General features: G+C 39.8%; 1 protein-coding gene and 1 long non-coding RNA gene across 2 annotated transcripts; one reads left to right on the top strand and one right to left on the bottom strand.

Annotated features, from left to right (window-relative positions):
* Positions 1-26018: 26018 nt before the first annotated feature.
* On the top strand, positions 26019-59095 carry SMPD3 (sphingomyelin phosphodiesterase 3; the record flags this gene model as incomplete). Its single annotated transcript, XM_082319809.1, has 7 exons — positions 26019-27356; positions 40451-40526; positions 47914-48069; positions 51391-51480; positions 52350-52413; positions 57786-57948; positions 58994-59095. The coding sequence occupies 7 exons, from the start codon at positions 26019-26021 to the stop codon at positions 59093-59095; spliced, it is 1989 nt and encodes a 662-aa protein (XP_082175935.1).
* On the bottom strand, positions 38198-71566 carry LOC309594274. Its single transcript, XR_014228997.1, has 5 exons — positions 71423-71566; positions 52714-52817; positions 51302-51453; positions 38887-39125; positions 38198-38296 (listed from the first exon to the last, which is right to left on the bottom strand). It is a non-coding gene; the product is annotated as an uncharacterized lncRNA (long non-coding RNA).
* Positions 71567-72089: the final 523 nt, after the last annotated feature.

Genomic DNA, 72089 nt, shown 5'->3' with positions numbered 1-72089 from the left:
AGGTGCTACTAAACATTGAAAATAAATTCCTCTCTACTAACCCAGTTTATATAAAATTTGCATTTCCCTTTTATGTAAAAATTTGTTTCCGCAAAGATAGAACTAACATCCAGTAACATAAACTTTGATGTCTACATATACATACTTCTCTAACAAAGATCCATAGTTGAGTTAAGATCAGTAAGGCTTGCATGTCATTGCTTGTCCCACTAGTTAGAAGCACTTACCTTAAAACTGAATATTCTCGTGAAAATTAATGATTCTACTGAAGATCTCTTCAAGGTGGTGAAATGCTTGGGAATGTCTTAGACTGATTTTTCACAAGAGGTTTTTTTTTTTTCAGAAAGATTTGTTTTATCATGACAGCTTTCATTTCAAAATTGTGAGCTAACTGGACAATAACACTAATTTGCAAAATCAAACCAGTATGTTTCTACAAAACTGTGTTAGTTTGATTCTTCATTGTCGTGCTGTTTACTCATTCAGGCATAGCCAGTGGATTCAAGACCCTCAAAAAGGACTTATGTTCCTAAATACTTGTTTCAGGTACACGTCTTTTTGTCACATCTTGGATTATTTGGCTTTGGCTTTTAATCATAATTCTTCAGCACTTGTGCTTTTGTTCTGGTGATGACAGGAAAACAATCTTACTGCATCCTGTAAAATTATTCAGTGGATTGTTTTATACATTTGTGGCATGCATATGATCTTCATCCATATCTTCCTTCAGATAGCAGAAGCTGTACAGATCTTCCTTTACTTAGTGGAAGCTATATAGATGCTTTTTGTGGCAACGGTTGCAGGGGTTTGCATAGCAGGAGCATTTCAATTTTTGAAGTGTTACTGATTGTTTTACCATACGTTACTGAGTTATAGGAACGCAACCTAATTATTCTCTTGTAAATCCCATCGTGCCTTCGGCTGGGGCTGCACGGCTAGAAGGCGCGTCCCCTGGGTGGTGGATAGGGGATCCCTCTCTGGAGGGTGCACTGGATAAAACTGAAGAAGGTGCCGCGAACCAACGCAGCCTAAGGGAAGGCCACCCTGACAGAAAAACCACTGGCCCTCCAAGTCATGGGGGTTGGGCAGGAGGCCAACTACTTCCTCCCGGGAAAAAAAAAAAAAAAAAAAAAGTTGCAGAAACGACGAGCATCAACTTTCAAAAAAAACGAAATGGCGGAGATGGAGAAAATCAGTAATGAAGTGAGGAGGAGGAGATGGAACTGGATCGGTCATGTCCTGAGGAAAAAAACAACAGAAGACTGCGCTGTGGCCCTTGGGTGTCCAGAGGGAAGAAGAAAGCGGGGTCACCCAAAAACGACCTGGCGTTGGATGGTGGAGGTTGAGAGGAATGGTGCAGGCTGGAACTCTTGGGAAGCGGCACGGCACGCAGCCGCAGACCGATTGAAGTGGAAGAACGATGTTCGCTCCTTATGTGCCTCCTGGCACTGAGAGAATTCAGATCAGATCTGAAATCCCATCGTGGACCAGTCACTGAACTTCACATCAGTCAGTATTCTAGTGAGCAAACTTGGGGGGGGAAAAGTGATCCAAACAGTGTGTAATTATTCTTAACCAGCTGCTCACAGTGAGTATGACAGCCTGGTACTTTCTTTCCCATGTCAGCATGTGAAGAATTATTTTACTGATGCAAAATTTTTCTTGCTTATTGCTGTGGTATCTTTCCACTACCATTTATTGCAGATACTTTTCAAGAATTTGTCATGTTCCCTTTGATTTTTTTTTTTTAATTATTATTTATTTATTTTTAATTGTTGTTGGTCTTGCTGAAGTAGGTCAGCCTACATCTGGAAGGGAGGGATAGGGTTGTTACCACTGTTACAAACTGGCATAAAAGTTAAGTTCTCTGAGCCCTGTGAGGTAAAGATGGAGTCTTATTTGAGATACTGAATTCTACGGAGAGCAGAAAATCCCACCTTTGGTGCCTTGTGTGTGAGGAGGGGTACTTTACATTCTTAATTTCAAGAAATTGGGTAAATCTATGTTGCTCTTTTTGTAGAGGAGGAGCAAAGCACTGATTTGTAGTGTTGGAAAAAGTTGGAGCTGTAACACTGAATGACTTCCCTGGTGGCTTTCTATCAAAGACATTTTTAGAGGCTTTTTAAGCACCAAACTGTTCTTTGTGCCTTTTAAAAATCCCTGGTGTGAAAACAAAGGTGATCTAGAAAGGCTTTTCAATTGCAAAGCCTTTGATAAGACTTCATACTGGTTTCACAATTTCAGGACAAACATTCTTAATCTAATACCTACTTGCTTACAAACAAACTCATGCTTTCCCAAATGCATTCTTAGTAATAAGGAGGCCATAATGAATGTTTGGATACCTGATCTGGATCCCTGAAAAGGATAAGTTGTGAGTAGTGTACCCTGAAAGAGATGCCTAACAGAGCGCAGTGCTTCAGTTCCTTGTTGACTGTTACATAAATGTGTATTAAAGTCTCCAGTGGACATCTCCATATTTATTGCAAACTGGATTTGGTGCTTTTCTTCACGTTTCCTTACTAGCTTATTTCTAGCTTCTAAACCATGTTGGCTTGGATCCCTACTGAAGTTATTTATGTTTTGTTGGCATCATGTGTTTAATGGTGTTTTTGTGTAGTCCGGGTTATCTATCTGAAAGTTCTTATCAGTCTTGAGCTACACATTACCAGCACAACTTCCATGAACGATTAGAATATGCACAAGAACAAATGCTACTCTTGGGCTACAAACTCCGTTTCCTAATACAAAATCAGTTGTGTTGTTCACTTACATTGCAAGCCATGTCAGGACCTCAGTATGTTTGCTGGCATATTGACATGTCATTAAAAGATGGTTGTTGCTGCAAAAAGGCATAAAACCTTTGAGGACAAGATGTAGATCATAATAACAGTGATGGAGGATTGCTCTTCCTGTATTTGTCAAATACTCATCTCCACACAAAAATACGTCTTGGTGACTATTTTTAGGATCATCATGTCCAAAAAAATGTTGCTTTTTCGTATTGTCAGGATTGCATATATTTCCAATAATCTTATTACTTGTGCTGCAGATCTGGGGGAGAGATATGCTCCATTTATGCCTTTGTTGTTTAATAGTAGAGCTAGCTTAATTTTCTGATTTCAGAGCTTGCTAACAAGCTGCATTTGAAAATGGTATTTTTCATTTAGTGAAATTGCATTAATGGGACTAAAACTTGCTCAATAACTGCATGACATTTTAAAGAATTTTCTGATTTTTGTTTGCCATGTGGCATCAGTTTACAGTACTTGGTGTCCTTTTTAAGGAATGTAAGACTAGAAGGGACCATCTGGGCTATCAAATACAAAGCCCTCACAGTTTCAGGCAACAGAGAGAGAAACGGAGCTGGTGCAGAAAGGCCCACAGAGTTATTTTTTTTTTCATGTGCTCTCCCTCACCAAAGACAATAAAAATAAAGCACTTCCCAAAACCTTAAAACAAAGTAAAAAATATTCTTAATTAAGAAGAAAGTGAACTACTGTTTCAGGTTTTATTGTGGCCAAGAAGAAAAGCTAAAGTGTAATGAATTGCATACAAATTGCGAGAAAAAAGAAAGCACTTACAATTAACTGAGAACAGGATTCAGAAGACTTGAGAATTTTTGCAGTTTACTTATTGCCGGCTGCATTTCTGAAAGCAAAAACGAGCCACTAGTTGGCACATAGACTGTGTATAAACCTCTTACCAGTTTGGAAGGGACATCAAGGCTATTGAAGAATGGCTGTCCAAAGCACGACTATCATTCTGAGCTACAAGGAACATGTCATTTGATAGTATAAATTATCTGTATCTTCAAGATGAATATAAACTAACAGTTATGAAAAGATAGTCTACTAATGCAGCTATTCATTGTAAGCAATTTTTAGTGGGTTGATTTCAAGTTAATTTGGAAAAACAGAATCTTTTGTTCAGAGAAAGAAACTGCCTGTGTTACCATAACATTATGCAGATCAGCACCCAGTACAGTAGCATTTAACTTGATTTTAATAGGAGGAGGTTTTCAGAGCCATAAAGGGGGCAGTCAGTTGTTCAGTTCCTTAATGATTTCAAAAGAGTGAGATTCTTGTTTCTGTCTTAGTGTCTCTTGAAAGACATCATACCTTTTTTCCATATTCAGGTGAAAATGAACAGGTGAATGTATGTATGCCCCCACAGGGGCACATACTGTATTGAATTCATCTCCAGAAGAGATCTACGCATGAGGGAATTTCCTTTTCCCTGGCCCTTTCTCCCTTGGGATCTCTATCCACGGTAGAGAGATATATTCCTGCTGAGTTTTAGGTATTTTTTATTCTTTTCATATTATCCATGATTATTTTTAATTTTTTTCTGTTGTTTTTAGTAAGATTTTATATCATAAAGTAAAACTACTTTGCCCTTGTCTGAATAAAAGAAATAATTTAATACTGTGGAGAAGGATGGACTGGCAGTATTAAACATGCACATATGCACTGCAATAAATCCACCAGTTCTTTCCAACAGCTCTTATATGAGTGATTATAAAACAGCTTAACAGTTCTGCTAGTCAATGTTAAAATATGCAAATACATACATGAAAGTTCATGCACACCTACACACTCATCAGTTCATATAGATGAAGTCTTAGGTGAGGAAAGTCATGAGCATGGTTAGCATGGTACAGAGTAAGTTCCCTCTTGAAGACAAGTTTTCCAATGCTCGTAATTGTTTTTTGACATGTCTCCCAGCCTTTTGGCTTCATTACTGTCAAAGTTGCGTAAGTGTCATGATCTGCTCCTGTAGAACACGTAACACAGTGAGGATTGGTGGAAAAATTCTGTCTTTGGATCTGCACAGCTCCCACTTGCTCACATTTGAGCCGCTCACGGAAATGCAAGGATAAAAGCTGGCCTACAAGAGTAAAACAGGCAAGGAAAGACTAAAAATGTGGCTGTTGGTCTGCTATTGGCTACAACTGTGTATTCCCACTGAGGGTGCCCGATCTGCTGAGGTGTTAGGATCAGATTGTGCTTGAGTAATAGAAAATCTAAAAGTCGGGTTAGGTTGTGAATCAAAACTATGTTCTTAAACTGCACATGCTTATAGATTTTAAGTAATTACATTTCTTGCTGTCTGTACACATTATTCAGCTTACTTTGGTGTATCTTGAAAGGATTTTAAGTGTTACCTTTCGATGACTTTCAGTGATACCTAGAAAAGAATTTAATTGTTCTTGGAAAAAACAAGTCTATGCATTAGAATGTGTGGTTTTTTTTTTTTTTAATTATTATTTATTATTAAGAGTTAGTAGCTCGTAACTGTGACCATCTCCTCTAGCTCTTATTTAGATATAGCTCAGGTAAAGCTTTATTAATTTGATTGGGAATTTTGCCTAGCAGAGATTGTAAGATTTGTTTCCAAGTGTCATGTTTAATTTATATAGTACCCATACTTATTTAATTTACAATAATAACAGAAATTATCTAAAGACTTTTAAAATTCCTTTTAAAATTATAGTAATATACAGTTAGAGCAGTAGGACAGAAAGTTATTAAATAAGTTTGTAGATGCAAACAGAAATTTTAATTAAAATAATTGAGGTTACCTCATGCTTCCATAAAGTCAGCACACAATGCAGGAGCTACAGAACACTAGAGAATAATTTCCAGAATGTTCAAACAGGTGGCAATTAAAAAATAAAGCAGAATAAATAACAAAAATGCCAAAAAAAATTCCCTGTGTATTTCTCCAGTGATTGTGGAGCTCTGTCTTCTCCTTCTTTATGCAGAACATTTCTGTCAAGGCCAGTTCTTTCCTAATCCTTGCAAAGAAATATACCACCACAGAAACAGAAGCAGGTACTGTTTCATCTCTCATACACTGCATAACCTCAATTCTGGTAGGGTTTTTTTGCCTGTTACTATCTACATCTGTTTTAAAAACTGTACTGTTGGAGAAAAACTTCTGCTTAGCATTTCCAGTGCAAGCACATAAAACAACAAATCTGACAAATAATGCACACTACTGAACAAAAACAGAATTTCCGAGTGATAGCGTTTGTTCAGCAGCATTGTTCTTGTGAAAGATAGGCAGCAATCATGCTTGTAAGCAAGCAGTATTATTTCTTTGTTGGGAGCTTTTTGCGTTATTTTTATGAATATAATATTGCTTGCATCTTTATTGTTGTTTCTTATTGTTTCATGTTGCTTTGCTATTTTGCATTCAAAGAGTCATCTCTTGCTAAGTTCACATCTTCTGTCTGCAGGAGACAAGGAGTAGCTTTAAATAGTCCCTTAGACAACATTTAGTAGACTGTGCTGAGTGCTAACAGTGCTTTGAATTTTATATCTCCAGTATCTCAGGGTGTGATACCAGATATGAGTTGAGGAGTTTCAGCAGACTTAGATTGAACAAACCATATTTGGTTAAAAATAAAATTCCCAGACATTACTGAGAGGCACCCTCCAGCAGACAGAACCCTTCTCCTTAGAAGATAATGAGGCTAGGATAAATTGGCCCTAACATTTATGTTTCCCCTCAGTAAGATATAGGAAGAATTTGGAACAATTCTTTTCTTTTAATTCTTTCTGTTGTTTGCTATATTCCCATGTGCAATTGGACAGCATTAATTTTGAAAGAGTTGCCTGGGTCTCTGCATTTACACAGTGGTCTCCGCTCTTCTTGTAGCTGAAATGCTAGCTGGTTGCCTCTGCTGAGAAACTGGTAAATGAGGGTTCAGTTACCTGGGGCATTATGACTCAGAGAACGATGCAATTCTACCTCAAGGGTCTGATCTTTCTGGGGATGCATTTCTAAGAAGCCCTCAAAGATTTCAGGCTGCAAAGGTGAAGATTACCCTACAAGAGACATAAAGCCTAGCTGAAGAAATATGAAAGATAACTGTAGCTTTTGTGTAGCAGCAGGTAGGCTGCCTGGATGAACCTGTTCTTTCCCTTAGTCTTTAGGTCTTTGGAACGGATGCTCTTTGATCTGTTTGTAATGACAGCTTGTTGGAGGACTCCAATGTGGGTCTTTACAGTGAATAATGTATTAATATGCTGAATGCTTCCAAATGGATGTTTGGGGTATATGTATTTATTTATTGGTTTGTCAGAAAATTATTTTGGTGGGTGGCCAAATCGATGTAAAATTAAGTAGATAACCGTACAACTTTAATGTTAAATAGTTATGGCTACCATGAGCTACTCTTGGTATGAGCTTTCTCTCTGAACCACGTATAGCATCTCTCTTTCATGTATTCTGCATTTGTACTGACATAATGATTCTGAACTTAGAATCAATAAGCTGAGAGTGAATTAGTCATTATATATGGGTATTGTGTCCTTTCCCAGGGAATTTAATCAGTAACCATGCACAATTAATTTGAACAAATCTAGGCAGGTTACAACAGGAACAGGAGCAAGCATATATTCATAACAATCAGGCAACACCTATATTAACTGTTCAGATTAAAATTGTAATTTGAATTAAAATTCAAGTGAGGCCCATTTGCCTTTAACCAGTTTCTTGGAAGTAATCACTGCTGAAGTACATATTGAGCCATTTCATTAACCTTTAAAAGAATGCCTCTAAGTGTTGCTCCTTGGCTGAGATGTTAAATGCTAGTCATGCTGATGACCTGTTCACAAAAGCTGAATTACCAGCTGCATTTGCATTGATCTGCGGATGAAGACTGCTATTTTAGAGCTGAGTGTTGTTCTTGAATCATAACTGTATATACTTATTTGAGTGATAATACAACAAACATTAATTATGTTGATGAAAATGCATCAGTTTTTAATATGATGAGTATGAAATATATCTTTCTATATGATGGGAAATCTTATACAATGAATAATAATTTGTCCATCAGAGACACCAAGATAGACCATTACTGCACTCCTAAAAGCTCATGGTGTGAAGGAGTGAGACACAGGGCAAGAAATTAAGCGATCTCAGTGGGGAAAGTTGCTTGACTAGCATTACACCGCTGATTGTTGCCTCAAAGAACAAAATTCTTGTCTGTTTTCAGAGGGCAGCTTGTCTTCTGATACGCTGACTGGCTGCAGGTTCACTAGCTCATTGGGCTTCTGATCAGTGAGGTGCCTCCCTAACAAGCTGCGCCTAAATTCGAGGTCTAACACAGCCCAGAACTCAAGCAGGTAAGTCAGTTTGGACTGGGAAATTGGGCAGGGAATGAGGAGGTGTACATGGAGGTCCAAGGGCTCGCCTAGGGGCATCTGACAGGTGCAGGAGCAGGAACGCGCTTTGCTTTGTGTCTCTGCCACAGCTCCTGCGGCTCAGTAGTTCCCAGATCACACTGTCTCACCTGCTTATGCTGTGCAGTGGCAAGGAAGCAAAGGCAGGGCAGCGTTTGACTTGGGACCATGGATGATACAGAGATGTCAGAAATGGTGAAGCATGTCTGGAAGTTTGTGAATCAGTGCTTTGTCCTATATTGGCTGCCATAACCTGGTCATTACTCTGGTCATCAAGTTTTTCCTGCCAGCGCAATCAAAAAAGTAATAGAAGTTATTTAGAATTACAGTGTTAGGCTATTATGGAGGTCACCCTTTAGTCCTGGCCTGACAGTTCAGTTAGTTTTTAATTCCTTTGTTACCACTGTCTCTTTGAGGTGAAAGCTAGTGACAAGAGACGCATCCCTGGTTCATTCCTGTAGTACTTCTTTTTAATTTAGCATGTCTTGAAGGTAGGGTTTTAAATCTAAAAGTAGGTAAAAGTGCTACCTTGAAAGCAGTCGTGCTGGATAACTACGAATGAGTAGAAACAAGATGTATTAGCAGTACTTACATGTCTGTGTGCATTAAAAGAAAACTGTGAAATAGAAAATGTTAGGCAGAGGAAAAAACAAGGCATCTTGTAAGATTCGGGTTTCCTACTGTGTGAATGGCAAAGTCTTTTGTTGGTGGTGATCTTTTTTGTGTAGGTGTACCTAACCTGTTTTGGGAATTTCCATAAAGTAATAATAACAATAATAATACAGTTGTACTCCCTCAAATAAGAAGAAATAGAAGTGATTCAAAAGATTTTTCTAAGGGAAAGAAAGATGTGGTCACAGACCATAGGGAAAAAGAAATGGGGACATATATGCCCAAGAGCTAGTAAATCACTAAAAACTAGGGCTAACAGGTTTGGATCATAAAGCAAAACAGAAAGTTAAGTCACACATCCTCCATTATGATTACTTTGATGGGAACATTGCCTAGATTATCCATTTATAAATAAGAGATTTTTTTTCATTGAATTAAAGCATAAAGTCTGTCCTAGCCTCACCATGTGAAACTGAAATGACAGTAGTTAAACCTCATCAGCTTGCAGCCTGCTCCTATGAGGCACAATATCAAATACTCCTCCTCAAATGTTTTCCCTGTGGTTGCTAGAGTTACAGCTGATGACTGCTACTGTATGTTGTGCTTCCTGGGAAGTCTCAAGTGTGTTGCTTCAGTCAGAGACCAGCTCTTTTATAGGTAACTGGAGGGTTCAGACTGAGGGTATTCGGGATACAAATGTATTTTGTTTTTAAGAATCGGTGTGTATGCTGATGACAATGCTAGTTTGATATGTGAGGGTTTGACTACTCAATGCCTGTCTGGGAAACATGCCGCAGTCTGTAGTTTGTGAGGTAGCTTGTAAGGGAATACGGTGTTTACATATCATAAAAATTACTTAATGGTGAAAGAGTTCTGTTTTGATTCTTCTGCTGATGGCATTTTAACATGAAGCACTGTGTATTTTGTAAAAGCAAGCAAAGATGTAGTTAGAGGAAGCTCTCTTCTCTTACGTTGCAACTTGGAGAGATGAGTGAGTTAAAAAAAAAAGTTAGTCCACTGAAGTATCAAACAACCAAGATATCAGTACAGTTGGTAACCAAGGTATGCATGGTTTGTTGAGCGTTCTGATTATCCCAGAGATATAACCCCAGATATTATTCTCTTATGAAAAAATGCAGTTTTTCTGGTAATTATTTAAAGCATTTGGACACTGAAATCTTACACTTACACAGCAAGCTGACACAATGTGATGAGTGGCATTCTAAGCTTTCACAATTTAAAATGTGCCATCACTCTGCCCTCAAAATAAAGCCAGATATTTGTATGTTTGTAGTAATCACAAGTCGTTCTTTGAGCCAAATGCAGAAGTCGTTTGTTTTCAAATGTCCCATTCCCGGTCAGGAGTATGTCCAGAATCGTAAACACAATGTCCAGTCTTAGGCTCAGTATACTTTAAAATGTAACATTGAGATCTGTTAGTGTCAGCGAGGGTCCATGTGGATGATTGCTGCAGTGATGGGATTTAAGAAAGGGTCATTCTACACAGTGGAATATAATAATTGAATTCATTTATAAAGCCTTCCATACGCTTTGTTGAGGGCACATTTTTAGTTCTGTTTATGGTACTGCATATTAAAACCTAGGTTTCTATAGGTGAATTCTTATTTCAGATTCATATGAGTCACCCCTACCCATTTAGACTTCAAAAACGCAGTGGAGTAAGGATCAAGTTGTTCGCCTCAGTGCTTCCTTGTGTTTGGGTTTGTGGGGGATATGTACAAGCTGTCTTAATTCAATTCTATCTGACTTGTCTGCACGTTACTCTCTTAGCATTTCTAATGTTGTTTTTAACATGCCTGTTTTTGAAATGCAATCAAATTGAGGAAGAAAAGGTCAGTAATAGGAGGTCTCCCTTGGAGGAGTTTGTGGCATCTGACACCTGTATCCAAGTCCCTTGTGTCCTGGTGACAGAAGCTGGCATTCAGCTGCTGTAGTATTAATTAATTTGCAGGTGGCATCACCTTTTGTGTGTAGTAATAAAAGGAAAAGTGAGCATTTGCATTCAGTGTTATTCAAGTCCTTTACTCGGACATTTATTTTAAAGTATAGCACTGGTACTGATAAGTATTAATCTGTGTTTTCAAGCATATTGTTTGAAGCATATCCCAAGATTACAAAAGAAGGTCTTTTTCTGAGCTCCAGTGAGAGGTTGCTTAGGACGTACATGTGTGGGTAGGAGGTCAGGAAAAAAAAAAAAAAAGATTTTTTTAAAGTTTATTTATAGAAGCTTTCCCCCAGAAAGCCCATAGACCTTCCTGTTATTTCAACTTTCCAAATATTCTACTGAGCGCAACACAGTAGAGAAATGTTTTGGGATGAACTCTGTCCTATAAGATAATCATCATCTGTGCTGTTAGAGTAATGCAAAGTTTGAGGTTCCTGATGTTTTTTCCTCTACCAAGCCAAGTTTTGCTTCAAAGTGCTTTTTTCAGATGGCTGTTGCCACAAGTAGATGATGAGTTTCTTCAGAGACTGACACTGATTGTAGCTGACTGGAGAGTTAGTGTTTAGAATGGCATACTTGAAAAGCCACAGCTACAGTCTGAAAAAGAATTTAGAATTCTGGCTGAATTACTTGTTGCAAATCAGTTGTGTAGATTTGTGGGTATGAGCCATGGTAGATGGACTCAGCGAAGAACTTTCAAAAGTGGGTCCTAACTTAAAATGAATACTTCACGGTTTCCAGTGCATACGTGTTATATAAATGTACCATATAAATACGCGTTGTATAACTATAGCAAGTAGCCGTAATGTAGCTGGTGAATGTAAATAGCTTACTAGAGGCCTAAGACAGGGAACAGCCAATACATATTTGCCTGTAGACATCAATGTTGATTACAAAAGCAGTTGTTTCCTCAAAAGTTGTTTGTCAGAGTTCTTGCAATTGAAAAGAGGGATGAATGTGGTAAAACAAGGCAGCTATTTGGCTTCTGAGAAATATTCACAAACATAGAATTAGGCCTTTTATTTGTTATTCTTCTGCTATGTTTGTTTTCAGATAATGTTGCAGCACAGAAAATCCTGGTATGTAGAAAAAGAATAATCAGTAAACCTGTATTTAAGTAACAGCTGACTTCAGAGAGTGTCTTTCATACTGGAGAAGTGGTTTTGGAACTTAAATTAATTTGCTTTGAATATATTTAGCTTGTATTCACACCTTCCTTTCTTCTGTGAGTTCCTTGTAATTTCATTGATACATGTATCAACTGTGTATTTAAAAGCATAGTATAATAGTGACGTAATTAATATGCCAAGCAGCATGTGAAGGAACCTTGACAGGTTTCTGGTTTACCAACAATAGCTTTATGAGATGAGGCTGGAGCTCTCAAACTGACCTACACGAGTTGTTTACTTAATTTCTCATAATGCTGAAAATCAAGTTGTGTTATCAGCCGAGTAAGCAGCAAAGTCTGTCTTCACTGCTTACCAGTTGGGCTTCTTTGCTTTAGTGGAGCCAGTCATAATTCTCAATTAGCTTCAGGATAATAACTTCAGAGAGTAATTTTGATCTCAGCTACAAAATTACTTCTTTAAATGCATAAGACAGTCTGAGATACAAAGGAAAAATTACTCATTAGGAAAAATGGAACATAGAACAAAAAAGCAGAACACAACCTGCTTTATTTTAGTACAAGGGCTTTTTTTTGTCTTTGGAAGGATGAAATGGCTTCATCTTGCATGTACCGGCATTCTGGCTTTTGCCCTGCAGTGTTTCCCATTAAAACAGATCAATAATCCTGCTAACCAGAATGAACAGCGTAACTGGCTTGTGGTACCTGCTTTCAGTGTCCTGTGCGAGTTTGGTGATCTCAGCCCAGGCCCTGACCAGCTTGACAACACTTACTACAATACTGCTCTACTTAGGAACTTTGTGGTTGTTTTGGCTCTAGGGCTCAAGAGTGAATAAACGTGGCTTGTAAATAAATGACTTCTCTTCCCTAGGAAAAGGTCATTCACTTTTGGGTAATTGTGTAGCTTGTAGATTATTCTGGTCCATGGGTATCTTTGTGATAGCAGTGTGCTACTCACAGCTAAGGCAGTTGTTTCCCTCGATCATATTACAATGAGTTGTCCTTTTGGTGTGGAATGTTTGACATTTAATTCCATAGACACAAGTTGTTTCTTGTTACCTGTAGCCAAGACACAGTGGAATTCGGAGTTCTGCTTCCTGTGCTGTAGTGTATAGCTCTGTGTCAATACATGAGGCTTCTGGTCTCTTGATTTGTCAGCTGAACAACTGTCAGATTCATGTAACAAATTCAGAATAAGAATTAAATTCTCTTTTGTGAATTCCCTTCACTAGAGGTAATTCAAATGTTTTATTTCCTCAGTTTTGCTGGTGTGTTTACTGCACGTAGAAATAATTATCTGAGATAAAAATCTACTGTACTTTGACTCCCGTTGATAGTGAAGCTCATTACACCCCCATTATAATTATTACCCTCTTTATGTATACCTCGTTAAACACTTCAAAAACAGGCATCCAGGGGATGCTGTTTTAAGAAACTATTTAAGTGATCAGGATGAATTATATAATATACTAACAGTATGTTCCCTCTACATCACGTCAAATCTTACAAAATTTGGGATGCATAATAATCAGAATTATATAAATAATGTTATTCTGTCTAACAGCGTTCTGATACTTTCCCAGTATGCATTTGCTTCACTAAGGCAAATTTCCCTCTGGGAGTAGTCCTATTAAAGGCAATATAGTAGTACAAGCCATGGCCAACAAACAAATTGCATCTCTACCTGCAATACTCGAGTAAATGTATGTATGTCCTGCAAAGTATAGCATAGGCAAGGAGCAGTTAGCAGAGGTAGAAATGCAATTAATAGCTAATAAAGATCGCTTTGCCCTTAAAAAAAGATGACAGTTGCTGTTTCATCACTGAAGCTATACCATCCATAACATAGGCTTTCAGATATTGGTATGTGACAACTTCACGTTTGTAGTGGGGATGAGATAACACAAAGCCAAGGAGATGAGAAGTACCAGAAATGTAGCATTCCACAACTTAGCCCTTTTTCTTTGACAACTGTCCTGTTACGTGCAGGAGATAATGTAAATTTACACTGGATTATGAATTTCATTTCAGTGCTGAAGAGCTTCACTTCCAAGATCATAGCATTCAACACATGAAGGCCTGCTTTTCAATTGAATTTTAAAAAATGTATTTCTGCTCTACAAAATGACTCTTAAAAATTGAATTCTGAAGTGAATCACAGTGCAAAGTGAGTTTGTTTAACGGCAGGACAAGACTATGTTGGTTTGGAAGATGTAGCAAAAGTCTTTCCAGCTTTAGGCATTGCTATTAACAAAGATTCTGCTGTGTGAACGCTGTACTTCTTAGCACTTTTATAACCCTAATAATGTACACAAGTATTGTATATGTCTAAGGATGCTCTTTGAAAATAATGGACTGCACAGTTGGTCTGGGGAATGGAACAAACTTGACAAATACATTGATGCCGATCTTGTAAAACCAAAACCCCATTTAACTTGCTGTGGTAGAACTGGCTGAGTAGAAGCTACTAAAACCAAACTTTGTGAAGGTAAAATTAGTTACTTGCACTGTGAGTATGCATCAAAAAAAAAGAAATGCAACTTTTTTGTTTTTCTGACCATGTTTTGACCGAATTTTAATACACTCAGGTTTTTTTCCCCTGGGATAGCAGGATTTCTTGCTAAACAGTTGCAACAGTAAAGCTTACCTGACTGAGTAAAAGCAGCACTGAGGATCTAGGATGCTTGCCTTGCATCCTAAACGTAATACTGAGATCAAGTTTATATTTGGAGATAGGCCCAGGTCTGTTTTGGAGTCGACGCTTCTGGTTCACTAAAGTTTTGTTATTTGGATTGAGATCTTATTTAGACTTGTCTTATATTCTAGTATATGGAAAATACCATGCATGAAGTATCATGCATGAAAATGTAATCTGGAAATACCATGCATTCATGTCCACAGCTTCTGGTTATTTATTAAGTAACAGCTGTTTCAATTAAACATTTTACTTTCACTCACAGTGAAAAAAACTGGTAATAGTTTGACTCAGTAGAATTTTTCAAAAGCATATTTAATATTTAAACAATTCTTTTTCTGCTGATGGCTGAGAGAGGGATCTAGTGTGCATCATCTGTTGGTGATTGCACAGGAACACTGCAGGGATTCCTTTTAAATATGTAAATAAACTACACTACACCTCCTTGTTCTGAGTGTAGAAAACTTTCTGATTTCATTGTAGTTGCAAGAGTAATTAAAAAATGGGGGTCAGGGCTGTAAAATGAAATATCTGTACATTGTCCTGATCTTCACAACTGCATTTAATAACAGAAGAGCCATAAACAATTACTGTATTTTTAAGGAAAATAAAAGTCCACAGAATAGTAAGGTGAACTTTGTATGCAGATGTGCATACCCAAATAAAGTAGCTGCTCATTTTCACTTGTTTGTTGTTTTTTTCCTTTTAAATTCTTGTCAGGTTCTTTTACTGGCTTATGCTATTTTCTGATTTAGTGGTAGAAGTGTTAGAATGTTCTGTATTTAGCATAGCTTCTCTTGTTTCTTTTCTAAACATGGACCACTTGGAGTAAAAACAACACAATTTTCATATTTCAGGGTGTGTTATGGATTAAGCAACATTCTGTCCATGCTACAAAAATCAGATTTCCCTTTATTCTTGTTGTTCCACACAGATAAGATTCCCTTCTCCCTACCCGCCCCCCCCCAATTTTATGTTCACTTTGTTCTACCAAATCCCCCCCCAACTCATGCACAAAATCACAGTGATGTATGTGGAGTAGGAATCTCTGAAACATGGAACCTGAAAGGTTGGAAGCATCCAGAAATGAGCTAGGATCTCTTCTGCCAGCAGAAAATATGGGAGACTGGTAGGCAATTCAGTGGAGAGTGCCAGAAACCTGGGTCTTATGAGGCAGTGTTAGTAGACTTCAAAGGATGCTTTGTGACTGAACATTGCTTCCTGTGCTGTACCAGTAAGACATCCAGAACATACTGAGCATGTTTCCCAGTTTGTCAGAATGTCTTGGAAGAGAAAGAGGAAGGATCAGCATTTTCTGTATAACCCAATGCTTAATAAAAACTGAAATAAGTTTTAGGATGAGTGGGAAACATATTGCAGTCCTGCTGTTTTGCATTCTCCTGAGAGTCTAGAAGATTTTTTTCAAGAATGCTATTTTGGTGGCAAACACATTTTAAAAAAATGCTGCAGGGTGTCTCTACAAATGTGTAGAAGCGGAGTTGTGTAGTTAGATAGTAAGTGGATTCTTGGCATGGGTCTTATTACGTATAACTTACTGTTCTTCCAGAGATATCCAGTGTAACAGAGTGGCATATTACTCCATTGTAGACAGTGAAGAGTTGAAGTAAGTCTGCACCACTGTTCCATGATGTGTTTTGTAGTTCTAACATGGCATGAGGCTTCCTAGAATAAACCTGCACAAAATCTTCTCTCTGCTTTCTCAGGAGTGGTTTTAAGACAAATCACCAAACAGATTTTGTGGTTTTAAATATTTCATTCATGACTATTTGAGAGATGAATAGCTTTGTAATATCTGAGCGAAATTCAGCCATGCTGTATGTAAAGATGGCAACAAATGTTCTCTTAGACAAAGTACCAACTGATTGGATGGGATATTTTTAAAAAAATCATATTGCTAACTGGTTTTTTTTATGTCTTACTCTGGAACAATAAATGAACATATGAGAGGACTGGTGTACTTTAGTCTAACAATGTATTACAGTGAAATGGATTTACAAATGAATAAGCAAAATATTTTTGCTTGAATTTGTTACCACATTTGAAAAGTCAAAAGGATAGAGTGCTCTGGGTTGTGGTTTTTGGGTTTTTTTTCCCCCAAACAGAATTTTAATAGACATATTTAACTGTTTGAGAAAGGCTGAATATTTTTGTTGAATATATCTCAGAACAATTTAATCTTAAAAAAAATCTTGAGTTTGAATTCATGCATTTTTGTCAGAGAGCCTGATGTGGTAACAAGTTTTGGGGGAAAGATTGAGTATTTATGTGTTGAGTTTCCAGTAATGCTGATTCTTTTATGATTAGCCACCATACAGTTAGATCTCTGTGAATCCTGAGGAAATATGTCTTTGTCAGTAGAGCAGGGAATTGTGAGTTAAGGAGTCTAATCTCAGGGTTTCCATGAAAACTTCTGTAAGTTACAAATGCTCTGTTTTTCCAATTTTCCATATGTAGAACATGAATAAATGTACTTTAATTATTCTTTATAGGGGTAGCTGTGTTTTAATTCAGTTGAGTTGTATTTTAATTTCCTTTATAAAGTATTTTGTAGGTGAGTTTTTTTATAGAAGAACAGATATTTATTGGCAGGGATTTGTGTTGGATTTACTGTAGGCTAAGTTAACTTTTCTTTGCCAGCTGTTAAGAACAACTTCAACAGTATAAAAATACCCGCTCTGGGGAAAATTGATTACTTTATAATTCTATCTGATGAGCCATATTGGACTAACCAGAAGCCTGAAGGCTTAAAGTGCTTGAGAAAGTACAGCTTTTCATTTTACAGGGAGCCTATGCCCCCTGAGAATTTATGGACTAGGCATGGCTGTAGTCAGGCCTTTGTAAGTTTTAGAGGGTGAAAGTTGAGTAGGAAAAATTTTATCTCCAATTCTGTCTTGGGCACCCAAAGCTAATATTGTTCCATCTCACTAAGATTTTTTTAAACAAACGATCTACAAAGATCAGATTTATTTAGCCATTATTGAATTACTCCAGCTCCTGTAAAATACGAGGCTAAAGCACACTAAAAGGTGATTTTGTAAATAGAGCCCATTCCATTTCTATTGTATAAACAGAGCTTAGTGTCACAGATTCATGCATTTGTATACTGCAGTTGTCTCACTACTGAAGTACACCAAATAAGGTCTCAAAATAGAGAATGTTTAGCTTTCCAGGTACTGAGTGAGATCACCAAGTGGTCAGATGAATTTTTTTTGTCTAAATCTTGCCTGATAGCAAAGCTTTTCTGAAAACTTAAAGCTGTATGAAGTATTTGCTGTTATTTTCAGCCATTAGAGGATAGGCTGTTGATTCTACTTCTTACTAGTTCCTAAGGCCATAAATATGAATTGATAATTCGGAAATATGTGATTTTGTCGCCTGTACAAGAAGAGACAGTTTTGCTGATTAGGATTTTTTTTTTTATGAATTCCTGAAGAAGTTATTCAGATGACGCACTTAAATTTATATTTTAAAGTAATGTCCTTGCTGATCAGAACTGGCATTGGTTGTTGTGTTACTTAGTTTGCATAACCATGATATTTTTAGAGGCATTTGTGGCATTGGCCCCTCTAAAATACAACAGAAGCTGTCAGTCTGCTTCTATTTCCACTGAAATAAAAAATAATTGGTGAAAGTTTCTGGAGTCCAGATTTTTAGATGGGTCTTTGTGCTCTACAGTGAAGTAGAACTAGATGCCCTATTAAAAAGTTCCCACATGGCATGTATCTGACTAGTCAGCTTATGTTTACAGGCTGGTATTGGTGCACTCACATTCAAATAACAGAATGTACTAAGTTTTGGAGGTATATTTTAGAATTTGGAGTTGGATTGGTGAAGTTTTCTGGGTTTGGGTCAGACCTGCTGACAGCCATTAGTACAGCTGGTGTGTAGACACACCAATTGTCTGTTCATTGTTAGGATTGCAGTTCATACGTGTAAAGAAAAGAATAAATCTCTTCTAGGCTTGAAAGATATGATGTATCCCTTCTGCATTTACGACTCCAGACACTAAGTTTTAAGCAAATAATATCTGTTGTGTCAGGGTGGACTCAAGGTTGCTTGCAGGAATGTAAAAGCTGGTTGTTTTCTGCAATAATGAATTCAGCTTCAATATTCCATCGATTTTGAAAGAAAATAGGGACATGTCATGTTTTTCAATTGGTTATAATTGTTTAGATATATATTTTTAATGTGTGTTTCCATACATTAACATAATTGAATTGATAGTTTAATATTAAGTTTAAAACTTAATCCAATTTAATTTAGGTAGCAGAAGGTGTGTGGGTATGGTTTTTGGCCTAGGAATATGATCTGGGACTACCAAATTGGAAATGAGAATCTGTTGCCATGCCACACTTAACTGTAAAGTACAGAGCAAGTTTTACAGTCTGATCATAAGCAAATTTTCAGCTCTGTGACAGAAAAACTCCCATGTGGGGTGAGGAGATATATAGGATACCATGCCAGCATGAAGCTTAGTTTTCTCTGCTAAGGTGACTAAGCAGGAGACCAGCTACAGCCAATCTTCTGTCAAAGGAACCCGATTACTACCTCCCATTCATTGTGGGCAGGCTGTCATATAAGTGACAAGAGCTACCTTTGTCACTACCAATCCAACTCCAGTAGGGTGGGCTCCATTACAGGAGGGCTAATTTGCTCTGAGTAGTCAATGGACTTCATAGCCCTGTTTCAGGTCCCTTAAGCTACCAAGGCTGTGGTTAATAACAGCACTGTATGTGCTTAAATGTACAGCCTCTACAGAAATTTAGTGAGAGGCATCATTGATGTTCCAAAGACTCCTTTTGAAAATTTAGCCCAAGTGCTCAATACCTCTTTATTTTCAACAAAGATTGCATCATCATAACTCTACTCCTTACTAAATATCCCAGAGGCTTGAGCAGGCTCTGTGAATTTGTGGGGGTGGGTTTTTTTCTGCAGACACGTACTTAACTGCTGACATCACTGGTATTCAATGAGATGTGTAAATTTACACTTCTTAATATTTTATTTTTTACAGGTTAGTTCAATTAAGCTAGACATCTTGTTTATAATGGCTTCTTGCCTGATGGCAGCCTGTGGACATAAAAGAGACCAGCTGCAGAGCACCTAGGCAATGTTTGATTACCTTCTTTAGAAAGAAGGAAGAAAGTTGAGGGAGACACTGGTGAATGAACATTGCAATGGCAAGTCTGCAAAAAAAGCTGTAAATTGTTATTGACTTAAGTGGAAGTTAAGGTTAGCGAGTAAGTGCTGTTTAAATTCCCTTACCCTACGTCTTGAACTGCTTCACGGAATAAGTCCTATACAGGATGACAGGAGTTCAGTTAAAACATCAGGCTGTGCAGTGACCACAAGGGAACAAGAAATCATCTCCGTTAGAGCCATTGACACCTTGAGATGGCTGCATCTCTGTAATTACAGTCATGTAAATAAGCATGGCAAACAGGTCACATGTATTTTGCCTTTTGGAGTAGGTCTTTTTCCAGAAACGTGGGTAGTTGTTGAACTAGACTCTAATTAAAAGCATGTATAAGAATAACCAGGGGAAAGAGACTGAATGAAGAAAGGGAGAATTTATGAAGTGTTTGTGGGAGCAAAACCAGATGAGCCCATGGAGGAAAGCAGAGATTAAGTTGTGGTTTGTCTAATAAGCAAGGATGAGAGCCTGAGTGGGAATTCTCTCAGTTCTCTCAGATCTTTATTTTGCCTATTCTCAGTTTCAAACACTAATTTTTGCTGTTTTGCATGCTGTAGTGGTAGCATTGTTGTAAGCTGTGTTTCTCTGCTTCAAATTACAATGACAATAATGAAATAAAGCTAACAAAAAGTCAACACAGTCTAAATAAACTGCTTTTCTAGAATCCAATTTTAGATACACATTGCTATGACTTTCACTGAAGACCAAGCAATTGTCAGGATTCAAGAAAAACTAGTTTTAATGAATTTATGTGAATTATTATGTGACATTACCCAAAGGGTGACTTTCCAAATCAGTTAGTCACTTCAGCAGTTTTATTCTGTTTTTAAAAAAAATAACTGTTCTTGCAGTGATTTACATGTATTTTAAAAATATAGTTGAGATGTTAATAGCAAATTTGAAGAAATTTGAGTTGCCTGAATTTGAAAGTGTATTTTAGTTTCTAAGAAAAAGGAAGTTAAAACTTTTCTGACCATTTCTAGACTGTCCATGTAACCTTATTATTGCAACATTTGTTGTCTTTCTTCTGTTTCTCTATCATTTGTTGACTTGCATTGTCCTTTATTTAGTTTGCAAGCTATGTTGGAGCTAGGAACATCTCTTTTGATCTATGATGTCTCTAGCATACTACTGGGCATAATTATAATCATAAAAATCTTTGAAACCTTTCTACCTGATGTCTTGTTTTCACTAAAGTTGCGATGTTCTATACTGGCACCATAAAAAAAATTAAATAAAGTCTTTTTTTAGCCTTCAAACACTTAGAAAATAATAAAAACAACTAAACAAGACTGCAGTTTACGCCTTTGTAGCATACAAAAATATCTGTTTCATTGCAATATCTTAAATTCTCCCTTAATCTCTCAAACCCCTATGAATAAAGCATTGGATTACCAAGTAATACCCTTCATCACAGGGAATTAGGCACTTTGGCTTTAGGCTCCATCTAAACTGTTGCATTAGGAGGGATGTTACTGACGTCATGTTTTCCAAGTTGCAGTTGACTCGTGGTGCCTTCCCTCACCCTCTAAAGTCTTGCTGAGATAAAATGTGTCTCTCATGACTCTCTCAATTCTCTCTTTTTGGGTGGCTTTGGGGCACCAGCATGCATATGGTTTTGCAGCTGAGAGACAAGAGTAAGAAACCTAGTTCCTGTTCGTGTGCGTACCAGTGAGTCTGTAACAGCGCTTTGGAAAATTGTGTGATTTCCTTCATCTATAAGATTAATAAATCAGAATTATATTTTACTCGCAGTAAGAGTGTTTTTAATTAGGGCCTTGATGTGCCAATGTCTGTCTGCAATATGCAGAAATCTAAAGGACATCCAGCTCATGATTCCCTCCTCCCTTTTCTCCAGCTATCACATTTTAAAATTTGCTGTGGTACCAGAGTTTTTGTACTTCTGTATCATTATTTCTGAGAATTCTATTAGAATTCATAGAATAAAACAGATGGAATGCATCTCTCTCTACTCAAATCCCTATTGCCTCCCCACTCAGCTGCGTAGCAATGAGGAATGCAGCTGGCACCTGGTCAAAAACCATCCAGTAAATTCCTGATTTTCAAAGGTACTGTGCCTGGTTAAAGCAGAGGAAATGTAGGAGTCACCAATGTGGCCTTGAGCCATCATTCAGTCCTTAGTGTTTACAAAGAATTACATTCTTGCTAAATGTTGTTAAAACAGACCTCAGTCTGAACCAATTTGCTTTATGACACTTGCTGTGTAATCTTATCCCGTGAAAGGATTTCTGATTGCATTCATTTTTCTTCCTTTTTTACTAATACACATGATAGTATGTTGTATCTACAGTAAGCATGAATTCCTTAGATTTAGTATGTCCCCATAATCTGAATAATTGCTTTTGTGAAGCCATTTTAGTTGAGCATTTTATGGTTTGCTGGACAGCTGTTTATCTTGTAGATTATTGATGCTGCAGTCCATAATAGAACCGGCATGAGTTATGTTGGATTGATTTTTTTTACTTCTTTACTATCACATCATCGAGCAGGTGTTGACTACTCTATTTACAAAATTGTCACTTGATGTCACGTTTTCCTAGGAGTTGTAACACCCTGTCATCATATACTTCAGAAAATATCTAATTAGAGAAATTATTATGGATCCATTGTGGTTCTGCATTTTTTTCTGGTGTGTTATTTTAAAATAGTAAAAGTCAAATTGACCTTATAGTCTGCAAGACAACTGCAGCTTTCACCAGAAAGGTCATGAGCCTGAAAGCTGGAATATAAGGTTTGCAGTCCATCCTCACTTCACATACCCCAAACACCAATGTTCTGTTTACCCTTGGCACTGTTGTTAAGAACAACCTTTCTGGTCTGCTGAATGATTATGTAAATAGACAGGGCTTTTATAAAGCATTTTAAGCATCCAGTAGAACACAATAACTTCTTTACAGTTTTTTCTTGTCTAATGATAATTAGCTAATTGGACAGGTTTTAAGTTATTTTTTTCTATTTGATATGTAGGTGCCAGAGTCTCTTTTGAGCATTCTTACTAAAAAGCCCTAAAAATCATTCAGGAAAACAAATCTGCTAGGCTTCCCCCTATTATCAACATCCCAAAATGCCTTTGGCAATGAGTAAATGCCAAGCATTTGTTATTTGGTACTTGACTAGTCACTCATTTATTTAAACTCAAACATGTTGCATAAGATTGTGAAAGTTATGCTAAGCTAATAATTAAAACAACAAAAAAATAATCTCCCTTGATCCAACCTTTCCAATTTCCATCTAAATACTACCATCAGGGCAAAAATACACAGGACCGTATATGCCCTTAGATGTAATTGACTGCCTGGTGTTGGCAAAACATGCAGTTGGCTGTGAGCAATTGCACAGGTGTTACTCTTACTCGGAAGGCTAGGTGCGTGTTGCTGAAGTAAAACAGCCTTTTTTCCTTCTAGCCTCCCTCCCCCCCTTTTATTTTGTCAGGTTTTGGCGATCTTTTCCTGGTATCAGTACATGCATATTTATTAAGTATTGTTTGCTGTCTTCATTCTACATAAAATCTCTAAGATACAGCTTTCCTTGCCCACCCAGGACACGGTAGTTAAAAGCAGTTTTCTGTTGTGGTACTGCGATCCTTTTTAATGCATGCACTTACTGACTCTTCCTTCTCTCTAGTATTTGGGTACCGACTACTTGGTTTTGCTTTTGAAGGTCTTTATAATCTTGTCCCCACCCAACCTGATTTTTCTCACTCTATTTTAGAATTTGATTGCTATCTCCAGTCAGTTTTTGTTACGAGCCCCTGTCACCATCTTACTAGATTTTTCAGACTAACGCTTCCTTGCTTGCCCCAGGGTTGCCTTTCACTTCTGGGAAGAAGTATCTGCAAAACTATCTCATCTTCATCTGTTCCTTTATTAAAATTCTTCTTTGCCATGATGCCTACCAAAAATGTATGGCTGCAAATCTGACGTGCTATGACTACTCTTAGTCCTGCTGATCAGGAATGTAGACTAAGGGAAGAATTTTCTTACCGGTAATAAACAAAAAACGTGGTAAAAAGAGAGCTAGTTAAACCATGTATTTTAATGCCTGCCTTACCGCTTCTGACCTGTACAGTATACTCTGTGTCGGCAGTCTGGTATTGCATGTGTACCACAATTAAAAATATGCTGACAGTAGGAACATAAATCAGTTGCAAGGGCTTGGTTTCAAGAAGCAGAAATCTAAAAGGTGAGAGAAAATTGAAGAATTGCATTTTTATTCTGATTCTAAGGCAGCATAGCTTTGTAAAACTGTATTTCTCTTCTATGTCCCATATCATAGTTTTAGTTGCTATTAAATAGAAATAGAAATGCCCTTCTGTCTCTGGGTGCCCTGCAGAATGTTTAAAATGCACATCAAACTACTATTTCCTTAATTTTGGCTCCCTGAGAGCCCCAAATTTTAATTGAACTTACGCCAATAAATAGTCATATGTAATTTTTATCTCTCCAAGATGTCAAAAATAAAGACGGGTTTTGAAGCATGGTCCAGTGTATATCCTCTCTTTTGCTTATTTGGTGAATGGTTTTTATTCAGTGCTGCTTAATATTTACATTCTAGGTTTGAAGCTTGAAGCATTATAAATGGGAATTCTGCCTTCGTCAGTCATCTAGCTTTGCTCCTCTTACTGGTAATGTCACAGTTTCAGTTTATGGAGAGTGACATTGCATTCATTGGTAGATACCATTCTCAAGGTTGATAACGTTTGATTAATATGAGTACTTGGTTTTTTTGAAATAATGTAGATTTCATATTAGCAAAACCTGTGTTAAAACCTCACCTTACTACAAGTTATTAAAATGACTTAAATTACTTTTAAAAAGTATGTAAGCTGTATGTATACGGCCAAGATTTTTTATGAGATCAGGCCGCTAACAATTTGATGTCTTTGGTTAATCATGACATTTGCTAAGTACCTCGGGTCAGAATTTCCCAGCTGGTAAGACAACTTTTGAAAGACATCATCTGTCTTCAGAGGAAAGATGTGAAACTGTTTTTCTTATTGGATATATTCAATTAGTATTGTTTCTTTCAAAGATGAAAATTGGAATTTAAAAACAATTATGTTAATTATGATTAATTTATATTTTGCTTAAGTATTCACTATATGTAAGAAACCTTTAATAGGAAGGCATATCAGGCATTTTTGTGGGCTGTAGCTGAATGAAATTGAACTGCAGCTTGAAATAAATAATGAGAATTAAATACCTAAATATTAAAGCAGAGTAGTTTGACTTACTATTTTTAATAAACTGAAAATTAAAAATTTGAAACCATATTCAACCATATGAAGAGTATTTTCATTGATTTAAATCAACCCATTTTGTTTTTAAAGTGCAGCAAAGCAAATAATATTTTATAGCAAACAAATGTTTTCTGCTCTTAAATACAAGGTGCCTTTGCCATTGTACCTCCATCACATCACTTTTTTTTTTTTTTTTCCTAAGGACTTTGGCAATTCAAGCAAATTTAACTTCAGTGATAAAATACTAGATGTAATAGTCTTTTAGAGCAGCCTAGAGATAACTGCTAAACACCATTTGCAAGGTTCTGAAAACAGCTAATATAAATAAATATAAATATTAGTGTGAATAGATTATAAAATAAAAGAAACTCCAAACTACATTTCTCAATGTAAGGCCTAAAATTCATAACAGAAATGTGTTTCATGACAACATTAGTCACGTACATTAAATGGTCAATGTTCTGATTTCATTTGCAGAAATACCAGTCCCTTGTTGTTGGAGTTGCCCTAGATCCATAGTCTTTAACAGACTATCAAAAATGCTAAATTAAACCAAAAAAGGGAACTAATTTAGACTGTAGGGCAACATTGGTATGAAAAAATCTGCTTTAAACTTTTAATAACTGTTACATATGTTTTGTGTCATTTGTTTTTACAGATTTCCTTTTTGCCTCCGGAGTGTTTCGTTATGGCAGCCTCCAGTGAACAATGACATCCTTTGACAAATGCAGATGCCAAAAAGCCAGACGAAAACAGTGGCCTTGTTTCATTTTTACTCCAACACAGTGAAATGGTGCTGTTAAAATTTTGTTATTGACTCTCACTGGAAAAAAACAAACTCCTGACTGGACCTTTTTTCCCCAGCCCTCTCCCAGTGTTCCTTATGGATGCTTGACACAGTGACATCATGTAGTAGGCCCTGAAGTGTTGCCATAATTAAGTTGCAATGGTTTTATACACTTCCCCATTTCCCAACAGCTTTCTGTCAGTTCTGCATTCTTTTTCCTGGGGCCTGATTTTCCCATGTTACTGGTTAGCAGATAGGCTTGTGGCCTCTTTTGTTCCAACGACCTATGAAAAACGTCAAAGAGCAGATGATCCATGCTATTTTCATGCACTCTGCATCATTATTACCACTCCCATCTACTTGGCACTGTTGGTAGCCTCTCTTCCTTTTGCTCTGATTGGCTTCTTGTTATGGTCCCCACTCCAGTCAGCCAGAAGGCCATATATCTACTCCAGACTAGAAGACAAGAACCATGCCAATGGAGCCACACTGCTCACTGAATGGAAGGCTGCAGGGAATGGGAAAAGCTTCTGCTTTGGCAGTGCCAATGTTTGCCTGCTGCCAGATTCTCTGGCAAGATTTAATAATGTTTTCAATACCCAGGCTAGGGCTAAAGAGATTGGCCGGAGGATCCGAAATGGGGCAAGCAGACCACAGATCAAAATATATATAGATTCTCCTACCAACACATCCATCAGTGCAGCAAGTTTTAGCAGCTTGGTCTCCCCCCAGGGGGGAGATAACACTAATCGTACTGTTAATGCCGGCATCAAAAGGACAACATCAATGGAGTATAAAGGAGACAATTCTGGCTCAAACAACAGTGAGGATAGTAGAGAAGATAAAGGTGGACCCGGAGAGCCAAATGAGGGAGAAGAAAACACTTGCATTGTCCGCATCAATGGGGAGGATAATGGCCACATGTCAGACACAGAAACAGATACCATCAATGGCCAGGCTCATGCCAGTGGCCCAGCAGAGCCCTCACTGGAAGGTGACGCAGAGATCTCAAAAACACCTAACCACAAGCAGAAGGAAGGAGATTCTGGGAGTTTAGACAGCTACTCTGCCTCACGAGAGTCCTTAGTTAAAGTTCGTGTTGGAGATGGTACAGTGGACCAAAGCACTGTCAACAACAAGCTCCTCTACAAAGCTTCAATCATGAAGAAGACTTCAGTGCGGAAAAAGAAACATACAGATGAGACCTTTGATCACGAGATCTCTGCTTTCTTCCCTGCCAACTTGGACTTTCTGTGTTTGCAGGAAGTGTTTGACAAAAGAGCTGCGGAGAAATTGAAAGAGCAGCTTCATCACTATTTTGAATACATTGTCTATGATGTTGGGGTCTACAGTTGCCATGGCTGCTGTAGCTTTAAGTTTGTGAACAGTGGTCTACTTTTTGCCAGCCGCTATCCTGTTATGGATGCTGCCTATCACTGTTACCCCAATGGAAGAGGAACGGACTCCTTGGCTTCCAAGGGAGCCTTGTTTCTCAAGGTAAGAGCCTTTTTGAAGCCATAACTATTGACTGTATATATGTGACAAGTTATAAAGTTATGTTATTTTCTCTCAGTCATTTCTGCTAAGAGTTCAAAGAGGCAATATTCACATCTGGATTACTTGATATAACCTATATACAGGTTTTGTGGCCTAGATACTGTGTTAAAGTGATGGATGTGCGTGAAATAATGAGGGACTTCTGGAGGTAGAACTTGAGTATAACTTCAAGTGTCAAAATTTGAAGTAGTTTTCATGTAATTTTAGTTTCTTTTTTACAGAAATGTCTTTAATAAAATGCAGAAATTCTAAGCTTCGTAACTCGAGTATAGTACAGTGGCCATTACTGTTGGAAACCAGCTTATGCATGTTGTGTGTTTATGTGGGAATCAAAAGTCTAAATGCCAGTGGAATAAAACTGGAAGAATTGCAATGAAATCATAGAATCATTAAGGTTGGAAAAGACCTCTGAGATTATCAAGTCCAACTGTTAACCTAACTGCCAGGTCCACCTCTAAACTATGTCCCTAAGTGCCACATCCACACGTTTTTTGAACGCTTCCAGGGACTGTGATTGCACCACTTCCCTGGGCAGTCTGTTCCAATGCCTAACCACTCTCTCTGTGAAGAAATTTTTCCTCATATCTAATGTAAATCTCCCCTGGCACAACTTGAGCCCATTTCTTCTCATCCTGTTGCTTACTACCTGGGAGGAGACCGACCTCCACCTCGCTTACAACCTCCTTTCAGGTAGTTGTAGAGAGCAATAATGTCCCCCCTCAGCCTCCTCTTCTCCAGGTTAAACAACCTCAGCTCCCCCAGCTGCTCCTCGTATGACTTGTGCTCTAGACCCTTCACCAACTTCATTGCCCTTCTTTGGACACGCTCCAGCACCTCAATGTCCTTCTTGTAGTGAGGGGGCTGAAAACTGAACACAGGATTCAAGGTGTGGCCTCATCAGTGCCGAGTACAGGGGCACTGTCACCTCCCTGGTCTTGCTGGCCACACTATTCCTGATACAAGCCAGGATGCCATTGGCCTTCTTGGCTGCCTGAGCACACTGCTGGCTCATGTTCAGGCAGCTGTCAACCAACACCCCCAGGTCCTTTTCCACTGGGCAGCTCTCCAGCCACTCTCCCGCAGGCCTGTAGCGTTGCATGGGGTTGTTGTGACCCAAGTGCAGGACGCGGCACTGAGCCCTGTTGAACCTAAATGTATGACTATCCCTCTCTTGGTTGCAGAAGAATTGTTACAGAGAGGTACGAAGAAGAGTAAACAAAAAAAATGCCTGGGACACTGGGGAGCACAGAGGTTTTTCACTTTATTAATATAGTTTACTTAAATTAACTAATGGTAGTGAGAACAGGAAGCCTGGGGATATACTTCAGTAAATCATGAAAAGCAGAAATAAATATCTGCGTGCAATGATTTGCTTTTCAAAGACTAGTGGCTGCTCATGCTTAATTCTTGGGAGAATCTGACCGTGCTCTTCATAAACTGGAAAGTGAGCTCTTCCAATTTGTGACTAGAGAAGAACCAAAACTTTGTGCAGAACTCAGATCTGTAGGCTCAAACCTAGACAGATCTGAAAACCTCCTTGGATACTGGCTTTCAGATTTTGTGATTTTGTCACAGTTTGGAACAGGTTTCACTAAATAAAACTGAACTTTCTTCCTAATGCTAGCAAAATACATTACGTGGTCAAATTATATGTACTTTCTAGTGCATATGCTCACGAGTCCTCAACAAAAGCCATTAATAACCATTAAGAATATGAATTGTTAATAAGGATCAGTGGGATTTTTTGTACCCACTGTTTGTAATTTGTAAACAAAGCAAAAACTTTTGGTATCATGGCTTGCATAAAAAAAGCAAATATTAGAATCTGCAGTCTGATAGTAGTCCAGTATTTCATATACACTTGACATAAACAAAAGCCTAGCCATATCTGAATACAGGTTTCCAAAAACTGGGTCTAAGCTTTCCATACTGCACTCTTAAGTGTTTATAAACAACTAAAGTTTATTTTTTTCATCATAAAGTGCTGCGTACAAAAAATGAACATACATTTTGTGCAGTATAAATATTACCAGGTACCAGGGTCACAAAGACTACCCTTCAACATATGCATATGTTAGGAATTAAGAGATTAAAACCAATCTGCTTTCAACTACCCGTTGCTGAGTCATTGATTTGCTACCCTGCTAGGCAGGCCGCAGTGTCTCCATTTCTCTTGCAGAAAATTAAGCCTCTTTTCAAAATTCCGCTGGGATGATGAACTTAATTATGGATTCGAGTTGTTAAATAATGTTACAGTTGAGCAGGGAATAGGGACCAATTATTATGAAGATTTGAAGACGACTACATTCTTTTAAATATGACAGAATTCTGGCCCAGCTAAAAGACCATTTTTCTTCATGTCTGTGTCATTCTGACATACTGTACTGTATACCTAAAATATTTTTCATTCTGAGCTGTCTATCCTGATATGAAATGACTTTCTGTCTGAATTGTACATTATGTGATCATTGGTCATTTCTTTCTTTGACCAAAAAAAAAAAGGTAGGCATGATCTATTTAATTTTAGCTTTGAAACGAAGTAGGTTTGAAGGTTGTTTTTCTTGATGTAGTGCTTAATCAGCAACTGAGTGTGTGTGGACTCCGGAGACAAAAGCTACAGTAAGTAAAAGCCTGGTTTGTTTTTGAAGTCAATGAGAATCAATCCATGAACTTCAGGAGCCTTGAGGTCTTACACTGGGACAGCAGCAAGCTAGCAAAGCGTGTCATAACTGTGGCTGCAAGGTGTCATTCTAGCCAGTACTCTGCCATTCAGAATGGACAGCTTATATCACTGCTTTTAGATTCTTCTTTTACTGGCTCTTACAACATTTCGTATGTGTATAATGCAATCCAGTCCTACGTTAGTTTGTCTCAGTGTGGCTTCAAAGATAGTAAGATAGCCTTACAGAACAAGAGTCTCCAAATTGCTTTCCATTCAGCAGCGTTGTGGAGTTAAGTGTCTCTGTCCTACGCAAACTCTGTGGTTTTAAGTTCCTGACTCCTGTGGAAAGCACGGTGCTCCCGTTTCTGAAGTAGAAAAGACATCAATCGAGTTTTGTTTTGGAAGAATACTTACGAAGACTATTCCCCTTGCATGGCTTCCATCTCTGAGTAAGGGAGCAATTGTTCTTTATGTTGTTAAGGGGAAAAAAAAAGTTGTGAAAATTGAATGAGGGGAGACAACTTGCATATTTTGAAAATATGGATAAAATCACTTAATGTTTCCACTCATTGGGAGGATGAAGCCTTTATTTGAATCTTTCTGAACCTGAGGAAAGAGCAAACATCCAAATTCAGAAGAATGTTCAGAGAAAGAAACTGGTTCTCATTTAATGAGGTTTGTCACCTTACTACAAATACGACTGTGAAGGAGATAAATTAAAGCTCTCAGAACTAAACGTTTAATTAAAGTTGAATTATTTTGAACAAAAAGGCAAAACTGGTTTGGCGGAGTTGTGTTACAAAACAGATCCCTACTGCCAAGGTACAAGTGTTTCACACATTTTTGTCCTATCAGAATAGGTTCTGTTTCCAGTGAAGAAATGATTTGCTGTTGCCCCCCTCTTCCCTGCCCTGCCTTCACCATCTAGACTGTAAAGTTCAAGTGGAGATTTGGAAGGATTTGAGAGATTTGCTTTGTCATACAGAATTATTTTACCTGAGAGACTTACACAGCACAAGGGTTATTATTAGTAGCTATAATAACAATCAGCTCTTACGTACTGCTTTTCATTCTGTGTCTCAGAGTGCATAACAAAGAAAGGTCAATATCTGCTTAATAGGAGAAACTAAAGCACAGGAAGGTAAAGTGATTTGATTGTGGCTTAACACCTGGGGTGTCACAGCCAAGGAAGGAAGTTGGAAGTAAGTGACAGAGGCTTTTAACAGCGTTTCATGCTACTGACTTCATGCTACCTAACTTCATGCTATCTGGAGACCTGTGCAAAGGAATTTGCTAGCCTTGGTCTGTTCTCTTCCTAAAGATGTCTGCCACAAAAAGGTGCTGCTGCTGGTATTTTCCTGACAGAGATCACAGACTGGTTTTTCCATCTGTACAGGCTGATGCTTCCCAGGTCAGGATGAAGGCATGAGGATGATACAGTTGCGAGCAGCTATTGCATAAAGCCCATTTTCTGTGTAACTGGAGGACTCATTTACATTCAGCACTTGGATCTCTTCAAACTCTAGCAGTGTTTCTGTCTCCAATCTGAGGGTCTGACTGGGATGGAAGAGGGACACAGTCACAGAAAACACAGCATATAAGAAGGGGGGAAATGTCACCTGCATCTAAGTGACAGTTTCACGTCTGAAGTGTTAAACCATTGTTCCTAGTTGCTGCTAAAGACTCAGAGGGGAAGTTAGCAAATACATAAATCAGCCAATCCATTTTCATACTTGGACACTCTGGGCCCTTGGGAGACTCTGCCGTGACTCTCTGTTCTAGCATTGCATTTCATATTAATTTAAAATGCCTAAGAAAAGAACCCTTGAGTCTGCTTTGTAGGTTTTATAACTCCAGTTGTCTCTTACTGCTGCTCTGCTACAGATAGAGGAGGGAAGTGGGACTGACACAGATGCTATCCCGTGCTGGTGATTCTAACTAAAAAGCTAGCTGGTATGTATCTATATATAACATGATGCAGACTGCAGTGTTCTCGGTTACTCTGCAGCTGTTGGTCTGACACGTACATAATTTTAATCCACATTGGTTTTGATGGATTTAAAGGGAGTTTTAAAATACGTGTCCCTTTCAGAAACTGGATGATGATTTTGCAGTCAAATCAGGTTTAAAAGGTATCAATGAGCGCTGAGCAGAAATTGTGTAATGCATCACCTGTTTGTAATTTATTAGGTGGTTTCAAAATGTCAACATTCATCTTTAGATAGAGGAATTAGCATGTAGCCTTAGTTACGCTGTCTTTCAGAGATGCTGTGTAAGTTTGGACAGTAGTGTAATAAAACCAGAAAACATCCTTAATTTGACCTGATGAGTTACTGAACTAGAGAGCTGGTCCATATTTTTCCAGATGTATTGATCTAATAAAAACTGTCACTTCTGCTGACAAATTTTACCTCTCTTTTATCCTTAAATTGTAATAGCTATAACTGTAACATAAATCTAAGCCATGTAAGGCATGCAGATGCATACTTGGGGTAGGGAGGTGAATGAAAGAGGTATCATTCTCACAATGGCTATTAACTGAGGAGAGGTTTTGGAGTGCTTTTCCTCCCACTGAGACTGGGAGACGTGGAAGTATGTTGTATAGAAGGCCGTTCTTCCTACTGTTCTTAGCAGGAAATTGTTTTGGGTTTTGGCATCTGCCAAGAGAGAGAATTTTAGCAAAAATAAGAATTCTTCCTTAAAACACAGTATGTGAACATAGAGCAAAAGCAAAACCTCAGTCTGATGTGGGTAGTTTGAACAGCTACCAGTATTCTAACTAAATCAAAAAGAGTCAAAAGGAAAAAATAAGTCTTGTGGGTTTTGCTGAATTTCTGAAAGAACTGGTGTTTAATTAATATTAATTCCTAAGCTTATTAACAGATTTACTTTTCAAATTCTCTGAAAATTACTGCTGTTCTCAGGAAGTACAGTAATTGTGCAGAGAACATGTTATTATTCATTGCTTAAAGGAAACCTAGCAACCTTTGCTTCATGTGCAAAGCTAAACTTGTTTTCAAAAGAGCTGATAGGGTGGTAACAGATGGTAGAAGGAGCAGTAGCTCTGATTGCAGAACTGCTTTGAAGCACAGTTTTTACTATTTGCTACTCTCGAGGCGCCTGCTTTGTACGATAAAATGAGCGTTCCCTGAATTAACCACTGTGATTCTCCTTTTTGACAGTGCAGATGCAGATAGATTTTGCTTGGGTAATTTAAGCTGTCTTTACTGTCCTGTGCCAACTTGTGTGTGTCGTGGCCGAGAGTGAAGGAGCGAAGGGGCAACTTCCACTGCGCAGTTGCACGACATACTGAGGGGAAGCTTTTTCACCTAAGGATTACTCAGAAGAGGGGAATGGCTGTTTCCTGACCCCAGTAAAAGATCATCTAGAGACTTCAGTGGTTAGATTTTCTTGTCCTTGATCAGTTGTCCTGTATCTACAGTTACCCCAAGATGTATAAAAGAAATGTCTGGTCCTGTTCATGAATTTGTTTAGATAACTCTAAAGCTGTGCCATTTAAGTCAGGAGGGTAACCTAAACATTTTCCACATGTTCAGTTTCTGCTATAAAATGTTAATGCAGGAATTGGCTAGAGTCCAATAAACTGCCTGAGACTTCTTTAAAAAAGAAAAAAAAAAAAAAGACCCCTACCATGGCACTGTACTGTGTTCCTTCACTTTAATACAATTACTGTTATTAATTACAGTCTTTTTCTCCTTCATCAATGGGGACAAATTAAAACTGTTGTGCAGAATGAAATACAGGTTTGAGAGAAAGTGAGTTGTGGGCTTTATCCTCTTCAGAAGAGGAAGAGCCTTTCATTCATGGCACCAATTTACAGCCACTTTCCCTCACATATAAGCTTAATGAAGCTTTGCCAAATAACTAATTCTCTGAGTTCATGGAACAGTAATTGTTGTCACGTGGTAGGTGGGGAAAAATGGGATTCTGAAATAATTGAGTGCAAATGTGGCTAGAAAGAATTGCAGAGCACCAAACAGAATTTTGAGCCGACCTCTATAACATTTTGAACTTCTTTAATTTATTTAATATGCTTAAATAATATATTTATAATAATAAATTAGTAATTTAAGTAATGTGTCTTCTTTAGAAGCTGCTACATATCCCTGAAGGCAAAAGGCAGAGATGTCAAAGTACTAAAAATAAGAGAGATCTTTTTACACTATATGTAAGCTAACTAAAAAACTACTACAAAGAACACAAAGTGCAGGAATAAAATACATCTTTCTTGGAAGGTACTGCTAATCTAAGTCATCTCTGTGGGACAGGAATGTTTGGATTGTGAATGTGAGTAGTTGCAAGTCTTCCTTGGCATCTTCTCTTAACAGTAACAGGAACGAGGACTTGGGCACACAGTTTGACTGGCTATACCAGTTAGTTTCTTGGTGCCGGCTCTCTCGTTTGTCTTGGAAAATTGCCCCAATGGAAAAAAATGTCCAGAAGGGGGTTGATACGATTTGGGAGATTACAGAGAAGTTGTACTGGAGAGAAAGAGAAACTATATTTTCCATTTCTTTCCTTTCTCTTCCTCCCTCTATTGTTTGCTCATTATAATTACACAGGGTGTCTATAATGATATTCCCACAGTAGCTGAAATAGGGAGGTACAAAGAGCGTACTGTTACCAGCACGTCTCGGAGCGTCAAAGCTGGGAGGACCGAACCATGAGCCTGTGTGGAGATAGCGCTACTTGTGCACGTCACGGCTGCTTTATCTGCAGGAATTCAGCTGAATCTCAGCTCCTGTATTTTTAATGGAGCTTCCCTTGAACTAAACAATATTGGCTACATATGGTAAGATGAGGATTTCTGTGGGAGTAAGTCACTGTCACATCTACTGGAAAGTCTGGTTCTGTGCCCTGCTCTTACTCTCCGTCTGGGGTGTTTTATTTCTAAAACAAACAGTAACTCGAGGCCCCTGCTTAGATGATGTTCTTTACGAATGCGGTGTTCATGCTTTTGTTTCTAAGGAGAGAGGTTTTTTTACCACAGAGCATGCAGGTGTGCTTTTCAGCCTGGCTAGTTTTTCTTCACAATACGAACGTCATTAGCTTGGTTCTTGTCATGACTGTAAATTTGTTTGCCGTAGAGCTATATACTTATATAGAGACATACCCTCTTCAAATGAATAATGCAGGAATCGGTACTACGGTTCACCTCTATTCCAATGGCAAAACTGACACCTTCATGGTCAACTACGCTGATGAAATGAATGGTTTTGCTCATTTACAGTCCAAGATGTGATTAAACTATAATGGCTGAAGCTAGAGCTCTTCTGTGCAGCATCCCATCTCCCTGAAGGATTCTTAATGTTGCATTCAGACTATTTACCTTTCCCAGCTTTGGGTTTATTGGCCGCATGTAGATTGTGGGGTGATAAACTCTGTGGAGCTCTTTTTCCAGGAGTACGTGGAAATTTTAGCTCTCTTCTGGTTTGCACACCTGGATTTGCTTCCCGTGCAGGAAGAGGCAATAGATACGCTCCGACTTGTATGTATATAAACCCTTCATATTGGAGGGTACACATTTAAGAAACTGCTTTATTTAGGATTTTTTTGAATGGCTACCTGCTGGCAATGCGAAGCTTCTAGAAAATGTCACTAAACGTTAAGTTCCCCTCATAACAAACCTTTTGTTTTTGCCTACACATTATTGGTCAGTGTTTGAGAATCTAGTTTGATTCGTTAATCGAGTGAGATTTCTCATGTATGGCATGGCCCAAATTTTTAAGCATTAAAGAACATTTCCTTCCAAGTAGCTGATGATTTATTAACACAGCAGTGACATGTTTGAAGCTGTTTTTTAAGCTGGTATTGAAATACTCCTGGTATTTAGGTAGCATTTCCCTGTTTTTTGTTTAAGTATCTGTTAATGCTTTTCTTGACATCCAGATGTAATGAACTGTTTTGCACTGCTGGGACAGATGTGTATAAATATAAACTGTTAAAGACAAGATATCTGTCATGTTTGCAGCTTTGTATACTTATTATACTGGAGTGTGGTAAACATGAGATGTGCAATTTTCAGTTAGCTCAGAAAATTCCCCTGATAGCAAGTAATGTGATTGAATTTAAAGTTATTTCCTTCACTCTAGCTCTAAAATTTCAACTGTTGCTACTCATGACATTCTTTTTCTTGTCAACAAGAATCTTTCTGCCGTAGCCTTCGTGGCTTGATTTCTTTCAGGAGCGCTCTTTATCACCTGCTACCAGTCTATTCGGAGGACATACTATTCCTTTGTCCATGTAGGGCAAGTTTTTGATACGCAATTATAGGAATATACACAATTTTGCATAGTACAGCACAGTATCAGCATGGTCTCTCCAGCAGATTCTACTAATGTGCTACGGCATAGAGAGGAAATCTTTTAATAAAAAGTACTTGAAGTCAAGTACTTTTGTGTACTTGACACAGTCAGTACTCTGACTGAAAATAAAAATTCAGAGCTGTCAGTTCTGCACTTATTTATTTAATTTACAGGCAGGGGACAAATGTAAATATGTAGGAGTAGAAACTGGCATTTTGAATTCCAAACACAACCTTAGTAGGCTTTCCCCTTCACAGAAAAAAGCCTTTCTCATCTCTGATGAGCTTTTTATGCCCCCTCGCCCTAACAGCTAACAAAATGTCATGTTCAGTGGCATAACAGGGATCAGAATCCACTCCTAGCTTCCAAATGTTTGACTAGTTTGATTACTTAACCTTTACAAATGTACTGAGAATTGGAATATATTTTGCATATTTCAGCATAATATTGAAAAATATTAATGTGTTTCTGTCAAAATTATATAATTGGGACACTTTATTAAACCACAAATATGTTCTCTCGGTTTTAATTTTACCTCTAGGTAACATCAGAGTTTAACAGGATATCACATACAACTTTTTCATCTTATAATAATTATCCTATTTTAAAACATTGGGAACTTATAAATATGTTTAGATATTACCTTCCTATAAATTTCAATAGACACAGAAGAGTGGTCCCTGACACAACTAAGACTATACAGTGATTTTTAGAAAGCAGTATCTGAAGTAGTTCCATAGGGTAATTCAATGAATGTATTATTGATACAGAGCTAGGAATGTGGAACAGTTGAGGTGAACTTAAGTCAGGCTTACGGTGAAAGAGCCACTCTGCCTTATTTGCTTACATATATTTCCTTTGTAAATGTGAATTTAGAAGTTTCTTCTGTATTAAGCAGCAAAAATTATATTTGTGAAGTGCTGACTTGGTTTGGTGGAAGTGGAACCTTTCTGCCAAGATCCACGTTGCAGGCTGAAATGAACGCTCAGTGTTGTCTTCCTGCAGGACCGCCACGTAGCTGCTCAGGCCGAGTCACCACAATATAATACACCCTTCAAAATGGAACAGTCTAAAAGTAGCTACAGTATTTGGCCACACAAAGGAATGTTTTTATGCAGAATTATAGGGCTTGTAATATTCCAGAGGTCAAGTAGTTTTCCTGTCTGCACATCCCATAGTCCTTGTCCATCTGTGAAATACCAAATTAGACTGAATAATCAGATTTTCCTTACTATTTTATTTCAGACCATATTTAATATACTAGTGCTTCTACTGTAGCTGGGAATTGACTAGAAGGCTGCAAGGATATTTATTTTCTCTCCTAGTAGTTGTCACAAATATTTGCCTCCATTATGATTATACTCAAAATGACTCTGCTTGGTGGTTTACATCAATACTGCCACTCAAAAAAAACCCAAACAAACAAAAAAACCAGCAAAAAAAACCCCCAAAAACAAACAAACAACAAAGCCCCAAAAGTCAAAAAAGTTGGAGGAAATGTGAAATCTGGGAGAGAAGCTGCTTTGGATGTACTTCCATGCTGGCACTTTCCAAGGAAATTCTAATTATGTTAACGTCTTCAGCTCTTGCTTTTGAGTTTTGCTTTTGGTGGTTTTTTTGTTGTTTTTTTTTTGAATTAGCAGACTATTTATGACAGCCCCTTTCCTTTTCCCCTCAGGGGTGTGTGTAAAGCAGCCATTGTTACTAGCAAGTGCAGAGCCCCGGGGCACCGTCCTCACCTCACCCTGTGGTGGCAACCCCGAGGGGCTTTTGTTGCGCTCACCCACCTGCGTACAGCGGCAGTCAGTCCTTCTTCTAGGCCATTCCTTGTCATTCTTTGAGAGCAGAAGATCCCAAGTCCATTTCAGTATAGATCTGTGCACACAGGGACACTGTACGATACATATTTATTTATGATTAAGGGAAATGAGTGTGATCCTATGCATAAATTGGTTGATGAGTACGAGGCCTTGTCAGGCACTCCATTAAGGCTGCACAGGAAATTCTAAAGCCAATTTGAGTTGACTTCTTTTTCTCAACTGACTGTAATTTATGTTTGGACGTTCAGCTTTTAGACTTAAATCTTTTATGCTTTTTGGCTAGAGACACTGAAAATTATTCCTTCTGCTTTAGTCAATAAGAGGTTTATAAGCAGCACATTCTTGCTATAAGGCAGAAAACGTTACGTGCAGTATTTTCTTTTCAGTGTGGTTACAGTAGATGGCATTGAAAGATGTACGACATGCACACTTTTTCTCTGCAGCAGGAGACACTGCAAATTTGTAAACTAGTAGAGACTTTACAATGTATAGTTTTCAGTGTTGAAGAGAAAATCTGATTTTGAGTTATTAAGTTTGGAGAATAAAATTCATACACCTGCCTGCCCTAGATAGCAGAGGATAGAAACTAATGGTTTCCCACTTTTCTATTAAAATGGCATATGTTGCGTGAAAAATTGGAGAGAATGCTGCTTTTAATTCACCTGTGACATTGTGATATATTCAGACCAAGGCAGCCTGCGGGAGGGAGGAAGGAAGAGGTCTGCGTAGCGAAGCTTCTGCAGTAGTCACTAATAGCCATCCAGCAGATCGGCATCTCCTTTGAGGCTCTGCTACAATCTTGTGAGTTTAGGAGAATCCTCTGGCTTAGGGGTAGATCCACCAGCGACTGCATGTATTTTCCTTGTCTTCCTCTGCCTTCACCCTCCCTGAAGCACGTTAACTGTATGGGAACAGCAATAAGAACACCATCAATACCCATTTGGAAAACTGTCTAAAAGAGCACTAAACAGACTGAGGACAGAATAATGCTAGTTGTTTATTACATACTCCTCTAGCTGGAACAAAACCTGAAAGTTAACAAGGCATTGTTGAGTACAAATGACTTCTCAATTCACTTACTGCAAAGCTGACTTTCCAGCTATAAAATGAATCAGATGGTTCTTGGATAGCTGAAAAACAAGAAAACCAACCAAGCTGACAAAATTGTGTCTGTATGAAATGGAGCTCTGCTTGTTATTTGGAGGTGTCAGATGAGATTTGAGCCTAGCCTTGTGAAGGAGTCATCTGCGGTTTTGTTTTCTGAGCCCTGGGTACAACTTTCCTCTGTGGACGTTTTCTTTAACTCAAACTAGTTTCTTGCCTCAATCCAAATCTTGATCCTCAAATCATTGGGAATTTCGATTTGCAGCTGTGTAAGTCCTGAACTGCCAAAACCTTCAACAGAGTTGAAAACCTAAACCAGAACTTGATTCTGATTTGCTCGTGTGTGTCCACCACCAAATACATTTTTAAAAGATCATAGCATATGATATAGATGAGGAATGATACTGCATTCCAGCTTCCCTGGAAGCCCTGCCTCTTCTGTGTCTAAGAGCAGGGGCGCACGTTGTGTTTTCATCTGGTTGACAGACACGGGGGCTGCTGCTGTGAGCTGAAGGATGTAAACACTTTGCTGAGACATAGCAAAAATCCCCAACACCTTTGTAGAAGAATGTAAAAAATCCATCAAAATCCAAAACTTGCTGTGGAATGGAGAAAACATGGTCAAACCCAACATTTATTTCATGTTTCATCCTTTCCCCAGACTCCCTTGGCATTTTTTCCTTCTGCGTTCTAGTCTTACACAGATACCAAGAATTAGACTGCTGATGGTAGCATTATACGACACTTCAGTGGTGGGCCCGAATCTTCCATATGAACAAGAGCTGGGATGCAAAAGGGTGGCAACGCAACTTGGACAGAGAACCAATGGGACTGCGAAGAGCAGGAGAAGGTCAAATGTTTGTGTGTGTTGCAGATCAAAATGGGAACACTGATGTAGTGGTGATGAGGCAGGAGTCAGTGTGCTAGCAGCAGGGGGGAGGCCAGTAAGCCCCAGTGTGTGTCTCCGGTGGTTTTTTGTGTGTGTGTTTTCAAAGTGGAGCTAGATGGAAGGAGTGGTGAAAAAGGCCAAGACTATGTACAAAGGCTGCACAGCTGGGGTTGGAAGTGGAGTTGTATCAGCTCTTCCATTAATCGCCTTTTTATTTCTTCCTTCCCTTCCAGGTGCAAGTGGGAAGTACACCTCAGGACCAAAGAATTGTGGGATACATTTCCTGCACTCACTTGCAAGCTATTGCAGGTACTGTCCTAATTTGCATATCTTAGTTTTTCACTGTTTCTAGGCCTGTGGTGGTATTCTTGTGCAAAAGTAGCAAGCATTGCTCCTCCAATATTTCTGACGAAGTGCAGCGTGCATTGCGAATAGCAGTGAAACAGTGAAGAAAGAAGGGTAGACAAGTATATCCCCAAACCTTCACATTTTCAGTCTTGGAGTAATTAAGTATTATAGGACACAAACAAAAAATATCCCTTGAGAGCTTTTCTTCTCTTCGCTCCCTCTTAACCGAACACTTATTTTAACAAATACATTACTATCAATCATCATTACTCCACAGCACTTAACAACCCATACTGTGAGTATCAGCATATAAACTAAAAATTCTTTGTACCTAACGAGGGGATTATCAGAAGATACAAGTTTTTCCATCAGAAATCAGCAGCTGGAATAAGCCCACGTTCTCTAGGTTTTGACCTGCAAATTTCATACATAAATGGCTAGCAAGTTAATACACTCATTGAAAAATTCTCTTGGTCACGTTTAAAAGCAGTTCATTCTATTACATCTACTACAGCATGACACAGCATGCTCTGTGTCCTTTGTTTCATGAAACACTATTTTCTAAGGTCGTTAAAGATAAATAAAATGCAAAAACTCTTAGCAGGGCGTGGAAGGCTTTTTTTTTTAATTTTCACTGAATTATCTTAAAAAAGAATGAGATGTTCTTTAATAGCTCATTTCTGTGTCTGTGAGATACGTGGACTCCACTGCTTCCCATAACCAGACTGGAATTTCATGTAGCTCTGTCAGGTTATGGTGGAGCCTGTTCCTCCTTCAACCATCTCATAACCTTTTTTAATGATAGTATCTCAACATTCAGCTCTCCTTTTAATAGTAATACTCAGAACAAGACTGAGGTAGATGGGTGGTCTCATCTCCATTTTACAACCCAAGTCCAGAAAGCAAGGGGAAGCCAAGTTAGTAACTTGGGGTTGTTTTATGCTAGTTTTAGTGTTCTGATGCATATATTTTGATATCAAGATGCTTCTCCATTTTAGCTGTTTGCCTGAACACTCATCAATTAAAACTGACAAATACTTAAATTCTTGGAGATGTCTATGGAAAGTTTTCCATGTATCTCTCCTATCTTTTGCATCAAAACTATCAGCTCTATACTTAGAGTAGGTGTAGTAATAAAATAAAAGCCAAACCTACAGACCTTTACTTTGTGTAAGATCAGAATTGAATTTAGCCAGAGGGGTGGATATCCTTAGTTTTACTTGATGCAACTGTGATTCTTGTGCTCCTGAGAGCTGGAGAGCACGACACAGCCCTCCTAGACTGCTTGAAGACAGCATGTATGCTGCAGCCTGAGACGAGGCAGTGATATATTATAAATGGTAGAACTTTGAACCTATGCGCTGCAGCATGTCTCAGTTAACCCACTCAGGCAGCTCGCATTCATTCTACTTCGTCAGTGCTTCAGTTGCAGAGAGACAGGCTTGGGAACAAAATCGCCAGTCCCTGACGTACATTAGAGAGACTGGATAGTTCTAGAGAAGATTCATGAATTTTTCAGCTACGTTTTAACACTGTAATGTCCTTCTCTGGTTTTCTATTTTTAACTCTGGAATTATGGTAATGTACTGCGAGATTACTGTTGTGGAGCTGAGATTTGTTGCTGTTCTAGTTTAGGTTATAAACCTCCATTTTTAGTCCTGTTCCTTTTTACTACCTAGTCATGTATTCTCAGTTAGTCTTTGGTAACCACACTGTGAAATCCCTGAAATATTAGAGAGGAAGAGGGGAGAGGGAAGAAGAACGGGGAAATAATGTTCTATTTTCAAAGTCAGCCTAAAGCCTCTTCAAAGGTAAAACGCAACCTTTCATTTTCCTACTTATGTTCTTGCTTTGTATTTTTAGGCTTATCTGGTTCAAACTACATTCAGATAGAGCAGACAATGATTTACGAGTCTAACTGTCCTTTGATGTATCATATTAGTTTATGTATGAAATGGAAAACTAAAGTTCATCAGTTTGGCAGAGCTGTGCTTTCTGATTTGTTTCATCTGATTCATAACATTTCACACATTTAAAAAATTATCCAAAAAACAGTTCAATGATGTAAAGATGTGGTATCTATAAAAACAAGCACTGTTTAAAAGGTTAGCCGTTTAAATCATCTTGTTGTACATGGCTGAGCGCAGTTTGGCTTCCCTTCTAGGATACATAAACTTACTTACACTTGACAGTTCTGATACTTATAAAGTGAAGGGACCCAACTGCTTATGGTCAAGGGACGAACTACTAATGCTTTTTTCAAGAGATGTGCTGGCTCAACTCTGTTCTGAGGAATTACTATTTTTTCAGACCTGACATTCACCTTTTCCAATAAAACTTTGGATTAGATGTAGTTCATCCTCTCAATTCTCTACCTATTACTGAATGGTGCTATGAAGCAGCTCTTCATTTCCACCGTGGAAATAGCTGCATTTCAGTGACAAATGAAGGGATCTTTTAATGAGACCTGAATGTAATTATTTTCCAAGGGGCTGTTAAGTTTACGTGGTTCTTTCATGTCTTTCAGTTAGTCAGTGATTAATGTTCTGGAGAGGTTTTGTTGCCTAGAATCCACCCACCTCCCAAGTCCCTTTGAGTCGTGCCTTTCAGACACTCCACGCCATCAAAACAGAGTAAGCCTCGAGCTATTCCAGCCCCAGTCCAGATGATGTAGCATGCTGGATGCTATCTCATAACCTCGTTCACGTCCCTGTTTTTCGTTTAGTGTGAATCTAGTCGTTAGCAGTACAGGTACTGGCAACTCATGCTTCTCTAGCACCAGTTTCAGGTTCCACAAGCCTACACACAGCTTAAGCAGAACTCGGCTCATGACTGAGAGAGATCCCTCGGTGTTTGAAATTCAGACTGCACAATCATCAGGAGTAACTTGGGTGCTAAGCGTCCTTAGGCAGTGATTCCACATATGTTTCTGAAATAGCGAAGCTGGCGTATCCATGCTGTGGCAGCCTGCCCTTTCCCCCTCCTCTCCGCTGTGCTAACACAGCTGTTGTAGGCTGTGTTGCACTTGACTGGGGACCTGACCTAGCGGAAAAGTAACCCAGCAGAATAAAAGGGTTTGGTTTTGTTGTTTTGGTTTTTTGGGTGGTTTGTTTTTATTTTGTTTTGTTTTCCCAGCCTACCCTGGATTAAGTGTGTTACAAGTGTAGGGGTCTGCTTCATCTGTGACACAGCCTGTCTCATGGCTAAACTGAAGCCATGGTTGTGACTTGGAAACAATTCTTCCTTTTGACTAGGCTTTACATCCTACACTTTACAAGCTTTTTTTGCTCATCTTCCCCAGACACCCTGCCAATATATCCCGTAGCACTTATCAGTGCTGAGAACTCTGGTTTTAAAAACCTTCACTGGATCTTTTAATTTCCTCTGACTAGGCCTGTGTCAGCTGCTTTGTGCAACCATCATAGAGCTCCTTCTAACATCTTTCAGAGTAGGACAAAACAGTCTTCCTCAGTGTATTAGTACCTAACTGCAGGTCTAATTAAAACCAGGATTTCACTTAAGCGTTTCCAAAGTGAATGGAAAGGGCAAGTATGATTATCCTACAATGAGCAAAGGTGAAGTATTTATCCACGCTGGCTGTTTCCCACACTACCCTTTCATCCTTCCACGAAATCTGAAGCTGAAGGGAACTTGGAAAGAATTTGGAAATGCTGACTGCAGGAACCAGTCACAACACAATCATTTGCATTTTTCCAGGCCAGTTACTGAGGAAGAGTGTAGAGCAATTAGCACAAATCTGTTTTCTGTGGTTAATCACTGGTGGCAGTCAATCAGATTGGTGATTCTATCTGAACGTTTAATTGGAGCTGAAGGCTGGAAGAAGGAGAAGTTGAATGTTAGTGTTGGGAGTTACTACCTAGTTCTCTTCTGTTAATATTTACTGATGCTGTTTCATTTCAGCAGAAGTTTCTGAAATGCCTGCTCCCCTGATTGTTCTGGATTCAGGTTTGGCTTCTCCTCTACTTAGGTGTCTGATTACTTCAGTTCTCTTCATCTCCAAAGCTATTGATCATTGGGAGCTCGTAAGACTGAGTCTCACTAGTAACTTTTGCACACAGATACAGGCAGCACCTGCTGTGTAGCTGCAGTAAGCTGGATACCGTTAGTTTAATATTAATCTCAGAAAACAGTTATATTCAAGTCACATTAGAGGATCCCATCTTTTGTCATGGAAATGTATCATTTCACACGCTCCACGGAGTGCACTGAAGTGCAATTACTTCTATGACCTCTAGTGGGGATAATCAGAGATGCCAGACTATCGCAAGTTCTATGCTTTTTCTATAAAGAAATGAAAGTCATCTGTTTCTAGAGTTCCAAGGCTACTGTTTTCTGCAGAGCCCTGAGGTTATCTATCTATCTATCTGGTGTGCAGTGCTGCTATGAAGGCTCAGCATTCTTACCGAGGGAGATGTATGTCACTACGTAGTTAATGTTTTTTTAATAATAGCAATGCATGTTACCAGACACCTTTCAGAATATCCTCCTAAAATGGTTTTGCCTGTCTGTCTTTTGTTTTTCTCAAGAGTTTTCTGTTTTGGAGAATTTTACCTTTGTGTGTTTCATTTAAGTGGGTTTGCTACATCCTTCACGCTGGTCTGTGACAGGTTGCTGCCTGAGTTTTATGCCTGTAGGCTAATGGCCGCATTATTTTATCATTCATCTTAGTGAAGCCACGCCAGATGGATAATTCACAGAAAATGCAAAAAAACCTTGACAATTCAGGGATGTAAGAGCTGGTCTTAGACAGTTACGCAATTTATATAATCAGGACTTACTGCATTCTTGTCAACAAGCACCATGCTTAAAAGTTATGTTATGAGGAAACAAAGGCAGGCCAGAAGAAAGTACTGGCCTAAGGAGATGAGACAGGATAGAAAGATTCAGGTGCTGCAAAAGGACAGTCCATGAATTTGAATAAAGCTTCACCAGGAATGAGAAAGCTGGGACTGTTCAGCTTCAGGAGAAGGCGGCTCAGGAAGGATCTTATCAAAGTGTGTAAATACCTGACGGGAGGGTATAAGGAAGATGGAGGCAGACTCCCCTCAGTGGGGCCCAGTGACAGGACAAGAGGCAATGGGCACAAACTGAAACGCAAGAGATGCCATTTTAACAATGGAAAACGTTTTTTATTTTGAGGGTGGCTAAGCGCTGGAACAGGTTACCCAGAGGTTATGGAGTCTCCAACCACAGAGATATTCAAAGCCTGACTGGACATGGTCCTGAGCAACCTGCTGTAGGAGACCCCGCTTGAGCAGAGGGGTTGGATTAGATGATCTCCAGAGGTCCCTTTCTGTGAATCTGTAATTTCATCTGTATCTTTAGTTAAGCAGAATGTATATGTTAGTCACGCACACCTTTTGTGGTTAGTGTCACCTGCTACAGGCTGTATTTATTCCATGTGACCTATTTCTTGTGCTTTTGTCTAGCTACGTCTTCACTGTAGGGCTTTCTTGTGCTGTTGGAGCGAGGGGTTTTCCCAAGAATACATTGGTCTGGATTTGTGTCAAGCTGCGTGATTAGGGTACTGCATGACCTTGAGGTACAAGTAACTGTAACTTGAGGTAACAAGTAACTGTAGGCTAGGGAATAGATCCAGGAAGCACTTGTACCTGCTTTTATATTACAGCCCAACCAGTAAAGATTTGTTGGGAAATAACACGAGTGGAAGAAAAAAATCAGATTATTTGCTCTTGGAATTACCAGTCTCAAGAGATGAGTCAGTGTCAGAACCTACTTAAAGCTCTCTCTTTCCCTGGTCATGTTCTTTTTACTATTTCTTTTAATTATTTACGATTGTATCAAATCACGCTTGGTCAAACATTTCTGATTCAGTTTGTATTTAACTGTTGTTTTAACACCACCAATACCACCCCCCACTCCCCCCCCCCCCCAAGACGTTCTCGAGAATCCAGCCCTTCACAGGTTAAGAGTGGTAGGAAAGTGAAGTCCTAATGCCTGAAGTTCGTCTGTATGCTTACGCAGTTACAGTGTGCTGCGGAGTTCACATTTTAAAAGTCTGTAAAGAGAGGTGATGAACAAGCTGCAAGGATGTAGACTTAAATATTCACCATCTCCATAGTGGCCACCGAAAGCAGTTTTGGACATACATAACTGATGCTTCTAATTGTGTTATACACCTTTTTAATAGCTAGCACAAAGTAGTAAATTAGGTTAGAATAAAACTGTAGTCAGAACAAGTCATTTTGGGTTTGCTGCTTTTCCTTCTGATTGTGGCATTTGAAAACAAATCTTTTATTTTGAAGAAAAGTAATATTGTTCTGACTTGACGTATCATTTCAAGTCTGAAACAAGCAAAATTATAACTGTCAACTATAGGTACAGTGAAAACAAAAGAAAAGGAAAGGAAAGACAATATGGTAAACAATTATTTCTAGAATGTCTCTTCCTGCTTCTTTCCCCACATCAAGTTTTTGCTGTAATCATTTTAAAAGAGCCAGTAATTAATTTTCTCTTAGACTTCATGTCACCTAATGTGCTTGAAATTAAGTGTGGTTAGTTGCTGTAATTAAAGAGCTGGTTTGTGTGTCAGCTGGTTTCACAACTAACAAATATTTGGCAACCAATCAACCTCAACCCTTTCACGTCACTCCTATAAAGCAGGGGCACATCCTCAGCACATGGAGACTAGTGTAACTTCCCTGCAAGTGGTGAAAAGGATCTGGCTCTTTAGTTCTGAAGTACTGCCTACCTAAACCTGTATCTACACATACCTTTAAAAATATGACAAAATACTTCCAGTTTAGGCATTCTTACTTAAACACAAATAGAACCCTTCCTCGGATGGACTGCTACAGGATGAGTAAGTTGAATCTACCATTGATGTATATTTACTAATAACACCTGAAAGTTAAATTTTTCGTTTTTAAAAATAAGAAAACAAAGCAAAGAAACATCAAGTTGTTTACCCTAGAACATGCTGTCCAGTTTTGTCTGAAGTAGGATTTTAACTCCTGAACTCCTGATTATAAACGTAGCGCATCAGATCATCCTCCTCCTATGGCTAGAAACGTCATCATTTTGGCTGGTTGTCTGCAGCACAGATGCCTTGTCTTATTTCTTCAGATGTGCCTAGTAGGATTGATTCCAGGAGGAGATATTTGAACCATCAAAAAGCATGGTTCCTGATGAACTTCATAATGGGCTAAGCACGATGCACTGAATATACTATTAGCCACACCATTTTTTAATCTTGCACCCTTTTTCTCAAGATGTCTAGCAACAGCTTAGCAACTAGTATGTGTCTGAGCAACGTGCTAAAAGGAGGACTTCTTTCTTCTTTTGGTTATTTGTTTGTTTGCTACAGGAGATACTACTGTTCGATGTGAGCAACTGGATATGCTTCAAGATTGGCTGTCTGAATTCAGAAAATCTACCTCCTCCTCCAGTACAGCCAATCCAGAGGAGCTGGTGGCTTTTGATGTAATCTGTGGAGATCTCAACTTCGATAACTGCTCCTCTGGTAAGACAAGGTTTTCCTTTTCCTGGCGTCTCCCTATTCCAGAAAGGAATAGGAAAGTTCTTGATTCCTGTGGGTTATAGCAGTATACTAAGTTGTGACTGGCTTTTGCAAGGAAAGACTTAATTGCTACAGTTACTTCTAAAATAGGTAGTAGCCTTCAGATGAGCCAAGGAGAGTAGCTCACACTTAGGAGCTCTGCTGAGTTATTAAGCATGATGTTTCTTAAGGCACAAGGGGCAATAATTTGTGACTTGCGGTAGCTATGGTGAGGACAGATCCAGTGGTTTAGCTTTACTTGAATTAGGAAGACACCTATTGTCCTAGAATTTTAGTTACTAATGAAAGGTATGTTATGGGATTTTTGTGGAGAAAAAGTAGTAAATTCATGCAGTTAAACATAATTTGATAGTGCATATATGCAGACATAAGAGATGAATGCTGCAGAGAGAACTAAACATTGCTGAATCGGTCTTGGAAAAAATTAACTGATGCTGTGAACTTCTGGGTTTTTTATTTTAATAAATTTTTGATATTTTTTTCTATATTTAGATGCTGAGGGTACTAGAAAAAGAACTCCACAAAACCATAATTAACGGATGGTGAGTTCACAGAGATGGCAGCCTTTCCGAAACATAAATATTATGCTCTGTTAACACTTAAATTGCCAACATAGAGCACAGAGCATTGTGTTTGTGTATCCTCTCTGCCTTCCCGCTCGGTACAGTAGCTCAGGCGTCCAGCAGAGCTCCCTGCTGGCTTTATACGACGGCAATTGACTCTGCTGGTTTGGAGCTGGCAAATGGATCAGCCGTGCCCAGCGGCCAGCCTCCCGCAAGGCTGATGGCTAAAAGGCCTTTTGCATGACTGGGCCAAAAGTGAAGCACACAAAAGTATACAAAGAGCGTGAGGCAGGTACGGTGAGGGGGGGTCATCAGAAGGATTTCGTCTGTGCTGTGTTACCAGGGCGATGTGCAGCGTACAGGTGAGCTCAGGCTGCAGCATTCGAAGCGGGATTCAGCAATTCAGACCAGAGCTTGTGGATTAACAGGGGAGGGAGTTTGCGAACAGCATCCAGTGCAAATTCTGTAGTCTTCATAAGAAGCCTAGGTAACTGAGGCTGAGAGCAGTAACTGTACCAAAAATAATTTAAGAAACAAAAAGCGAGCATTGTCTGACTAAAAAATAACTAGTATTCTCTAATCTCATGACTTGTATCAGACACTTGTAATGGAAGATTTTAGCAAAGCTGGAGAAACATTTAATTGGGTAGAACAAGACCAGCAACCCAAAACACAGTCCTTCTGTTGTTTGTTTCTAGCTTGTATGTACAAAAAATAAACCAGTCACAACTATATGATCCAAAGTAAACTCAGAATGGTCAGAGAAGGTGCTGGCAAGTGCTCTGACTGGTAGAAAAATCCATTATGCGCTGTGGAGGTGAACAGTAAGTGGTAATGGCTACAGAATACTGCAGTTAAACAAACACATATTAGGATAAAATATAACGGTAGCAGTGGTAGTGAGTTTTTAGGGAAGGACGGAAGAAATGTGGTCAATAACAGGCCTTCAGCTAGCCAAGCTGCTACGCGGACAGGCTGAGGAGGCAACTGCAGCAGTCCCGATGAAGGGAGGCAGCAGCTGGGGGATACAAACGGACACATCTGCTGTGATCTGACTGTTTCACTTGCAATATTGTTGGATGGATGGAGTGGCCTGGAGGCAAAGATGTCCATCCAGGAAATAAACAATCTGCTGCATACCAAAGGGGGAGACTGCCCGGTCGGATCGCAAATCGAAAGTGAATGGGGCTGTGCAGCATGAGGGGGGAGAGAGACAGGAGTGAAGCTGTGCGGCAGAACGTGTGGTCGGTATTCTCCACCTGAGAAGTTCTGGCACTCTGACCAAGATCTTACACAAGCAGTACAGAGTATAATTAATGCTGTTGTGACCTGTCTTCTTAAAGCAAAAGTAAAAACAACTATTTGCTTTTGCAAATAATAGTTGTAAATATCGCAACCGCTACTAAAGAGGATTGAAAAGTAGGTTATAAAAAAGATTTTATTTTTGCTATCTCTGCACCTTATTTACATTCCCCTCCCCTTTAAAATTCACTCAGCCCGGAAACTGAAATTAAGCTGGCTATTTCATTTTTTATTTTTAGATTGCTTTCTTTCCTTATGCACTAAGCAAGATTAATGCAGTATTTTAAAGTTTTCTCCTCCATCTGTACATTACTCATTGTTTTAGGGACATTTGTTAGCATTGCAGAGAATTGAACATTTTAAGATTCATTTTTTTTTTTAAACAATAATCAGCTTCCTGTAATTCTGTATGTGATTTTCTGTATTCTTTCCCACTCCACAGACTGATACGGCATGTAATTAATGTTTCAGTGAATATCAAGCTTCTATTCTTAGATGTATTGACAGTACGCTTTTCAAAGATCTCCAGGTCCATGAGCGACCTTATGTGTATGACAAATTTTCTGCAACTCAGTTTTCCCCTCCAGCTTTACAGAACATTATGACAACATTCATACAGTGAATTTGCACTTGGTGGGGACATTATTAGAAAGTTACTTGCTGTCAGGTTGCTTTGGACTGACTTGTGTAAAAGTCTATTATGTTTTTAAACCTTTTCACCCAAGATAAAAAGCCTTCCAGTCAGATGAGTTAACTTTGTCTTATCAGCTGTGACTTGTCGCTATCAGTGCCACAGTTGCAAATCAATCATGACAAAATTTTAATGTATTATGATTATGTTTAGAATGGCTTTAATGCTTTAGACAATATCCCAAGCAAATTATCAATTGTCTGTCCTTTCTCTTGTCTATTATAGCTTGGAAAACATTCAGTGAATTCTACTGAAGCATGTAAAGCACAGGCTTTTATCCTCCAACTTACTGAGATGTATACATACCCCCACAAACAGCCATTGACATTGTGAAGTCAGGCCAGTTCTCCATTATACGATCCATCCCAACGAAGTTTTGTACTGGTGTAAGCAATGCAGTGTCAATGGCAGGGTAAGGAAATACGTTGGAAAACCTCCACTTCAGTTTACAGTTAGAAACTACCAAAAAATGTCTTTCATAGGAAGACACTATAGGAAAGCACTGTTATTAACAAGCATTTGTCGGAATTTCTAATCCAGACTGCTGTGCAGTAAAGCTACTACTGAACTGGTTCAAATCCACCCTATATATGTATCGCGAGTAGCAAGGAGGACTTGCCTTTTCTGTTGTGGCAGAACACACGGTTGTCCACAGGTTTACAACACGTAGCTGATGTGCCTTTTCTTGGGTTTGTTCTTTCCCTGCAGAGGACAAGCTGGAGCAACAGCATTCTCTGTTTACACACTACAAAGACCCATGTCGACTTGGTCCTGGGGAGGATAAACCATGGGCAATCGGTAAGACCTTCTCTAGCTATCAGTGTATGAACATTTACTTGTCTGTCACTCACACCACATCTATAGGCAGCAGGTAGTTCAGCTAACTGGCGGTAAGAACTTGGTGGAGACCAAATATTTACAAGGGGTATTTCTGTAGCATGTATTTTATAAACCTTAACAGTGTCTTGTTGAATTATAATTAAGAACCAAGCAGAGATCTCAAACTTCAGTCCACATTCTAGACCTTATGCATCAAGCTACTTGAATGCCTTCCCACACCTATTCTACTTTCAAAATAATCTCTAGATTACTGAGGGGGGGAGGAGGCAAATTATTGTTTCTGTAATTTCTGCATGCAGTGAAAGCCTGCAGCTTTTGATCAGAATGTTCCATTTGGTGTTCTATAAATCCTGTAAGTGAGGACGTAACAAAGGAATTCAACAGCACTACAAACTTGTAGGGTTCATCTTATAGAAGATTTCATGGAACTCCAAGATATTCATACCTGATGAAACTCAGTTGAACTTGGTGAGGTTTTAGATCAGGAATTAGACTTTCTCTAGAGGAGTAATAACAACTGTGAAGATAGTAAAGGTAACAACGTGGAGCTGTTTAATTATGTGGCTTTACTCTGTTGTAGCAGAAAAATGAAAAAAATCGGAGACATTGGGGCTGAGAAACAGGAAGGGCGGAGGCAGCGTTTTGAAAGGTGGCAGGCAGTCGGGAGGTCTGGATAGAGGAGAAGCGAACACAAAGCACCCTCAGTCAGAGCGGTCCCCTCTCCCCCACGCAGATGCTGCCTTCACACGCCTCTGCCCCCGGAAGCTTCTGAGAGGCAAATCACAGGGGGTATGCTGGGACAGTCACATCTCCCTTTCTCTTCACAGGTACCTTGTTGGATCCTGAAGGATTATATGATGATGAAGTGTGCACTCCAGACAACCTACAGAAGTATGCAATTCCTAATCCTCCCACATGCTTTAGACAGTTGCTTAAAAAGCCAGTTCATTGCTTGCTATTTAACATTTCACAAATTGAGGGATGGTTTATGGACTGTAAAAACCAACCAACCAACCAAACAAAAAAACCCAAAAAACCAAACATGACTTTTTACTCAGGGGTACTTGGGGAAGAGGGAAAAAAGGGAAGAAAAAGGGGCTGCTTCTCTAAGTCTAATAGAATTGGCTTCAATGGGTGTAAAGATGAGAGCAACTGCAGTCAGTGTTTTTAGGTCTCTAGAGTTGGTCCTACCTGGACAGGCCCATAGACAAGAAACTCCGAGCACTACTGAAAAGGGTACGTGGACAGCTTGTCTGAACGTCTTCCTGCAGGCAGCCAGTTCCGTGGTCACAGCACTGTAAAGGACAGCAACAAAAGGAAATGTAGTTTTCATCAAATAAAAAACCCATAGATTTTAAAACACCGCCTCCCAACCCAACAACTAATTACCCATTCTAGAAAGCTTGCAGAATTTGACACACACAGAAAAGCAAGCTCACAAATACAGAGAGGAATTAAATAGCACACCAGGCATAACTAGGAATATGGCTTAATATCTATCAGTGATACCAGTGCACCATTACTTTTAAGGAGTGTTTGTGAGAACACCTGTAAGAAACAGGTATCTTTGGTTTCAACTAGGGGACTTATAAGAAATAAAAAAAAAATTAATTTGCAGAAGTCTTAAGATAAATTCCTTGAATACCTGTACTGTTTGTTAAATAATATGCCAGTGGAGAGAAATTAGTAAGCTTTGTACGTTTTAGAGCAGCACTCAATGAATGTGATAATCCTTTTTGCACCTTCTCTACCTTGAAGGCGAGTGTAATGGACGAAACGTGATTATCATGACTACCTATAAAAGATGTTCTGGCTGTTCATTACCAAAATATACTAAAGTAGTAAAGTTATTTGAATTAACGAGCCTGTGCAGGTGCTTCAGTTAACACACATAATGGAAATGGTACATTATATAGGCACAGTTTATGTTGGCATTTTTACTCACTAAGTACAGTACACTGCATGGCATAAATGGACACTTAATTGAATGTATTAGGTGAGGCTACCCTTGAAGTCTTTGTATCAGTTTGAACAAAGAAATTGAATTCTAGACATAAGATCTGGGCTTAGTTTATATTCAAAATAAGGATTTGTTACAGCAAGTCACACTTTGCACATCCAAGAGCCTGCAAAATTTCCTGGCATTTCTATTCACGTGTTGAAAACGTGAATTTGGTACATGTGACAGGGATTTCTGGAAAGCAAAAGTAAGGTAATTTGGCCCTACAATGAAGTTTGCGAATGCAAATCTGTATGTGGGTGTAACATTCTATTTTATGGTTCCAAGAGCAGGCTTGGAGCTCTTTAAAAAAAATTTAAAAACCCCCAAAACAAAAAAAAACACACCCTGTGTTTTCAAGCAGCCTTTTGAGACAATCTGTCACCAAATTACTTTTGGGGTATTTTGTTTTATTCCCTGAAGAGTTACTTGTATTCAGCAATTAAGTTCCACTGACAAATACATGACTGATAGATAGAGAGCCATCAAATGATCGGTGAAGATTTAAGAGTATTACTTCCGCTACCTGTGTGTGTGTACAGCACCTCAGTATGAGGTAACTGGAAAATATTCTTGAGTGTTGGTAACAGAATATATGTAAGTCTTTTTGCCTACTAAATGTGGCTTTCAGTTTTCTGCAATATGTTAAAATTCTCTTAAACTGATGAAAACCTCCTCTATTAGATGGGAATTTCCACTAACTTTTTATGCAGATCTGCAGGGAAACAGGGATCTGCATGTGTACATTACGTAGACGTGCTTATGTATGAGAGAAACCATCACTTCCACGAGAGGCCAAGAGAGCCTGTCCTCCCATCTCTGCAAGGGACTGGTAAACATAAAAATTGCCAGTAAGTTCAGTAAAATTTAAAGCCATTAATGGAATCTGGGCTTTAAAGACATTTACATGTTCAATAGCACAGAAGCTGTGGAGCGCTGTCTAGCTAACAAGTATCATTCATATACGCAGCAAAACAGGGTACAGCCTAAAACTGATCCGTTTTCAAATTTTTCAATAATAAACCGTGATCAAACTTTACAGACATTTAAAACAGACATTTAAATTGGCGATGTAAGCTATCCAAACAATTACTTCTTCATCAGCACTCTAGTTTATAAATAAAGTAGTTCACGTTGCTAAACTAATTAGGCCATAAAAGCAGCAGAACAACTAGTTCTTAAATATCTCTTTCATGTTAAGTACATCATACGTAAAACATCAGACTAGAAGAACAAATAATGAGCAAGCCATTTATATTTATAGAACAATTAATAAGCTAGATGTTACAATCTGGGCCCTGCCACAGTGCTGGAAGCTGCACAAGCTTCTGCTCAGAAAGGCTTCAATGAAATGCACACGAATAATCTCATCTCACAAAGATGATTGTCACCTTCAAGCAAAGCACTGGAATAAGCCCATTTTCGTCTCTAAACCCTGAATAGAGAGAGAGCACATTACAGCACAGCTAAGAAACAAGATTTAAATGCAAATTTTTCCAGTCTCCACTGCTGGACAGTGGCTCACAATTCTGGGCGTCGGGCTGCAACACCAGTAAGGAAAGTCCTCCTTAACCGAGGTGCTTCTCGCCTGAATGAGAGACGGTCCCTCGAGCTTTATGATGAGGGAGCAGGTTTTGCTTTGTGGCTCCCTTACATATACTGCTCTTCAGGCTCCTTTGTTCATTGCAGCTACAGTCAGCACTACAAACCAACCACTGGCCAGGCAGCTGCGTGACAGAGTTTTCATACTTAAGCTTTGGAGTTATTTGGGACTGAAAATTTTTCAAGGAAAAAATAAAGTTCCAATTACTTTTTATCCTCCCTTTCTTTTTGTCCTATGTATTAAGACAATTATTCTGACAAAATTCAGGCTTAGTTGTGCAACTCTGTCATAGTTATGCTCACTTAAATTGTTAGCATTTAACTGTTAGCGCGGCCCAGCCAAGTGTCCAGTACTTGTGTCTACTTCCTGGAGAGACGAACAGCAAACCACTGCATACAAAGTGGTGCAACTTCCAGTCAGAAGCAGATCGTTTTCCTCATGTATTGGAAATTAACATTGCCCTTCCGTGAGCAGTTGTGCAGGTTAAGTGAATACCCAGCATTCACAGACTTTTAAAAGGACATAATTGAAGCTCAAACAAATTCATCTTTTAAATTAATGCAAGACTTTTTTGCAGTAGTACTGCAGAGCTAATCAGCAGTTTCTTCTACTTTGTTACTTAATTAGCTTTGCCAAATATAAATACAATTTTTGAAAGAGGTCAGTCCCATCAAAGAGCTTGGTTTCTTGAACCTAGAAAAAGAATTTCAGGAAGTGAATCATTTTCAGTAGCTCTTTGTAGAATCAGCTTGCAAATGGGGTGCAGACAGTAAGCTAATCTAATGCGAGTTACTAGATGACAGTCTAAAACTGAATAATACATAAAAGAAAGCTTACTTTCATAAACTGGTTACAATAAACTCTAAGAACCTTCAATACCTCACCAAGTCCAAAGGGGGTTAAGAAAAGTTCTGATAAAATAACTATATGACCAGAATTTTGTCATTGTTACCTTCTGAAGGCACCTAAAGTACTTCTTGTATGTATCAGTTGACCCAAACTTACAGATTATAACACTACTGAGACCTCATCAACTGTAGCAAGTGCTGTGTCTCCTCTGTCACCATTCAGATCCTTCCAAAGAGACAAAATTTGACAAAGAAACCATTTGAATCTCAAACATTAAAACACATCATGAGAGTCTGGTGTTTGTCTCTTGTTTTTCCTTCATTCTGTACTCTCACATGCATACATTAAAAAAATTCCTAAATCCAACCCCATAAAACCCATCCAAAGTCAAGTCTTAAAAACTGGGTGATCAAAAATATCTTATTTTTTTCCAAGGTGAAATTAAAGGCTTTGTACCTGCTAGGACCCAAGTTCATGGCTCAGTGTTTCTCCTGCGACAGTTGATGATGTAGCTTAATGGCGTAATCAACTCTTACAAGGGAAACCACAGAACCTTGAGCTCAGGTTTTGGCAGGTAAGTAAAGGAAAATGGTTTTCAAGGAGGTGGTTTTGAAAGTAGTTTGTTTGCGTTTTGAGCCAGACAGCAAAACCACAACCTAATCTGTCCCTCTCTGCATGCACAGTTACCATGCAAAACAGCTGTGATTGTACTTGCTATTAACTGTCTGTATAATACCCTACACACGCAGTTACCGTGTGCAGCTCCTGCTTCTGCATGCACAGTTGTGTCTGCTGCCTTTAGCGCTCCTTTGGTAGGTCTTTTAAATAGAATACAAGAAGGTAAACCATGTTTCCTTTTAAATCCAACACAACAGCAAACACCACAGAACAGCACCAGCAACTTAGAATTATTGTAAAAATAGAGCGACATGGACCTTTGCGGGATATCTGGTCCAAAGTCACGTTCAAAGCAGGGCTGACTTCAAAGTTAGATCAAGTTGCTCGGGGCCTTAATAGTCTTCTGTATAAAACCTACTGTTAAGGTTTAAGCACTCAAACTAAAAATTTTAATGGGAGAGCTGCAGCTTATTTGCCTAAACACAAGACTGACACCTAGAAAACTGATTCTTAATTTTGACTGCTTCTGTATATGGTCTCGGGCTGGGTAATCGCCGCGCAAGATGGGGGCAGTACTAGCACACCCACTGAGTAAGTCCTTCTCTGTAGAGGAGTTTGAAGAGCTTGCGGTCCAAGACACAGTAATCTGATGCAGAGGCTTGCTCAAAACCAACTACCACGTGCCCGAAGGTGTGCTCCTGAAAACCATTCCTCATCCGTACCCTGTCTGTAAAGCCGGTTGTCTTCATTTCAGAAGAGTTGCTCTGATCAGAATGGAGAGGTTTGTGTCAAAGCACTCAGGTTTGCTCTAAAGTAATCCATGAAACAGCCTCCTCCTCTGGTAGATTCAGCAACGCTGGAAATCAGCAGAGGGGCTGTGGGCCCCAATATACCACAGACAGCAGGCAGGCAAGGTCCTCCTCTCAGATGTTTGTTCTCCTGGCTACAAGGGCAGGTCCACCAGTGCAGCACCAGTGATGCCAAACCCCCCAAGAGCCTTTAAGAGCACTGTCGGCAGTTAGTACAGCCTCATATTGGAAAACGCATCTGGAAGAAGATGTGCTTTATAGGTTGAACAGTCCTTTTGTCCAGGCATTACCCTCAGTGGGGATCTGGAGAGAATCTAGCGTAACACACAAAGGGACAGAATGAGCAAACATTTAAAGCACTTGTTTTGTTATTTTAATGAAACAGGGTGCTGGAAAGTGAAGAAGGAAGGAAAGGATACTTAGTCTATCCCACCAGCAAGAACCACAGTTCCAGTCAAAAGGGGAGGAAGGCATCATTGAAAGGAAATGGGAGGAGGATTGACTACATGCTCTATACAGAAGAAGGTCTCTACCTGGAATGGAAAGTGGTGAGTTTCAGAGTTGACAAAAAGAGCCATAACTCGCACAACAAACTTGCCTGATGGCACTGCGGCCTGTTCTGCTTGGGTTCAAATTCATACTCCAAGGAGAACCTGCTGCTTTGCTATTTTCTACTTTTGCATGCAAGTACCAACTTTGTAAACCTATCACATAAACAAATTTGAGTTTAGGGATTCTGGTAGATACGCTGCTCTTCGAAAACAAAATTGTTTCCATTCCTTAAACTTTTGCCAGACTAAGTGTTTTGGCTGATCCTTTCTGTGCCAGCAGTTTTTAATCTTTTCAAGTGTCTGGATGTTCTTTTATTATGCCTACGAAAACCGACCTAAGTTACAAGTCTGTGATACACAGGCAGAAGTTGACATGGGCTAACCAGAATAAGAACTTGTAGCACGGTCTGCTTCCTGGTGTAGGACCTTGCCTTACACGGAATTCTGTGATGAAAATGAGAAACTAGTTCACACTAGGGACAACTGCATTGTATCAAGTGAGCATTAAGGTTGCTCCATCCAGCTTTCAGAAGCTGGGAAGCACACAGTATTTCCTACAGGACTTCAATTTGGTCCTATGAAACGTTGCCAGAAGAAAGGCTGGGATTCAGAGATGCAAGGAGCAGGGTTCCTGATGGCCTTAAGTTCCCTCAATCTAATGAAGACAGGCTTCCTTTTTAGCTGCATGGTACAGCCAGCCCCTCCTCCCAGGTGAGCGCCTCCTTATGCACATGGATCACCTACTGCAGCACTACAGATGTTACTGGAAATGGAAAGAAAAGGTACAACAGATTTCATCCAGACTGGTTCAGCTCTGTATCGTCTAAGCGGTTCACCTCATCAGCTGCACCACGCCAACATGCCCTGTGTGGCAGATAGTTTACCATTAGCCCAGGCAAGCTAGACTGGTCCCTTACATCACCTCATACAGTAAGGTAGTTCAAAGTAAACTAAAATGAGGCATAAAAGCTGAGTCCTGGTGTGTAGCATAACAGATCAGTTTTGCAATTCCTTCTTTCTTCCTCTTGTTTTCCTTCTGCAGGAAGTGGAAGAGTTCAGCTTTATTACCCAGCTAGCAGGCTTGACAGACCACCTACCCGTAGCAATGCGTCTCATGGTGTCTACAGGAGAAGATGACCCTTAAAACTGACCAGCTCTGAGAGATTAGAAGAGGGAAACGTTAACGATATTAAGAAAATATCAGAGCATAAGAACGAACTATTCTGGTGCCACGTTAGGAAAGATGACCAGACCTGACCCGGGCTACTCCCAGAATGTACCAACAGTAGCGGATATAAAAAGGGAAGAAATGGAAGGGGTTGTGGCCAAAAGCCGCTGTCACAAGTTGCTCAGGCAACAGGGCAGGCCTGTACTACCATGCTTTCACTGTGGACCGAACGGAACCAAGATGGAAGTCCTAATTCCTTCTGAACCAGTGCCATTCTTACTAAAACATGTTTTTATACTAATATATAGCACAATTTAGTTTGTAATTAGTCTGTGAGTTAGTGCTGCTCAATGGTTTTTTGCATAATTTCTTTGTATAACTAAGAAGCTAAAGCTTTTTTTCTTTTTTTAGCCTGTTAAAGTTGTAGTAGCGTGCTTGCATCAGTAGCATGCGCCCGCACTGCATGCCACTCTGAGATAAAATAGTAAGGTACCATGGGGAGTATCAGAATGGAAGTGAGTTCAAAAATCAGATACCAGCCAAAGCAAGGCATTCTGGGACTGGCAAACCCTTCTGTCCTTACAGATAGACCTTAAACCAACCAAAAACTCTATCTAAATTTGCAGACCAATATCTTCCTGTCCGATTTAAGGATACTTAAAAGATTTGGAATTAAGACTCTGAGAACACAGCTTATACCCGTATTCCAACTGTGTTCCCACTGAAATTACGAAGTGTTTTGTCTGACTAACGACTCCAGAATTGGACCTTTAGCATTCTAAGCGCAACTTACTCCCTTAAGAAGAAATATAGTTCCCTTGTAATGTCTTTTCTTTCTTTCCCATCCGTGGGGCAGTTCTGCATTACGGTATGGGATGATATGTATGTTACAGTAGAGTGAATAGATTCCTGTAGTACCATTGGTAACACCAGAGCCAACATTCTGCCTTAGCTAGAAAGAGTAAGTGGGAAATAGCTTGTAAAATGCATGCTAGGTATAGAGTTAAAATAAACGTAAGTGACGTTTTGGGAGAAAAAGCGTAGAACAGTGTATGATTGGTAAGGCAGGATAACCTAACAATTTTCCAAAGGAATCAGTACAGTTAAAGGGAAAGTGTAGTGTGGCTAGCTACTAGAGAATAGCCCTGAAACATATAGCGAACGAGGGTTTGTTTATGTCTGTGAGACAACTCTGCATTTGTTAAGCACTCACAGACTTTAATAGGGGTCTTGCCATCTAATTTGTATGTTCTTTCCATGGCAGCTCTTCAAATGTGGGGCTGCCCTCTGCCATCTTATCCCCAAGACCTGACCTACCCAGCCTCTGTAACCTTAACAAAAATAATGAAAAGCTGGGAATCAGGTCCATAATGAGGCTTGGCATTTTTTTTAGGTATTTACATTCAGAAGGGTTTGTGTTGCTGGGAGAACAATGAGACCCCTTGCATTTTAACCAAAACTTAGTTCCTTCTGCCTACTTCCTGTTCAATCTTAGTGTTATTTCCTCTTACATTACAAATTCCCTGTGTTCAAAAGAGAAGAGTTAATCTAATACTTAAGACTTGCTCCATTAAGTAACCTGTTTTAGTTATGCTGGCCACAAACTCCTGAAGATGCTCTTGTTTTGGTTTAGTTTATACGTGCTAGGAATCAGCTTGAGCTAAATCAGAATAGATTTAAATCAGAAATTCCAGTCTGCACAGCCTCTGGTACTGGCTTAATTAGCTACAGTAAACAACAGAACTTTTACTTAGATCTGCCTGATTTTGCAAGCAGAGAAACTCATAAAAGTACTGGACTAAGAGTATTGGCTAATTCCAAGTAGGTAGCAGGCCACTTCTCACCCTCTCCCACTGCACCTGGTCTTGACGCGTTTTATGCCTCATTTTCCAGTCCTGGCGTCCCTTCAACAGAGACTGCCTCTTAAAAGTGTACTGTGCCAAACCACGGGGTAGTCTGCAAGTGCGACCCATGGGGACTCAAAAATGGAACCAGACTCAATTCCCCTTTTTGATAAAATTAGGAAGTCAAGTTTACAGCATCAGAGACTTGAGTGTACTACCCCAGTGCACCACCAGTTTCCCACTTTGTATGTTTCTCTTTATAGTGAGGGTGCACATACGTGCAATGTGTTTTTCTGGTTTCTTATCTCTCCACTCAATTCAGAAAAACTTGTACCTGAAACAATGCTTTTAATCCTATTTTCTACCTTGCTTGTATTTTATTAACCTTTTTAAAAGAAAACAAACAGTATCAGTAGCAATTTGTGTGCTGTCCAGCAGCTATTTCTCAGTAGTAAGATTAAATATAAGGTACAGTATTTTTAATAGCTTTCCTAACAATGTAAATTACAATTTGATATCAACTTCACTAAGTATCAATTGCAGGAGCTGAATTTGACACTGTGTGGGATATAATCATAAAACTACTGCCAAACAATACTACATTATTTACAGTAAAACTAACATGGTCTAAATTACTTTTAAATTAGTTCTGTGGCTTTGTGCTGACTAAAAACCAGGCACTTTTGTCAACTTTTTGAGATACGTTGAGAAATATTTTTTCAAATTTGAAGTAAACTGTTAATAGATTTTGATGTTCTTAGTTTCTCAGTGATCAAGGAATGGATAGTTGTAAAATGTTCTCTTTAAACAATATATGTACATTTAGTCAGTCTTGGTAGTTCTTATTTACTGTCTTAAGGATCTAACTTTGCAAGAGAGTGATGCTGGGAGGTACAGCACTGCGGCACCACTGTACAGATGCTCCTTGGTTGTTTGCAATGATCCTGTGCCTTCTGATGCCTTGGTACACTTGCAGGAGTCAGAGCGCGTACATACCGGTAAACTGTAAAGAACAGGCTTTGCTTTCCAAAGAGTAACACCCGGGAGAGAAAAATGAGGTTTGTCTGCACCACTACTACTACAGTTCCATGTACTATCTCACAGAGAATCATTCAGACACCACCTGTAGTGGCAGGATATCAATCGTTACAAGCCTTAGACAGATACTATGTAACAGAAAATTTGCATTTTAAAACAAAGGGGCAGCAGAACATGCCCAGGAAATCAAACCCTGGATAGCTTTTGCAGAAGTCGACCCCACTTTGCTTAAGGATAGCGTGACCCAGTTTATTAGTAGGATGATATTATAAGAAATCTGAGTTAAGCTTACTCTGCTATGCTTACCCCACTTTGTACAGGAATTTCAGGTATCTTCAAGAAGTGGGTGATAACACTGTTCTTGGTTTAATAACTGCCACTCAACAGGGATACTGTAGGTGAAGTGCCAGCTGTTTTTATAAAAGCTAGATAACATCTGTTTCTCATGTTCAATTTGCATTTTACAACAGCACTTCTAGAACAAGTGAACAGAAGACACAAAGAGGACAGCCAAAAACTAAGAATTTCCAGAAGTTTCAAGGATGTCAGGTCCTTAGAAAGTTGGTACCTTTAGATCACTTCAAAAACACAACCTACAGAAAGCAGCCTCTCAGGCACATTCAGATCCAGTTAACCTGTGCACTGTTTGCCCGAGGGATGCATGATCCACCCGCTCTGCACCACAGCTCAGCCACCGAGGACCAGGGCAGTAACAGTGCACAGCTTCATGCTCTGTGAAGAAGTGTTACTATAAATAATTTGAGTGGTGGCTAGCTAGTTCTATTCCATCACAACCTGGACACTTACTAGAAGCTGCCTAAAGCAACCAAACACAAACGGTACCACAGACTGGCTCCAAGAGAGGCCTGCAGCCCGCTGAGGTGTGGCCTGCTGTAGAGAAACCCGTGAGAAAGCTGGCTTGTATAAGGCGTTTACCTATCGTGTGCTAGTGTTACGACAAGGTTTTGTCCCAGAAGCACTCTCGGCTAGTCTGGCTAGACCCTCACTCCTACTTGTTGGGTAAGACAGTAAGATTTAAGGAACGAACTTACAATTCCAATAAAGAATTTTTTTTTAAACGGCCTTTGTTTGATGGTCCAGATTAAGCAGATCTGACTGTCCCCGGTTTGGTCTCTGAGCTACCCTGGGGTCACACCGCAGCACATCAGTGTCAGCACATATCATCGGCTCAGAAATGAAGCATTTTTACCTCCTCCTGGCACTATAGGACGAGATCAGAAATACACTCCAAGCACTCCGAAAAACTCCCAATTTTACCATCCATTACAGTGAGGGTCAAATTGTTACTGAAGGTCTCATTTTTCCATGCCATCTTGTTTTAAATACAATCTTGATGCTTTTAAAGACTTGTATTATTGCTGAGGTTTAGAAATCCTATAATAACAATAACCTTTTTTATTTTGATGATTTTTCGGTATTGTATCCTTCTGGAACCTAATGTTTTTATATGGTAAGCACACACCTTCTGACATTTTGTTATACATGTATTAAAAAAATAAAAATTTAAATATTTTCATTGGTTTCTTTGCCTGCAAGAAAATCGCAATCTCAGACCTGATAAAAACAAGGTATTTTGAACAACAGGGAGGGTTTTTTGTCTTTTATTGGTGCTGAAAGGAATAACTGGTTGATGCAAACAAGATAATAAAATTTCAAGGCTCAAATGATTCTGTGCAGTCCACTTTTTCTGGTCTTGTGATGTGGAGTCTGACAGCACTAACAGAAATCTGACTCTAAGGTGCAGTCTGGTGGGCGGCTGCACCTGTTCTAGTGAACCTGCAGAAAATAAAGGGTGAAAGAAATGAGTGCTTTAACTCTCCCTCCGCCTTGGCCTCTACTGCTGGGACATCCCCCTGCTCAGACACACCTCGCTCAGTTTTCAAGGTGTGCAACCTTCACGCAAGCATTCGCAGCGCCTGCTGGAGGCTGCAAACCTGAACCCCGCATCTCGCGCCAAGTCCACGCTTTAAGTAGGAGGATACCCGCTCCATGCTGCACTCTGCTAGGATTTAATGTAAGACCACTTCACAAGAACAATTTCTTATTACGCAGTTGTACATCTTGACGCCCCAACAGTTGTCTAGTCCCTGAACTAATGGAGAGCAGGTTTTTATCTATATACTGTCCAGTCAAAGATAATTAAAAAAAACCCTCACAACACCCCCCATACATATGTCCTTACGAAATCCAGTGATTTAAGAAAACAATGTCAAGGGAAAAGAATCCATTTTACTGGTTCAGTCTTTCTGAACAGTCCTCAAAGTCCTTTATAAAAGCCGGTAGGGAACCCCGCCTCGAAGAATTTACTTTTTCCACAAGCAGAAAGGAGGAAATCAGTGGAATGCAAGTGATTAAGGAAGAGCACAGCGCACAAGTTTCTTGTCATTAGCTCAGGGAGGAACCACTCCACCTTGTGAGACAGGACGTTCGCGATGGATCTCTGCAGCTTTCTCCATTGCCGTACAGGTGATTTTTTTGTCTGCATTCTGATGCTACCATAGCGTTATACTTTGACAGACTTCATTCTCCAGCGGTGGATTCCTAGTACATGCCTCTCCTGCAATACCTCATCTATTTTTCCATTGTTACCGTTTGCACTATTACGTGAGCAGCACACAAGTGGGTTCCCCTCTACTAAGTGCTATAGAACCACAAGGTAAAACACAGTCATTTCTTGGACAGTTTGCATCTTCCAGACATGTAACTAAGAAGAACAAGTACAAAAAGTTGCAACTCCTTCCCGCTCCCTCTGCCCCAGGAGTTGTAGTGTAGTTTATTGCGAACTCGTGCCCAGAAATGCCTGTTGGTCAGCACTGCAACTGCAATGCCATCTGCCTGTTTGGCTACTGTACAGATTCTCTTGGCAAAGCACCTATTAAAATACCAACCTCCCTATCCCACCAAAACTCCTGCTCAGAATGCTGCTGAAACCATTCTTTGTCTAGCCCTTTTCTTTGATGTACCAATTCTCCTTGTTGCAGCAAATCAAGTTGCTCGTCTACATTTTCATGGCCTTTCAAAAGACATGCTGTTACCCTCTACCTTTGCTTTTGGCTACTCCAGATCTCCCATCCACCACCCCTAAATCTGCAAGCCCTTCATATTTTCCTCCATACTTCCCCTGACATTCCGGGAAGGCTCCAAGCAGCCATTTGTGAAATCAGTGCGCAGGGCTTGCTAGAAAGACTGGCAGGAAAACAACATTCCTCTTTCTCATGTTTTACATAATGGCAGATAGAACAACTGCTCCTTACAACCATTAGATGGGAACGCGAAGAAATGTGCATTAATCTCAGGTAAGATTAGAAGAAAAAGAAAAAAACATATCTGAGGATAGTTACACATTGGGTCCGTGTACCCAAGAAGATCATGGAATCTCCATCAACATTTAATCTGGGCCGTATATTCATCCCCTTTCCCTCCTCCCCTGGGCCCCCCAAAACCCCTTGATAGGTCTGACGAACATTTCGTACTATTGCAAATCACATGAGCTGCTGAGGTCGCGCTCAGCCCTACACATGCTGCAGTGCCCACGCCGACAGCATTGCCCCTCACACCGAGAGAGGCTTTTCCGACCTGTGAACCCAATTCATCTGCCTTCACCATTTGTTAAGTCCTCTTCTCCTCCTCCTGTCTGACTCACAGACTCTTTGGGGCAGAAGACTGTGTCACTGTCCTGTCTTTTATACGGCACCCAGCACTACACTGCCAAGGAAAATGGTTCTTAGGCACCAAGAACCATCTAAACAGTAACTAATCAAAAGATATTAACTGGAGTAGAAAAATGCTACAGCCTTCCTGTGTGCTTTATAGGATGAGATAATTGAATATAATCACATAAAATAAAGGGACATTTCCCCCGTGTTCCTATTAACATCCTAGCTTTCAGCTGGCTTTCTTGTCTAAATTGCGTAATTCCTAGAAAACAGCACCTGCTTACTCTGTTCCTCTGGAAATGTCCATAAGCGGATGCTTCACCTTCCCTCACTTCCCACATGAGCATCTCACACTCACCAACAGATGCTTGCACAGTTTCCACCACTGCCAAGCCCCCTCTTTCCCTTTTGTAAGTAAACCTTTGATGTCTCCGAAGCCAAACCCAGCAGAAAAACTCCAAACTGCTTCAAGGTTTTTTTGCAAAGCTCTGCTAGAGCTCCTCAAGTCATGGAAGTGTGAGTCCAAAGCAACCAGATGCCTTAAAAGTCCCCCTCCTATTCACAAATGTTTTGACTCTTCCAAATCCCAGCAACAAGATGCGTCAGCCTGATGAGCTCAATAGAGACCTTAATGTGATCCTGAATGCCATACTGTCATTAGTAGACCGAATATTGATATCTCTGACCGCTTTCCACCCTGCTGAAATGGAATTTGCCTCACAGATACACACATTAAACACTGTATTAGCTAGTAACTGATATAAATCCTTCTGCCTTAACAATACAAAGTGGAGGATGATGTCTAAGACATTGCAGTGTTAAGACTGCAGAGAGAAACAGAGCTGCCTGTAGAAAGGACAGTAACATGTTAGTAAAGCGGGGGGACACACACCCTACACATTAACCACTGAGTCCACAAATGCCTAGCAGAATGAGTCACACAGAGTTCAGGATGCAACTATGGTAAGAACTGCTCTATTCCATGACAATGCTTCTGTAATTTTAAGATTCTGGATGATGCAGTAAAAAAACTGAAGGGGTTTCCAATGCTGCCACAGCATCGCACGCTACAGCGCCTGCACAGGCAGCCTCCGAACACTTTGGTATTTGAAAGAAGTGATGTGGGAGTTCAGAACCTGTCATCACCCAATGGCAGTATATTCTGAATGGATCCCACTGCAATGAACGGAAAGAGATGAGCATGATGAGGGGAAGATGACGTCTTTCCACATCAAATGTAATTAGATACCTTTGTTCTCATTAAAGAGGTTCATGAACTTTTAAATTAGCAGAAGACTGTCAGCTTGAACACTCTGGCCCTGCTACAATTTGGGTAACATCCTCGCTACCTTTTTGGATCTAACCAGGTATAATTTTTACCTTCTCTGTGTTTAGCTCCAACAGGTTCTTAAATACCTTTCAAATGCCAACCCAGAATTTCGAATACCCAGCAAAATCCAGCTGGATCTTTCTCTACAATTAAAAACTTCTCCTTCAGTCAGCTGCCACGCCGTCACCAGCTTCAGCAAAGCCAATGTTTTACATTGCTTAGTAAGGACCTTCAGGACATCAAGGAACAAAAGGGAGTTGCGAGGTCTGCAGGACACCAACCGAAAAAAAAATCCTAGGCCTAGCATGGTGCCAAGCACTATGCTGAATGAAAGGTGTATCACACAAGACAAACTAATTCTCAGTACACAGCCTTGTCCATTATCTCAGCCCCAAAATAAGACTGTTGTAAAACAGGTATTTAAACTCTATTTTCTGTTACTCCTTAGTTACATATAATTTCTCTTTTCCACATTTGCCGAGAAAGCTATTTATAGCCACAGCAAACTCTGACTTTTAACAAAATGTGTCTTGTATCCCACAATAAGCACATAAGAAGGACTTCATGCTGTAGCTACTTCATTAATTATTAGATTGGTGTTCTTGGAACTCTGTGACATTTTTGAACTAACGGTGCTCACCCTGGTGAGATCCCTCTTGCCCACAGCTGACCTTGAGCGTCCTTCCACCTCACTGCAAAAACCTCAGCCTCACCGTTCTGTAGCTGTGTGTTCCAATGTTAGAGCAAATTAGAAGCTGTCAATGTAGCACTTATTATACGCTGACAGAAAGAAACGCTGAGTCTGGTTAAATGCTCGGCAGTGGCTCCATACCCAGTATAAGAGATCCTTGTCCAGGCCCGGATTGCCAGGGCCTGACAATTAGAAGAAGGTTTCTGACCACAAGACCAGACAAGTTCAAAACCAGCTTCCAAATGACCACAATGGAATGCAAAAATAAAACCAAACAAAAATTCCTCTCCAAAACCCCACTGCTTTTAAAACAGAGTTTGATGTATTTTTAGAGAGAGATTATATGCATAAGTGCTACTACGGGAAGGGACTACACAGAGCAACCCAGAAGGTCCCATTCAGTCCTGTGTTTGGTTTGAGGACAGGGGGAAAGTACAGAATTTCTTTTGCTTCTGGGTAATGACTATTTACAAGTACAAGCATAATTATCTGTTTGGGACCTTCAGTTTATTCTTTTAAAAAAATAATTGATATTTTTATTCACGTTTTAAACATGGACAGAACTGGTGCTCACTAGCAGGAACTCTTCAAGCATGAATAGCTCCCTGTCAAGGCTCCAGGTAAGACTGTACTTAAAGCATGGGAGCAGGCAGACGGGAATGGTAAAAAAAGGAATGGAAGGAGGACATATTTGATCCACAAACATACTATAAAGATATGAGAGCATCTAAAAAGGGAAAAAAAAAAAAAAACAGGAACCAAAAAAGTTCAAGAACATGAAGAAAGAGGAAATGGCCCTTAGTTATTTGGGAAATCTTTCACAGTATGTACATTGCTGACTAGTCTTGTTGGTGAGAAGCATGACTACACCTTGCCTTTAGTTTCAGAGATGCTTTTTTATTAAATCTTATTTTAAATATAATTATTTGATTAGCTGTTGCCCAGCCAACCCAGGGAATGCAAATACAGACTGTCTCAAAAAGCGAGTCATAGCTCTCAGCTTTTAAGGGGAGGTAAACAATGGAGCAGTGTATCTAATTCCCAGCTAGAAGGAGAGACGCAAGTGGAATATTCTCTCTGTAAGCAAAGGGATACGGGCAGCAGCATCCAAGAAAGCAGCAGGAAGCTGGCAGTGGATATAAGGCAATGCATCGATCTGAACAGATGATCTCCTGTGAGAAAATACTTTTATTTATTCAGGCAGACTACACGGCTTAGCTGACTAGCACCATGACAAATACAAAAATGGCAGCATTCTAAATGGGGACATGTTCTACCATCGAGGGAGGCTTCAAAGAAAGCAAACGGGCTAAACAGCACCTAAAAGGGCCATGTTGCATCCTTACTGCAAAACGCCTGTTGATACCTGATGGCTGCCGCTGTGGAACAAGGAACATGATGCCAACCACATCTGCACATTAGCGTATCTACAACAGATAATTAGAGGAGTTCAACTCTCCATAACAACCCTGACATTAACCTGCTTTAGGAGGAACTGCTTAGATGACCCGAGGTGCTGGTGCCCCTTCTGGAAGGGAAATGCTGCTTGTACCTCTACCCTGCTGTTTCATTCACATCATCTATAAACATCAAATACAAACCATAGCCTGGCAGTGCAGGCATTGCACACAAATACAGTAAGAGACTGGCCTAGAAGAGCCTCCTCTCTGTGACAAGCACAAAAGAAAACACACAGAAATTAAATGTTTTGTCAGCATACACCCACAAAACCTGTGGAGTGGAGCGCCTTGCTACAACAGACATAAAGCCTATTTTGTATTGAAATAGGAAGACATAATCTTTCTTAGATGTTTCTCCGCCTTCTTCCCTTTTTGGAGACTTTTTTTGATGTATATTGCAGGGTATGTGCCAAAACAATGCAAGAAAGGGTGAAAACATAACATTTAACACAGAAGTTGACCTTATGGCTAATTCATTCTGCTGTGCAACATAGAACTGCTAGTTTTGTTGAATACTAGTCAGTATTATGCAAAAAGAGAAGGGGGAGGGGGGAGGAAAATCTTAAAAAAAAAAAAAAATTATTTAATGCATGAAGGAGAAGAGATGCAACTTCTCTAACAGTTTCACACAAAACAAACACACACTAAGCCATCATAAAGCAATATACTAGCACAGTTTTCAACACAAGACCGTAACATGCTGCCACCACCAAGAACTTCATCCTTTGCCATGCTATGCCTAGAGACTCAGGATTAGTGCTTTCTAATGACACACAGGCTGCACGAGATAGCTTTGTCGTTATCTTACCACACTTTCCCCATGCCTCATCAGTGTCTTCAGATAAAGTTTTGGTTTTATGCTTCAGTTCTAGAAGCATAAACTTTAAATGAAACATTTTGTTGGTAGAAACACCTTTTGCTGAAGAGAAGCACGAGTGCCTGCTAAGTCTAGGAGACTTCCTAGCTTGCTTTTCTGTTAGCCTCTGAAACCTCTGCTTTGCTCTGAGGATAGCCTGCCTGGTCACCAGGGCACGAGGGTGGCTGGAGAAATGAAAGAGACGGCCATTGATTTTAAGCAAGGCCAAGGCTTAATGAGGAGCAATGCCAAGGCAGTCGCTTAAGGGCCATCATTTAAACTCTCTGAACAGAACCAAACTGCTAGATCTGGAGTCCAAAGATCATTTTAATCACTCTGATGAGAACACACTACCAGAGACACGTAAGAACAGAGACAGCTGTACATGTAGGTAGCTGAAGCTTATCTGTGTCACCTTACACAGGAGGTATGATAAAGCTGTTTTTAAAATGGGGGGGGGGGGGGGGGAATGTTTTAAAACAAATAAGGGATGACTAGACTATAACATATAAAACCCTCCCATGAGCTTTCAGCCTCGCACGTATAGATTACAACAGAATTAACACTAAATTTAACCCAAAACTGGGCTCTGCTATTAATATCTTCCTTTTATCCTGCATCACCCTCTCCCTATAAAGCTAATAAAGCTAATAAATGCTAGCCGTTATACAGAAAGGCATCTTAAAGGGGGGCAGAACCCACAAAAAAACCTTACATACTGTTTGCCTTTTTGTCAGTCAGCACAGCTTGAAAAATAGCTGTTTACACTTATTTTATTATTTGTAAAGGCATATATCAAGAAGAAAAAACAAAGTTCTACAGCAAATTAGACCTAAAAGCAACTAAGTTTCAGTGATACTAAAACAAACAAACAAAAAATTAAGCCTTTTGTTTTATACCTCTACAGAAAGAGGCTAAGTGTGTTCAAAACATTTTTTCCTGTTCCTGAGCTTTCCACTAAAAGGCCATAGGACAGAAGCTCCACTCACAGAAAACAGACTATGAAAAGTATTATGGAGAACTCTTAAACAACATCAGCTGAAGAGGTAAGAGACCCTAAACACTACTACTGTTTTAAAACACCAGGGGCACGAACATTCAATACTAAAGCCACTGTCTCAGTCCTTAGCTTACTCACTACTTGGTACAACATCCCAGCATGCCAGCATACACACGTGGCAAAAGAGCAGGCAAAATTATATGGTACGAATGCTCTTTTCGTACCAGTTCATTACCCATGTGTGCTTGGCTTCCTCAGTCTGAAAGTCACACAGACTTGCTCAACACATGTGCTTTTGTTTCTTAAGTCCCACTATTACATCTAAACCAAAGCAGGCCTCTAACCCAGCCAAAGTTTCTTCCCTCGTGCAAACCTGTGGACTGGAAGCGGGTGCTGACACAACTTACTTTATGTAGAAAACAACCCGTCTCACTGGGAGGTGCAGACCCGCCAGGGCTGCAGGGCCGACGGGTGCAGCAAGGCCCACAGCCCGGCGGGCAGGGCCACCGCGGCGAGACGGGTGAGGGCCCGCCCGGCGCACCCCACGACAGCAGCCCGCGCCGCCCTGACTGGAAACCGCTCGAGAGCTTGACGCCCAGTGCAGCCCGCCGCAAACAGCTCGGCCAGGCCAGGCCAGGCCAGGCCAGGCCCGCCCCCCCATCCCCGCAGCGCAACACCTCCCCGGCCCGGCTTACGGCGGCCTTCCCGCAGCGCAGAGGCGAGGCGTTTCTCCCTCGCCACCTCCACGGCGGCGGGGAGGGTGGCGGAGGGGGAGGGGGCATAAGAAGAACATGTCGGTCCCCTCCCCTGAGGCGGCAGGAGGCCAAAATGGCGCCCCGCCGGCCTGAGGAGGGGGCTCGGCCAATCAGCGGCGGGGCTCGCGCTCCGGGCAGGTGCGGGCCGGCGCGTGCCCGAGGGAGAAGGGGCGCGGGGCGCGCGGCCGTGGCGGGCCCGGAGGGAGGCGCGGGAGCGGAGCGGCCCCCCCCCGCCCAAACGGCCGCCTCGCCGCCCCTCCCCCACCTTCTGCGCTGGGAGGCTCCGGGGAGTCGGTTTATTACGAATTAATTGTGGCTG

The sequence above is a fragment of the Platalea leucorodia genome (assembly GCF_965183815.1).
Source record: "Platalea leucorodia genome assembly, chromosome: 8".
Classification (NCBI taxonomy): domain Eukaryota; kingdom Metazoa; phylum Chordata; class Aves; order Pelecaniformes; family Threskiornithidae; genus Platalea; species Platalea leucorodia.
This window is presented reverse-complemented; position numbering and strand designations above follow the sequence as displayed.